We start from the raw sequence: 72,089 nt of genomic DNA on the forward strand, positions 1-72,089 counted from the left end.
ACATCACCGACACCTAACTTCAAGTATTAACCCCTAATCTGCCGACCGGACCTCTACTCTACTCTATTAAATTTATTAACCCCTAAAGCTAAGTCTAACCCTAACACTAACACCTGATCGGAACAGCCAATGGAATGCAAGCTCAATCTGATTGGCTGATTGGATCAGCCAATCGGATTGAACTTGAATCTGATTTTTTCCTACCTTAATTCTGATTGGCTGATAGAATCCTATCAGCCAATCGGAATTCGAGGGACGCCATCTTGGATGACGTCCCTTAAAGGAACCTTCATTCTGTGTTAGGACGTCGGAAGAAGAGGATGGATCCGCGCCAGAGGTCTTGAAGTTGGAGCCGCTCGTCGTCGGATGGAAGAAGATAGAAGATGCCGCTTGGATGAAGATGTCTACCGGTCCGGATCTCCTCTTCTGCCCACATAGGATGAAGACTTCTGCCCGATGATGGACCTCTTCAGCCTCCGCTTGGATCAAGACTTCAGCCCGATGATGGACGTTTTCAGCCCCCGCTTGGGCTTGGATGAAGACTTCGGAGCCTGGACCGATCGGTGATACCCGGCGTGGTGAAGATAAGGTAGGATGATCTTCAGGGGCTTAGTGTTAGGTTTATTTAAGGGGGGTTTGGGTTAGATTAGGGGTATGTGGGTGGTGGGTTGTAATGTTGGGGGGGTATTGTATGTTTTTTTTTACAGGCAAAAGAGCTGTTTTCTTTGGGGCATGCCCCGCAAAAGGCCCTTTTAAGGGCTGGTAAGGTAAAAGAGCTTTTCTATTTTTATTTTAGAATAGGGTAGGGCATTTTTTTATTTTGGGGGGCTTTGTTATTTTATTAGGGGGCTTAGAGTAGGTGTAATTAGCTTAAAATTGTTGTAATATTTTTCTAATGTTTGTAAATTATTTTTTTATTTTTTGTAACTTAGTTCTTTTTTTATTTTTTGTACTTTAGTTAGTTTATTTAATTGTATTTATTGTAGGTAATTTTGTAATTATTTTAACTAGGTAGCTATTAAATAGTTATTAACTATTTAATAGCTATTGTACCTGGTTAAAATAATTACAAAGTTGCCTGTAAAATAAATATTAATCCTAAAATAGCTACAATATAATTATTCGTTATATTGTAGCTATATTAGGGTTTATTTTACAGGTAAGTATTTAGCTTTAAATAGGATTAATTAATTTAATAAGAGTTAATTTATTTCGTTAGATAAAAATTATATTTAACTTAGGGGGGTGTTAGTGTTAGGGTTAGACTTAGCTTTAGGGGTTAATAAATTTAATAGAGTAGCGGCGAGGTCCGGTCGGCAGATTAGGGGTTAATACTTGAAGTTAGGTGTCGGTGATGTTAGGGAGGGCAGATTAGGGGTTAATACTATTTATTATAGGGTTATTGAGGCGGGAGTGAGGTGGATTAGGGGTTAATAACTTTATTATAGTAGCGGTGAGGTCCGGTCGTAAGATTAGGGGTTAATTATTGTAGGTAGGTGGCGGCGACGTTGTGGGGGGCAGATTAGGGGTTAATAAATATAATATAGGGGTCGGCGGTGTTAGGGGCAGCAGATTAGGGGTACATAGGGGTAACGTAGGTTGCGGCGGTGTACGGAGCGGCAGATTAGGGGTTAATAATAATATGCAGGGTTCAGCGATAGCGGGGGCGGCAGATTAGGGGTTAATAAATATAATATAGGGGTCGGCGGTGTTAGGGGCAGCAGATTAGGGGTACATAGGGATAATATAGGTTGCGGCGGTGTGCGGTCGGCAGATTAGGGGTTAAAAAAATTTAATAGAGTGGCGGCGATGTGGGGGGACCTCGGTTTAGGGGTGCATAGGTAGTTTATGGGTGTAAGTGTACTGTAGAGCACAGTAGTTAAGAGCTTTATGAACCGACGTTAGCCCAGAAAGCTCTTAACTCCTGGCTTTTTTCTGCGGCTGGAGTTTTGTCATTAGATTTCTAACGCTCACTTCAGCCAAGACTCTAAATACCGGCGTTAGAAAGATCCCATTGAAAAGATAGGATACGCAAATGGCGTAGGGGGATCTGCGGTATGGAAAAGTCGCGGCTGCAAAGTGAACATTAGACCCTTACCTACACGACTCTAAATACCAGCGGTAGCCCAAAACCAGCGTTAGGAGCCTCTAACGCTGGTTTTGACGGCTAACGCAGAACTCTAAATCTAGCCGATATTGCGGTGTTTTTTGTCAGTAACACATAACAGGAACTAAGAATCCATGCCTAAAGTACAATGTTTGTGAAAAATAACACACAAAAATGACTACCCAAAAGTTTGACAAAGACTGGTGGTTGAATTAGTGCATGGAAAGTGTTAAAATACCAGCATTTCAAATATCCTAGGGTGACAACTTTTTAAAAATATATGGTTTGATGGGGGTAAATTACATTGGTCGGCTTCAGAAATGTCCCAAATAGGACATGGGTGCATGATGACAGATGTGAAAATTCCAAGTTGGAAAACTGGAATGCGCCTCCTAAAAATAAGGCCTTTTTTCCCCTGAGAACCTGACAAACCTATTCATGGGTGGTATCACTGTACTCAGGAGATACCTAAAGTACAATGTGTGTGAAAAAAAAAAAAATACTACCCAAAAGTTTGACAAAGACTGGTGGTTGAATTAGTGCATGGAAAGTGTTAAAATACCAGCATTTCAAATATCCTAGGCTGTCTACTTTTCAAAAATATATGGTTTGAGGGGGTAAATTACATTAGCCGGCTTAAGAAATTTCCCAAATAAGACATGGGGGAATGATGACAGATGTGATAATTCCAAGTTGGAAAACTGGAATGCATCCCCTAAAAATAAGGCCTTTTAGCCCCTGAGAACCCTACAAACCTATTCATGGGTGGTATCATCGTACTCAGGAGATGTTGTTGAACGCATTTTGGGGTGTTCTTTGGAAGTAACCCTTTATGTTCTTAGTAAATGTATTCTTAAATTGCTATTTTGTCAAAAAATCACCTTTCCCTTCAAACTTTCGCATAGATTGGTGGTAAAATAGTTGCATGAAAAGAGTCAAAATACCCCAAGTTTAATACCTTATGTTGTCTTCTTTTAAAAAAATATATACATGTGAAGGGTTATTCAGGGATTCCTGACAGATATCAATGTTAAAATGTAACTATCGCTAAGTTTGAAAAAAAATTGTTTGGAAATAGCAAAGTGCTACTTGTACTTATTGACCTACGACTTGCAAAAAAAGCAAAGAACATGTAAACATTGGGTATTTCTAAACTCAGGATAACATTTAGAAACTATTTAGCATTAGTGTATTTTGGTGGTTGTAGATGTGTAACAGATTTTTGGGGTCAAAATTAGAAAAAGTGTGTTTTTTTCCATTTTTCCATCATATTTTATACATTTTTTTATAGTAAATTATAAAATATGATGAAAATAATGGTATCCTTAGAAAGTCCATTAGAAAAATGATATATAATATGTGTGAGTAAGAGGAAAATTACAGCTAAACACAAACACCACAGAAATGTAAAAATAGCCTTGGTCCCAAACGGTGAGAAAATAGAAAAGTGTGGTCACTAAGGTATTTTGTAGAGGGATTATAATGCTGAAATTAATTGTGAGCATTCCTCATTATGTTTTTGAGTAGGTTTCCACAAAATTTGATTCAAATATGATCACATGAGGACAGATTTAAAATGTGTCCTGAGTCCAGCCCATGGAGATAGCAGTTTACTTCAATATTATTATTATAAGGTAGTTGTAGAGCGGCAACAGATTCCGCAGCGCAGATCACCTAGATTACGAGTTTTGCGCTATAGAGGGTTTCGAAACGAACGCAACAAAAGTTGTGTTATTTCACCCTCCATAGCGCTGCCATTACGAGTTTTTGAAAAGCCTCCTTGTGCGTGCGATATGGTTGCGATGAGCTCCATACCGCACAAAATCCAAGCGCTGCTTTGACGTGCTCATGTACGCTTTCCTCATAGACATCAATGGGGAGAGATTGTTAGAAAAAAAACTAACACCTGCGATCGCGGAATGAAAAGCTCCGCAACGCAACCCCATTGATGTCTATGGGGAAAAAAAGTTACGTTTAAACCTAACACCCTAACATAAACCCAGAGTCTAAACACCCCAATCTGCCGCCCCCGACATCGCGGACACCTAAATAAAGTTATTAACCCCTAAACCTCTGACCTCCCACATCACTGCCACTAAATAAACCTATTAACTCCTAAACCGACAGCCCCCCACATTACAAAAAACTAAACAACCCCCTAACTTTAAATTAAAATTACAAGATCCGTATCTTAAAATAAATAAAATGTTACCCGGGAAATTAAATAAACTAAGTTTAAACTAAAAATTAAACTAACATTACTATTATACTAAAATTAAAATAACTACAAATTAAATAAACTAAATCACACATTAAAAAAACCTAACACTACTACAAATAAATAAATCTACAATTCCAAAAAATAAAAAATACAAAATTCCAAAAAATAAAAAAATACTAAAGTACAAAAAATAACAAACACTAAATTACAAAAAATAACAAACGAAATTATCCAAAATAAAAACAATTACACCTAATCTAATATCCCTATAAAAATAAAAAAGCTCCCCCCCCCAAAAAAAACCCCCTCTAACCTACAATAAACTACCAATAGCCCTTAAAAGGGCCGTTTGTAGGGCATTGCCCTAAAGAAATCAGCTCTTTTCCCTGAAAACAAATACAAAGACCCCCCAAGAGTAAAACCCACCACCCAACCAACCCCCCAAAATAAAAAAACCTAACTCTAACATAAACCTAAGCTAAATATAAAAAAGAGAGATGCACTCAGCTGAGACAGAACAAAAGCTAGAAAAACTTCCGTGCCTTTTCATTTTTGGGTGCCACTCAGGGTGCATACTCTTTTAGCACACTATGCCCCTTCACAGAGAAAAAATATCCTGTAGCATATCAGTCTGACCCTGCCCAATGACAGTCCAACACCGAAATACCAGGCAATTCCTCTCTAAACAAGAGAAACAACAACCCCAGACGATCGTTTCGGCCTTTTGTGGGCCTCGTCAGTGAGGTGCAGTTGCATCTCTCTAAGGGCATGTGTGCAAGGAGTCCACGTCTGGTTTCCCCTTTTACTCTTAGGGAGACCCAAGAGCAATTTGCATAAATATAAAAAAAGAGAGAGATGCACTCAGCTGAGACAGAACAAAAGCTAGAAAAACTTCCGTGCCTGTTCATTTTTGGGTGCCACTCAGGGTGCATACTCTTTTAGCACACTATGCCCCTTCACAGAGAAAAAATATCGTGTAGCATATCAGTCTGACCCTGCCCAATGACAGTCCAGCACCGAAATACCAGGCAATTCCTCTCTAAACAAGAGAAACAACAACCCCAGACGATCGTTGCCCTAAAGAAATCAGCTCTTTTCCCTGAAAACAAATACAAAGACCCCCCAAGAGTAAAACCCACCACCCAACCAACCCCCCAAAATAAAAAAACGTAACTCTAACATAAACCTAAGCTACCCATTGCCCTGAAAAGGGCATTTGTTTAGGCATTCCCTTAAAAGGGCATTCCGCTCTTTTTCTTGCCCTGAAAAGGGCATTTAGCTCTTTTAAGAAAAGCCCAAACCCTAATTTAAAAAAAACCCACCCAAAAAAAGTTTAAAAAACCTAACACTAACCCCCGATGATCCACTTACAGTTTCTGAAGTCCAGACATCCAGGCGGCGAGGTCTTCATCCATCCAGGTGGCATCTTCTATCTTCATCCAGGTGGCATCTTCTATCTTCATCCCGGCGGCGTGGAGTGGGTCCATTCTGAAGACATCCAGCGCGGAGCATCCTCTTCATACGGTCACCGCCGTATACTGAGTCTTCAATGCAAAGGAGCCTTTTCAAAATGGCGTCCCTTGCATTCCTATTGGCTGATTTGATTCTTGAAAACATTTGATTCTTGAAAACTGATTTGAACAGCCAATAGGACTTCAGTAGCTCTCATCCTATTGGCTGATTTTGAATTTCCAAAATCAAATTAGCCAATAGAAATGCAAGGGACGCCATTTTGAAAAGGCTCCCTTGCACTGAAGATTCAGTATACGGCAGCAACCATATAAAGAGGATGCTCACTGGATGTCTTTAGGATAGACCCGCTCTGCACTGCCGGGATGAAGATAGAAGATGCGGCCTGGATGAAGATAGAAGACGCCTCCTGGATGAATGAAGACCTCACCGCCTGGATAAAGACTTCGCCGCCTGGATGTCTGGACTTCAGAAACTGTAAGTGGATCATCGGGAGTTAGTGTTAGGTTTTTTAAAACTTTTTTTCTGTTTTTTTTTTTTTAGATTAGGGTTTGGACTTTTCTTCAAAGAGCTTAATGCCCTTTTCAGGGCAAGCAAAAGAGCTGAATGCCCTTTTAAGAGCAATGCCCATACAAATGCCCTTTTCTGGGCAATGGGTAGTTTAGGTTTTTGTTGGAGTTAGGTTTTTTATTTTGGGGGGTTGGTTGGGTGTTGGGTTTTACTGTTGGGGGGTCTTTGTATTTTTTTCAGGGAAAATAGCTGATTTCTTTAGGGCAAAGCCCTTTTAAGCGCTATTGGTAATTTATTGTAGGCTATGGTTTTGTTTTATTTTGGGGGGCTCTTTTATTTTTATAGGGCTATTAAATTAGGTGTAATAGTTTTTATTTTGGATAACAGAATTTATGCTTACCTGATAAATTACTTTCTCCAACGGTGTGTCCGGTCCACGGCGTCATCCTTACTTGTGGGATATTCTCTTCCCCAACAGGAAATGGCAAAGAGTCCCAGCAAAGCTGGTCACATGATCCCTCCTAGGCTCCGCCCACCCCAGTCATTCGACCGACGGACAGGAGGAAATATATATAGGAGAAACCATATGATACCGTGGTGACTGTAGTTAGAGAAAATAATTCATCAGACCTGATTAAAAAACCAGGGCGGGCCGTGGACCGGACACACCGTTGGAGAAAGTAATTTATCAGGTAAGCATAAATTCTGTTTTCTCCAACATTGGTGTGTCCGGTCCACGGCGTCATCCTTACTTGTGGGAACCAATACCAAAGCTTTAGGACACGGATGAAGGGAGGGAGCAAATCAGGTCACCTAAACGGAAGGAACCACAGCTTGCAAAACCTTTCTCCCAAAAATAGCCTCCGAAGAAGCAAAAGTATCAAATTTGTAAAATTTGGCAAAAGTGTGCAGTGAAGACCAAGTCGCTGCCTTACATATCTGGTCAACAGAAGCCTCGTTCTTGAAGGCCCATGTGGAAGCCACAGCCCTAGTGGAGTGAGCTGTGATTCTTTCAGGAGGCTTCCGTCCGGCAGTCTCATAAGCCAATCGGATGATGCTTTTAAGCCAAAAGGAAAGAGAGGTAGAAGTCGCTTTTTGACCTCTCCTTTTACCAGAATAAACAACAAACAAGGAAGATGTTTGTCTGAAATCTTTAGTAGCCTCTAAATAGAACTTTAGAGCACGGACAACGTCCAAATTGTGTAACAAACGTTCCTTCTTTGAAACTGGATTCGGACACAAAGAAGGTACAACTATCTCCTGGTTAATATTTTTGTTAGAAACAACTTTAGGAAGAAAACCAGGCTTAGTACGCAAAACCACCTTATCTGCATGGAACACCAGATAAGGAGGAGAACACTGCAGAGCAGATAACTCTGAAACTCTTCTAGCAGAAGAAATTGCAACCAAAAACAAAACTTTCCAAGATAGTAACTTAATATCTATGGAATGTAAGGGTTCAAACGGAACCCCTTGAAGAACTGAAAGAACTAGATTTAGACTCCAGGGAGGAGTCAAAGGTCTGTAAACAGGCTTGATCCTAACCAGAGCCTGAACAAATGCTTGAACATCTGGCACAGCTGCCAGTCTTTTGTGTAGTAAGACAGATAAAGCAGAGATCTGTCCCTTTAGGGAACTTGCAGATAATCCTTTCTCCAAACCTTCTTGAAGAAAGGAGAGAATCTTAGGAATTTTATCTTATTCCATGGGAATCCTTTGGATTCACACCAACAGATATATTTTTTCCATATTTTATGGTAAATTTTTCTAGTTACAGGTTTTCTGGCCTGAACCAGCGTATCTATCACCGAATATGAAAACCCACGCTTTGATAGAATCAAGCGTTCAATCTCCAAGCCGTCAGTTGGAGGGAGACCAGATTTGGGTGTTCGAATGGACCTTGAACAAGAAGGTCCTGTCTCAAAGGTAGCTTCCATGGTGGAGCCGATGACATATTCACCAGGTCTGCATACCAAGTCCTGCGTGGCCACGCAGGAGCTATCAAGATCACCGAGGCCCTCTCCTGATTGATCCTGGCTACCAGCCTGGGAATGAGAGGAAACGGTGGGAATACGTAAGCTAGGTTGAAAGTCCAAGGTGCTACTAGTGCATCTACTAGAGTCGCCTTGGGATCCCTGGATCTGGACCCGTAGCAAGGAACCTTGAAGTTCTGACGAGACGCCATCAGATCCATGTCTGGAATGCCCCATAATTGAGTTATTTGGGCAAAGATTTCCGGATGGAGTTCCCACTCCCCCGGATGAATTGTCTGACGACTCAGAAAATCCGCTTCCCAATTTTCCACTCCTGGGATGTGGATCGCAGACAAGTGGCAGGAGTGATCCTCCGCCCATTGAATTATTTTGGTCACTTCTTTCATCGCCAGGGAACTCTTTGTTCCCCCTTGATGATTGATATAAGCAACAGTCGTCATGTTGTCTGATTGGAACCTTATGAATTTGGCCTTTGCTAGTTGAGGCCAAGCTCTGAGAACATTGAATATCGCTCTCAGTTCCAGAATGTTTATCGGGAGAAGAGACTCTTCCCGAGACCATAGACCCTGAGCTTTCAGGGATTCCCAGACCGCACCCCAGCCCACTAGACTGGCGTCGGTCGTGACAATGACCCACTCTGGCCTGCGGAAGCTCATTCCCTGGGACAGATGGTCCAGGGTCAGCCACCAACGGAGTGAATCTCTGGTCTTTTTATCTACTTGAATCATTGGAGACAAGTCTGTATAATCCCCATTCCACTGTTTGAGCATGCACAGTTGTAATGGTCTTAGATGAATTCGTGCAAAAGGAACTATGTCCATTGTTGCAACCATCAATCCTATTACTTCCATGCACTGCGCTATGGAAGGACGAGGAACAGAATGAAGCACTTGACAAGAGCTTAGAAGTTTTGATTTTCTGTCAGAAAAATCCTCATTTCTAAGGAATCTATTATTGTTCCCAAGAAGGGAACTCTTGTTGACGGGGACAGAGAACTCTTTTCTTTGTTCACCTTCCATCCGTGAGATGTGAGAAAGGCTAGAACGATGTCCGTATGAGCCTTTGCCTTTGACAGGGACGACGCTTGTATTAGAATGTCGTCCAAGTAAGGTACTACTGCAATGCCCCTTGGTCTTAGAACCGCTAGAAGGGACCCTAGCACCTTTGTGAAAATCCTTGGGGCAGTGGCTAATCCGAATGGAAGAGCCACAAACTGGTAATGTTTGTCCAGAAAAGCGAACCTTAGGAACTGATGATGTTCTTTGTGGATAGGGATATGTAGGTACGCATCCTTTAGATCCACGGTAGTCATAAATTGACTTTCCTGGATGGTGGGTAGAATCGTTCGAATAGTTTCCATTTTGAACGATGGTACCCTGAGAAATTTGTTTAGGATCTTCAAATCCAAAATTGGTCTGAACGTTCCCTCTTTTTTGGGAACTACGAACAGATTGGAATAAAATCCCATTCCTTGTTCCTTTATTGGAACTGGGTGTATCACTCCCATCTTTAACAGGTCTTCTACACAATGTAAGAATGCCTGTCTCTTTATTTGGTTTGAGGATAAGTGAGACTTGTGGAACCTTCCCCTTGGGGGTAGTTCCTTGAATTCCAGGAGATAACCTTGAGAAACTATTTCTAGCGCCCAAGGATCCTGAACATCTCTTGCCCAAGCCTGAGCAAAGAGAGAGAGTCTGCCCCCCACCAGATCCGGTCCCGGATCGGGGGCTACTCCTTCATGCTGTCTTGTTAGCAGTGGCAGGTTTCTTGGCCTGCTTACCTTTGTTCCAGCCTTGCATTGGTTTCCAGGCTGGTTTGGGTTGTGAGGCATTACCCTCTTGCTTAGAGGATGCAGAATTAGAGGCTGGTCCATTTCTGCGAAAGGGACGAAAATTAGGCTTATTTTTAGCCTTAAAAGACCTATCCTGTGGAAGGGCGTGGCCCTTTCCCCCAGTGATGTCTGAAATAATCTCTTTCAAATCAGGTCCAAATAAAGTTTTACCTTTGAAAGGAATGTTAAGTAATTTTGTCTTGGATGACACATCCGCTGACCAAGACTTTAGCCAAAGCGCTCTGCGCGCCACAATAGCAAACCCTGAATTTTTCGCCGCTAATTTTGCTAATTGCAAAGCGGCATCTAAAATAAAAGAGTTAGCCAATTTAAGTGCGTGAACTCTGTCCATAACCTCCTCATATGGAGTTTCTCTACTGAGCGACTTTTCTAGTTCCTCGAACCAGAACCACGCTGCCGTAGTGACAGGAACAATGCATGAAATTGGTTGTAGAAGGTAGCCTTGCTGTACAAAAATCTTTTTAAGCAAACCTTCCAATTTTTTATCCATAGGATCTTTGAAAGCACAACTATCTTCGATAGGAATAGTAGTGCGTTTGTTTAGAGTAGAAACTGCCCCCTCGACCTTGGGGACTGTCTGCCATAAGTCCTTTCTGGGGTCGACCATAGGAAATAATTTCTTAAATATAGGGGGAGGAACAAAAGGTATGCCGGGCTTTTCCCACTCTTTATTTACTATGTCCGCCACCCGCTTGGGTATAGGAAAAGCGTCGGGGGCACCGGAACCTCTAGGAACCTGTCCATCTTGCATAATTTCTCTGGAATGACCAAATTGTCACAATCATCCAGAGTAGATAACACCTCCTTAAGCAGTGCGCGGAGATGTTCTAATTTAAATTTAAATGTCACAACATCAGGTTCAGCTTGATGAGAAATTTTTCCTGAATCTGAAATTTTTCCCTCAGACAAAACCTCCCTCATGGCCCCTTCAGATTGGTGTGAGGGTATGACAGAACAATGATCATCAGCGTCCTCTTGCTCTTCAGTGTTTAAAACAGAGCAATCGCGCTTTCTCTGATAAGTAGGCATTTTGGATAAAAGATTTGCTATGGAGTTATCCATTACAGCCGTTAATTGTTGCATGGTAATAAGTATTGGCGCACTAGATGTACTAGGGGCCTCCTGCATGGGCAAAACTGGTGTAGACACAGTAGGAGATGATGTAGTATCATGTTTACTCCCCTCATTTGAGGAATCATCTTGGGCAATATCATTATTTGTCCTTACTTTGTTTGGACGCTATGGCACAATTATCACATAAATTTAAATGGGGAGACACATTGGCTTTCATACATATAGAACATAGATTATCTGAAGGTATAGACATGTTAAACAGGCTTAAACTTGTCAACAATGCACAAAAAACGTTTTAAAATAAAACCGTTACTGTCACTTTAAATTTCAAACAGAAAACACTTTATTACTGAATATGTGAAAAAGTATGAAGGAATTGTTAAAAAATTTTCACCACAGGGTCTTAAAGCCTTAAAAGTATTGCACACCAAATTTCAGAGCTTTAACCCTTAAAATAACGGAACCTGAGCCGTTTTTCAATGTAACCCCTATACAGTCCCAGATACAGTCTTTGCTAAGACCCAACCAAGCCCTGAGGGGAATACGATACCAAATGACGCCTTCTAAAAGCTTTTTCAGAGATTCTTAGATCCACACACATGCATCTGCATGCCCTGTTCTCAAAAAACAACTGCGCATTAATGGCGCGAAAATGAGGCTCAGTCTATGACTAGAAAGGCCCCCTGACTGAAAAAGGTGTCCAATACAGTGCCTGCCGTTTTATAAACGTTCCCCAAGATTATAAATGTCAATTGTTAGCCTAAATTTGAATAATATGCACAAATAAAGCAATCGATTTAGCCCATAAAAATGTCTACCAGTTTTTTAGCCCATAATAAGCCCTTTATTCTGTTTGTTTTTGACTAAGAAAATGGCTTACCGGTCCCCATGAGGGGAAATGACAGCCTTCCAGCATTACACAGTCTTGTTAGAAATATGGCTAGTCATACCTTAAGCAGAAAAGTCTGCTAACTGTTTCCCCCAACTGAAGTTACTGTCTGCTAAAATCATCTTCCTCTTACAAACAGAAATCTTCATCCTTTTCTGTTTCAGAGTAAATAGTACATACCAGCACTATTTTAAAATAACAAACACTTGATAGAAGAATAAAAACTACATTTAAACACCAAAAAAACTCTTAACCATCTCCGTGGAGATGTTGCCTGTGCAACGGCAAAGAGAATGACTGGGGTGGGCGGAGCCTAGGAGGGATCATGTGACCAGCTTTGCTGGGAGTCTTTGCCATTTCCTGTTGGGGAAGAGAATATCCCACAAGTAAGGATGACGCCGTGGACCGGACACACCAATGTTGGAGAAAATTTCGTTTGTTATTTTTCGTAATTAAGTGTTTATTTTTTGTACTTTAGTATTTTTTTGTTGTTGTAATTTAGTATTTTTTATTTTTTGTAATTGTAGATTTTTTTTTTTTGGTAGTGTTAGGTTTTTTTAATGTGTAATTTAATTTATTTAATTGATAGTTATTTTAATTTTAGTATAATAGTAATGTTAGTTTAATTTATAGTTTAAACTTAGTTTTTTTTAATTTCCCAGGTAAGTTTTTATTTATTTTAAGATAGGGATCTTGTAATTTTAATATAAAGTTAGGGGGTTGTTAGGTTTAGGGGTTAATAGTTTAATTTAGTTTTTTGCGATGTGGGGGGCTGGCGGTTTAGGGGTTAATAGGTTTATTTAGTGGCAGTGATGTGGGAGGCCAGAGGTTTAGGGGTTAATAACTTTATTTAGTGGCGGCGATGTCGGGAGCGGCGGTATAGGGGTTAATATCTTTATTATAGTGTGGGTTATGTTGGGGTGCGGGGGAATAGGGGTTAATAACTTTATTATAGTGGTGACGATGTCGGGGAGCGGCAGATTAGGGGTTAATAAATTTAATATTTTTTGTTTGCGATGCGGGAGGGCCTCAGTTTAGGGGTTAATAGGCAGTTTATGGGTGTTAGTGTACTTTGTAACACTTTAGCTATGAGTTTTGTGTAACAGTTTTGTTGCGTAAAACTCATAACTACTTGTCTCAGATTACGGAACGGATCGTGTCGGTATAGGCTGTAACCCAAGCTGTAAGGCTATAACTTGTAATGGCATTTTTTTGAGTGCGGGACAGACGTTGCGTTACAGGCTAAAATGCTTGCGGTACAGCTATACTGACAAGACTCGTAATGGCTGCGTTACTGTTTTAATGCTGAAATGGCCATTTTTTCAGCATTAAAACACGAATGCAAAACTTGTAATCTAGGTGTTAATTAATAAAATTAATTAATTCAAGAGACATTCTAGCTCAGTGACAACAAACTTTTTTTTTTTTTTTTTATATAGAATTTTATTTGGTTTTTAACATAACATATAACAATTGGAGACTCGCAGGTCTCCTGCTCAAAGTGACACAATTTCTAGAAATTAAGGATTCCATAAGCCCAAAGTGACACAATTTCTAGAAATTAAGGATTCCATAAGCCCAAAGTGACACAATTTCTAGAAATTAAGGATTCCATAAGCATATTAATGCAATGGTATAAGTATACAAGAAACATGCATAGACAAAAAAAAAATGAATGAAGTACATGAATACTGTTATAAGTGTCTAGGTACTAAAGGTTTTGACAAACGTAAATTCCTCCTATGACACAAGGGGACACTCTTGGCCCCCTAATAAGTTAGTAAAGTATAATGGAAGAAAACTGAAGCTATAGGTGGTCACTCATGGACCATTAATGTAATAACATTGCCACTTTTGGGCTATCTAGGCATAATAATTAATAACAGTAATAGGGGAACAGAAGGAAGACACAATTGGAAACAAAGCCACCCCTGGACTTTAGCGCCTGCTGGTACATAAATCAGAGGGAGTAGAACTATAGTTTAATGCCAAGAGTATAACCAAATGTGTAACCTGTAAAGAAGGCCTAACCTCACAGTAAATGTAGAATGTAAAGCAACACCTTGATACCATATTTGATAATTACAATAGAACTCTATGTGCCAAGTGTACATTCCCTATCAGGTGAGGTTGTGAATTGCCCTGGGAGTCAATAACGAAATTGAGCCTCTTAACCATTAAATTGCATGACTATTAAAGTTAAAAAATATAATGTAAGGGACAAGGAAGCATATTATGTGAGTGCAGGATTATTTGTTGAGTGCAGGTGACTCAGTTATGTACTTTACAATGACAAGAGGAGGATACTTAATTGGCACTACAATAAAACACCCTGTAAACAGAGAGTAATATAAAACATGCAATTTCAATACATTCGCTTTATGAGATCCTTGGTGTGACATGAGTCCTGGTAACTCTAGTAGTAGATGTTATTCATAAACGGCTCTATTCTGTGTAGACACAGGTAAGATAGGCTGACAGTGTGAAAAATGCAAACAAATAGTTATACGTAACAGTCACAAAGGAGGACCTCAAATATCGGGATTTCTGGTTTTTGAAAAGCCTTGTTAGACCTGAGCTGCTAGGCTTATGGCAGTTGCGTCCCGCTGCTAATGTCTATAATTAATACAACCGTAGGCTTCTGTGATGTTAGGACTCGAGTTGGTAAAAGACATCAACTAGTATGAAAGCGTCCCTGCAGAACTTAGTGGGCAGTTGTGGGATTTTGAAGGGCCCTCTAAGAAAGGGAAAAGTGCAACTCTCTAACCTATGCCCATACTGCTGAATGAAATAAAGAGTCTTACCAGCATGTTTCTGAACAAGTGAGGGCAAGGCTGCAGGAGACCAAGGGTCCTAGCATTCGGTAATCCCCTTCCACCAACTGCGTCTTCATTGCTAGAGATCAGGGGTTGTGACCCAAAAAGAATATCCAGGGTCAGAGACCCTGGGTTACGCCATGCCTGACTACTGTTCATCTGGGCGTACTCGAGTCCGGAAGGGATTTCCTCTCTGATCGCCGCTCTAGCTTGCACTGAGACCAGGGGTGGTCGAGTCGGCATGATGCTCCTAGTTAATCTCGAAAGCTCTGGTGAAGCAGAAACAGAGATGTTCCGTTTTTTGGCAGGGACCTCCGCTGCACCTCCAGGGTTGCGATGAGCAGCGTACTCCCTTAGCAGATAAGGTATAGACATTGCCTTCACCTTTGTTTCAGAATCAGATGATGGACTTATGATGTCTAAGTCCACAGTGACCGGTATATCTCTTAAGGCTGCAGGGCTCTCAATTCGGAGCTGTAAGGTAGGTATAAATCTCCATACAGAAGTTTGAAAGATGCAGCCCCCACTGCTAAGCCTCAGCAGCGTATGATTCAGCTCAGCTCCATTTGGGAATGCGGATCTCCTCTCCATACTGATCGGGTGCCCCATCGGTTCGCCAGGCGGCTTACACACAGTGGCTAGGTCACTGTTTGGGGAGTTTTCACCATGGAGTGAACTTTGCGGAAGTTTGGTAGATAGAATCTCAGCAGGCGTTTGGATCGGATACCTTAGGGATTCGGCTTGTAGCTCCTGCGACTCTCCTTTAGCTCTTGCACATATGCCTTTTAGGGAGGCAAATTCCCCATCTAGAATTGCGCGCAGCTTACTGAAGTGGGATTCCAGCATGGCTGTAACTTCCCGGCGGATCAGTTTAGGTTCCAGCGCCATATTTAGAGGACAGTGCGTGAGTGTTGTGTAGATACGTTATGTCCCTTTTCCCCTTAGGTAGTAGTATTTCCGATGTCAGGAACTATGTAACAGGTTATTCTCCTTCTGATCCTTGTTCAAGAGTTATCAGTAGCTATGCACTGAAGGTTGTGTAGTAAATAGTACTACTCGTAACCCCAGTCTCCCAGGGGGGGAATATGCGAAAGCCCTGGCTCCAGGACCTGCCAGACACTTAATAAATGCGGCAGCCTTGAGGCCTAGCTGCAAAACTTAGACAAAGCGGTCAATCCAGAGAGTTTCCCCCAGGACTGTCAATTTCTTGAGTCTTATAGTATCCCTCTGGCCCTTATCTACAGAATTTGAAACCTTTGAAAAGAAAAACAATAAAATATTGTAGAAAACACTGCAGTAGAACCAGGATCTCCCACAAAACACGTCCTGTCTCTGCAACTGTAGACTCCGCCCCCAACAAACCTTTTTTTATAGTAGGTGTCCAAATATTAGATAATCTTTCCAAAAATGTTCATGTGTGGCCATGATTGCTTTCTTTTTAATGACATTAAGGTAAATATGTATTATAATCCTATGCTATATTAAATAATGAATTACTGAAATATGTTATTGATTTATTAAAAAATATAGTTAAGCAATACGCTATAACACTAAAAATAAAGGCTAATGCTCTGCAAGGGGTGGGGTATATTACACAAATAGAAGTACTCACAACATAGGGGGTTACTAAATTACCAACTTCAAGCATATTGTTATAAAATACGTGTGCCTAAATTTAAAGACTTATACCACATGAGCACACATGATATGGGTTTGCCATCACTGTTCTAGTGTAAAAAACAAAATTTATGCTTACCTGATAAATTCCTTTCTCCTGTAGTGTAGTCCGTCCACGGGTCATCCATTACTTATGGGATTATAACTCCTCCCTAACAGGAAGTGCAAGAGGATCACCCAAGCAGAGCTGCTATATAGCTCCTCCCCTCTACGTCATACCCAGTCATTCGACCGAAAACCAAACGAGAAAGGAGAAACTATAGGGTGCAGTGGTGACTGGAGTATAATTTAAAATTTAGACCTGCCATAAAAAACAGGGCGGGCCGTGGACTGACTACACTACAGGAGAAAGGAATTTATCAGGTAAGCATAAATTTTGTTTTCTCCTGTTAAGTGTAGTCAGTCCACGGGTCATCCATTACTTATGGGATACCAATACCAAAGCTAAAAGTACACGGATGACGGGAGGGACAGGCAGGCTCTTTACACGGAAGGAACCACTGCCTGAAGAACCTTTCTCCCAAAAACAGCCTCCGAAGAAGCAAAAGTGTCAAATTTGGAAAATTTGGAAAAAGTGTGAAGTGAAGACCAAGTTGCAGCCTTGCAAATCTGTTCAACAGAGGCCTCATTCTTAAAGGCCCAAGTGGAAGCCACAGCTCTGGTAGAATGAGCTGTAATTCTTTCAGGAGGCTGCTGTCCAGCAGTCTCATAGGCTAAACGTATTATGCTACGAAGCCAGAAGGAGAGAGAGGTAGCCGAAGCCTTTTGACCTCTCCTCTGTCCAGAATACACGACAAACAGGGAAGAAGTTTGTCGAAAATCTTTAGTTGCCTGCAAATAAAATTTCAGGGCACGGACAACGTCCAGATTGTGCAGAAGTCATTCCTTCTTTGAGGAAGGGTTAGGGCACAATGATGGAACAACAATCTCTTGATTGATATTCCTGTTAGTAACGACCTTAGGTAAGAACCCAGGTTTAGTACGCAGAACTACCTTGTCTGAATGGAAAATCAGATAAGGGGAATCACAATGTAAGGCCGATAACTCAGAGACTCTTCGAGCCGAGGAAATAGCCATTAAAAACAGAACTTTCCAAGATAACAGCTTGATATCAATGGAATGAAGGGGTTCAAACGGAACACCCTGTAAAAAGTTAAGAACTAAGTTTAAGCTCCATGGCGGAGCAACAGTTTTAAACACAGGCTTAATCCTGGCCAAAGCCTGACAAAAAGCCTGAACGTCTGGAACTTCTGACAGACGTTTGTGTAAAAGGATGGACAAAGCTGAGATCTGTCCCTTTAACGAACTAGCGGATAAACCCTTTTCTAAACCTTCTTGTAGAAAAGACAATATCCTAGGAATCCTAACCTTACTCCATGAGTAACTCTTGGATTCGCACCAATGCAAGTATTTGCGCCATATTTTATGGTAAATTTTCCTGGTAACAGGCTTCCTAGCCTGTATTAAGGTATCAATCACTGACTCCGAGAATCCACACTTTGATAGAATCAAGCGTTCAATCTCCATGCAGTCAGCCTCAGAGAAATTAGATTTGGATGTTTGAAAGGACCCTGCACCAGAAGGTCCTGTCTCAGAGGTAGAGACCATGGTGGACAGGACGACATGTCCACTAGGTCTGCATACCAGATCCTGCGTGGCCACGCAGGCGCTATTAGAATCACCGATGCTCTCTCCTGTTTGATCCTGGCAATCAATTGAGGAAGCATCGGGAAGGGTGGAAACACATAAGCCATGTTGAAGGCCCAAGGTGCTGTCAGAGCATCTATCAAAACTGCTCCCGGGTCTCTGGACCTGGATCCGTAACAAGGAAGCTTGGCGTTCTGGCGAGACGCCATGAGATCCAGATCTGGTTTGCCCCAACGCCGAAGTATTTGGGCAAAGACCTCCGGATGAAGTTCCCACTCCCCCGGATGAAAAGTCTGGCGACTTAGAAAATCCGCTTCCCAGTTCTCCACGCCTGGGATGTGGATCGCTGATAGGTGGCAAGAGTGAGACTCTGCCCAGTGAATTATCTTTGAGACTTCCATCATCGCTAGGGAACACCTTGTCCCTCCCTGATGGTTGATATAAGCCACAGTCGTGATGTTGTCCGACTGAAACCTGATGAACCTCAGAGTTGCTAACTGAGGCCAAGCCAGAAGGGCATTGAAAACTGCTCTTAATTCCAGAATGTTTATGGGAAGGAGGCTCTCCTTCTGAGTCCCTGATCCCTGAGTCTTCAGGGAGTTCCAGACAGCGCCCCAACCTATCAGGCTGGCGTCTGTTGTTACAATCGTCCAATCTGGCCTGCTGAAGGGCATCCCCTTGGACAGATGTGGCCGAGAGAGCCACCATAGAAGAGAATTTCTGGTCTCTTGATCCAGATTCAGCATAGGGGACAAATCTGAGTAATCCCCATTCCACTGACTTAGCATGCACAATTGCAGTGGTCTGAGATGCAGGCGTGCAAAGGGTACTATGTCCATTGCCGCTACCATTAAGCCGATTACCTCCATGCATTGAGCCACTGACGGGTGTGGAATGGAATGCAGGACACGGCAAGCATTTAGAAGTTTTGTTAACCTGTCTTCTGTCAGGTAAATTTTCATTTCTACAGAATCTATGAGAGTCCCTAAAAAGGGAACTCTTGTGAGTGGCAATAGAGAACTCTTTTCTTCGTTCACTTTCCACCCATGTGACCTTAGAAATGCCAGTACAAACTCTGTATGAGACTTGGCAGTTTGGAAACTTGACGCTTGTATCAGAATGTCGTCTAGGTACGGAGCTACCGATATTCCTTGCGGTCTTAGTACCGCCAGAAGAGAACCCAGAACCTTTGTAAAGATTCTTGGGGCAGTAGCTAACCCGAAGGGAAGAGCTACAAACTGGTAATGCCTGTCTAGGAAGGCAAACCTTAGGTACCGGTAATGATCTTTGTGAATCGGTATGTGAAGGTAGGCATCCTTTAAATCCACTGTGGTCATGTACTGACCCTTTTGGATCATGGGTAAGATTGTCCGAATAGTTTCCATCTTGAACGATGGAACTCTTAGGAATTTGTTTAGGATCTTTAAATCCAAGATTGGTCTGAAGGTTCCTTCTTTCTTGGGAACCACAAACAGATTTGAGTAAAACCCTTGTCCGTGTTCCGACCGCGGAACCGGGTGGATTACTCCCATTAGTAAAAGATCTTGTACACAGCGTAGAAACGCCTCTTTCTTTATCTGGTTTGTTGACAACCTTGAAAGATGAAATCTCCCTTTTGGAGGAGAAGCTTTGAAGTCCAGAAGATATCCCTGAGATATGATCTCCAACGCCCAGGGATCCTGGACATCTCTTGCCCAAGCCTGGGCGAAGAGAGAAAGTCTGCCCCCTACTAGATCCGTTTCCGGATTGGGGGCCCTCACTTCATGCTGTCTTAGGGGCAGCAGCAGGTTTTCTGGCCTGCTTGCCCTTGTTCCAGGTCTGGTTAGGTTTCCAGCCCTGTCTGTAGCTAGCAACAGTTCCTTCCTGTTTTGGAGCGGAGGAAGTTGATGCTGCTCCTGCCTTGAAGTTACGAAAGGCACGAAAATTAGACTGTCTAGCCCTTGGTTTGGCTCTGTCTTGAGGCAGGGCATGGCCCTTACCTCCGGTAATGTCAGCGATAATTTCTTTCAAACCGGGCCCGAATAATGTCTGCACTTTGAAAGGTATGTTAAGCAATTTAGATTTAGAAGTCACATCGGCTGACCAGGATTTTAGCCACAGCGCTCTGCGCGCCTGAATGGCGAATCCGGAATTCTTAGCCGTAAGCTTAGTTAGATGTACTACGGCATCAGAAATAAATGAATTAGCTAGCTTAAGGACTCTAAGCTTGTCTATAATTTCATCCAACGGAACTGAGCTAATGGTCTCTTCTAGAGACTCAAACCAGAATGCCGCCGCAGCCGTGACAGGCGCAATGCATGCGAGGGGTTGTAATATAAAACCTTGTTGAGTAAACATTTTCTTAAGGTAACCCTCTAACTTTTTATCCATTGGATCTGAAAAGGCACAGCTATCCTCCACCGGGATAGTGGTACGCTTAGCCAGAGTAGAAACTGCTCCCTCCACCTTAGGGACCGTCTGCCATAAGTCCCGTGTGGTGGCGTCTATTGGAAACATCTTTCTAAATATAGGAGGGGGGGGAAAGGGTACACCGGGCCTATCCCACTCCTTGGTAATAATCTCAGTAAGCCTTTTAGGTATAGGAAAGACGTCAGTACACGCCGGTATTGCGTAGTATCTATCCAGCCTACATAATTTCTCTGGGATTGCAACCGTGTTACAATCATTCAGAGCCGCTAATACCTCCCCTAATAATACACGGAGGTTCTCAAGCTTAAATTTAAAATTTGAAATGCCTGAGTCCAGTCTATTTGGATCATATCCGTCACCCACAGAATGAAGCTCTCCGTCTTCATGCTCTGCCATTTGTGACGCAGTATCAGACATGGCTCTAACATTATCAGCGTACTCTGTTCTCACCCCAGAGTGGTCGCGTTTACCTCTAAGTTCTGGCAATTTAGATAAAACTTCAGTCATAACATTAGCCATGTCTTGCAAAGTGATTTGTAATGGCCACCCTGATGTACTTGGCGCCACAATATCACGCACCTCCTGAGCGGGAGATGCAGGTACTGACACGTGAGGAGAGTTAGTCGGCATAACTTTCCCCTCGTTGTCTGGTGAAATTTTCTTGACATGTACAGATTGGCTTTTATTTAAAGTAGCATCAATGCAATTAGTACACAGTAGTATGTATACAGTATTTTCTTAGTGAAGTGCCATTCCCCAGAAATACTTCAGTGCCAACATACATACATAACAGCCTGATACCAGTTGCTACTACTGCATTTAAGGCTGTACTTACATTATATCGGTATTAGCAGTATTTTCTCAGTCAATTCCATTCCTTAGAAAATAATATATTGCAACATACCTCTTTGCAGGTGAACCCTGCCCGCTGTCCCCTGTTCTGAAGTTACCTCGCTCCTCAGAATGGCCGAGAACAGCAAATGGATCTTAGTTACGTCCGCTAAGATCATACACAAACTCAGGTAGATTCTTCTTCTAATACTGCCTGAGAAAAAACAACACACTCCGGTGCCGTTTAAAATAACAAACTTTTGATTGAAGAAATAAAAACTAAGTTTAATAACCACTGTCCTCTCACACATCCTATCTATTAGTTAGGTGCAAGAGAATGACTGGGTATGACGTAGAGGGGAGGAGCTATATAGCAGCTCTGCTTGGGTGATCCTCTTGCACTTCCTGTTAGGGAGGAGTTATAATCCCATAAGTAATGGATGACCCGTGGACTGACTACACTTAACAGGAGAAATATAAATGTTTTTTTTTTTTTTTTTGGAGCAGTTTATTTCTAAACTAATTCATTTTATTTTTCTATGTCTGTACCACTTGCAATGAAGTAAGCACATTTTATTTTTACCCTGCAATGGTGGACCATTTGTAGGATAAAATATTTGGTTCTTAAACATGGCAGAAGCAAGGAATAGATAATATTCACTAATTGTGAGTGTGGTAAAAAACTGAAGCTGTCATAGGTCATTTCAGTTCGCACAGAAAAATAAATCTAACGAAGTGTTAACTTGTGGCCAGATATACAAACCAAAACCACAAACAGAACAATGTAATAATAAACCTTTCTTGCTCATTTTCCTTTCTCTCCCTGAAAAAAAGATCAGGGCTATTCCCCATCAAACAGTTTAACATGATCATATGTAATTTCCCACCCAGGTAGCATTTTATCTGAAAACCCCCTTTCCTCTTTCTGGCAGAATCAGATTTTGCTTCAAGGTGACTCAATTTAACCTTGCCTAATGAGTGGGAAGCCTCAGCAATTAAACTTTGTTACTAAACAGATGAGAACATAATATCAGATTCTTTAGAATTCAGTCTATTGAATGTGAAACCTTTTTAAGAAATAATAGTTTTTTTTTTGGTATGTGAAATGGTTTAAAGAATAGATTGCTTCACAAATACTACTGAATTTTTGGTAGGAATAGAAGAAAATAGAGGGGCGCCTCATGTGTAGGATCAACAGATATAAAAATCAGTGATAACAGTAGTAGAGCCATATGGGTACTCACACACTTCACAAGCACACCAATGTGCTGGTAGTAGCAGGCTGCAGATTCAAATAGGTGTGGCAGCTCACCTCTCAGGTAGTACTGTGATGATATTCCATGAGCACACTTTGAATTTTTGGTAGCTAGCATTTGTGAAAAATGCAAGTTATTGGTTATTTTCCAAAGCCCTTAAAACTTTAAAAATGTCAAATTATGCCCCTGACCAAGATAATATATGAATTTTACATGTATTAAAGGGAAATTTAATTGAAAGGGACAGTTAAGTCGAAATTACACTTTCATGAGATTCAGATAAAACATACAATTTTAAACAACTTTCCAATTTACTACTATTATCAAATTTGCTTCCTTTTATTGGTGTCCTTTGTTGAAGAGTATATCAAGGTAGGATCAGGTGCTGCAATACACAAGAAAGAGTGACATTTGTGCATGTGAAGAATATTTTTATTTAAAAAAAGGTTACGCTAAGGCCACATCATCCGACCACTGACAAACCTCATCATGCATTAGCCCCTCAACTTATGGGCCTTTATGCGTGCATTAACCAAACTACTACTAAGCTTCACACACATTAGCTCTACTATCCTATTCGAGTGCCACCCACACATCCACCCTGTCAAAAATATTACCCCCTTATCATTAGGTTCAACACCAAAATGTCCCTTTATTATTACCTCATCTTTACCTAAAACCACAATATATTCCCCCTCCCATGTAAACCCCACTCAAAAGTATTCCCCTACTCCAAATATTCTCACTCTAAGGCTGCAATGCTCATGGGATATTCCTCTATCAGATCAAACTTGGCCAGTTGTCTTCTTATCCCGGCGTCAAGTGGAATGATAGGAAATATCCCAGAACAGAGAGAGTTTATGAAATGAGGTAAGCAGTACTCACAGTAGGCAGGGTAGTCCTTCACAGCAATAAGATGAAGGCAGAGAATGGTCAAGACAGGCAGAGTTCGGCAACAGGAAGGCAATCCAGCAGTATAGCAGTTCAGGGGTAAACCAATAGAATGGCCAGGAACAGGCAGGGTTCAGCAACAAAGGAAATCCAGCAGTATAACAGTTCAGGGGTACACCAATAGAATGGTCAGACAGGCAGAGTTCAGCAACATTATAGCAATCCAGTTCTTTAGGGGTTAAGCAAGCAGAGTGGTCAGACAGGCAGTGAAAAGCAATGTTATAGCAATTCAGTACTTTAGGGGTTAAGCAAGCAGAGTAGTTAGACAGGCAGAGTTCAGCAACATTATAGCAATCCAGTACCTTAGGGGTTAAGCAAGCAGAGTGGTCAGACAGGCAGAGTTCAGCAATGTTATAGCAATCCAGTACTTTAGGGGTTAAGCAAGCAGAGTGGTAAGACAGGCAATCCAGTACTTTAAGGGTTAAACAAACAGAGTAGTTAGATAGGCAGAGTTCAATAACATTATAGCAGTCCAGCAATATAAGGAATACAGCACCCAGGCGCACACACAGTAACACCTATACTTGGGCAATGACTGTAGGTTGTGAAGGTACTTACACAGGCGCTGATTCACGCCAAGGAGCTCAAGGAATCCGGCTTCAGAGGAGGAAAGAAATGCGGCGATGACGTCATCGCTGCACGCTCACAAGAACTGCTGCATCCCTGGCAACAGCCAGAGCAGCAACCCCCGCGTCACTGGCAACAGCCAAAGCGGCGCAAGGGAGCGGCGTGACAAAGGCACATCTACCACTTATGGAACCCCTTAAGACAACTGTTCTAAGCAGTCAAGATAAAAACTGTTGTAATTGCCCTAATTAAATAGAAACTTTTTTTGAAACTTATACCTTGCTGAAATAGCTAGCAGCTACATTGCAATTTTAAAAATAAGCAGTTTAAAGATATTTGTACCCATTCCTTTGAATATTTGCAAGTTGCTAGTGAATCCACATTATAATCAACGGATGAGCCCTTCTCAGAGAATAGAGGCCTTGATGATTGAAGGTGCCACGAGGCAGCAAGATATTCAAAAGGGATCCATCACCATGTCAAGAAGCCACTAAAATATTGAAAGCTGCTGACATCATTGTTTAAAGGCAGCATCACAAGAGGTGTTTTACTATACATCGCAATGGGTGGAGATGCTGGCAAAATATTCCAAGCAGCATTGCCACCTACATTGACAACATAAAGTAAAGGATCCCTTTTAACCTTTTACGCCGTTATGCCGTTCTATTCCGTCATAATTACACTGGGCTTTAAAGCCGTTATGACGGAATAGAACGTCATAACAAACGGCTGTCCTGAAGCCTTCTGTGCTTCTAGGACTTGATCGCGGTCTGGAGGGCGTTCCTAGGGTTGTAGGGACGCCCCCCAGATGCGATCCAATAATTGAAATCTCGCGATCGTATGCACGATCGCGTAGTTTCAATTTGTCTACATCGGAACAGGTGTTCCGATGTAGGCACTTTCACCCTGTCACTAAAGGGTTAAATATATTACCAAACCTAATAAACATACCTATTAACCCCCTAACCATCATTACCCCACCAAAAACTATCCCTACACTACTTAACCCCTAACAGCCAATACCTTTACCAATACCCCTACCACAAACTACCCCTAACCTATTAACCCCTAACTACCAATACCCCCAACAGAATCTATCCCTATACTACTTTACTCCCTAACAGCTAACCCCCCAAAACCCCTAACGTAAGACCCCTAAATTACACACGAAAAATCCCACTTAAAAGAAAAAACCCACCTAGTTAGCCTATCCTAAAACTAAATTCCCCTTTAAAAAAAGCCCACCCCAAAATAAAAAAACCTATACTAACACTAAAACCCCCCATCCTAAAAAAAGAGGCCCTGTTTAAGCTATTTTGCTAACCCTAAATATGACGTAGAGATAGTAGTTCTGTGGGAGTTATTTGGGCATTCGAGGGGAGTATATTTAAAGCGCTTCTGTGCAGGTTAGGTACAGGGTTTCAGCCATATTTGTCTCCCCACCTTTTCAGTGGCGAGATTTTCCAGTGTGAGGCAGGTAGTGTAGGTTTAGTTACAGCTAGGATAGGTATGTATTATTTGAAGTGTTTCTACACAGAAACCTCTTTTTGTTTCAGTAAATGTACTGTCTGTGCTGTGTAGGAACCCTTCAAATACAGCCAATACAGCCCCCTCTACTTATTGTGCTGTTGAGTGGTGATGTCGGCAGACTTTTGCTGAAGCCGTGATCCCTATTATTTTCTTATGGGAGACATATCACCATTCTCCACATTTCATGGTTCAATTCCCTTTTTTGGAATATATTAACAGACCTAACCAGGCAGCTTCTTGTCGGTCTTTCGATGGTTTGAATATTGGGACCAGAATGAGGTCAACTATGAAGAAAATGAATATAACATTTTCATGATTCAGATAGAGCACAGAATTTTTAACAAGTTTCTAATTAATTTCCATTATTAAAATGTGCTCAATCTTTTTATATGCACACTTTCTGAGGCACCAGCCCCTACTCAGCATGTGCAAGATTCACAGAATATACGTATATATGTATTTTGTCATTTGGAACACATACAGTATGTACTTCCATTACCAAAAATGCTTCTAGCAAAAATTATTACTGTTTTTTTTTTTTTGTTTTTTTTAAAATAATTTTTTTATTGAGGTTATACATGTTAAACAATAAAGATGAAACTTCACAACACCCATATAACACAGCGAAAAGCGTACTTACTGGAGACAAAAGCAAGCACTAGACAATAAAACTGGGGTGTAAAATTAGGTATGAATAGTGGATCATGTTTGGGTGATGTGTAAAGGTGTCTTGAGCCTCAGTTTTATTATGCGTATCTTATATTCACATCCTCTTTGGAGATAAGAGGTCACTCTTGGACCCATGAAGAGTAAAACAATCTAGAGGAGGAAATTAGCTTATGATATGGCCACTTTTGGGCCTAGCTATTTAAATATAGGGAGGGGGGTTCAGCAGTCAAGAGGCGCTCAAATGTGGAGTTAGGGAGGGGGACTGGGGTTGTGGGAGCTAGCAAAGCATTGTATTATAATAAAATATAATATAAGCAGGATGGAGTGTCTGTCTATTGGGGGTTGACTTGTGTTTATTGAAGGTAATAAGAATATATGTTATAAATTGGTAGAGGAAATGCCTAATCGCAGGAGTAGTGGGTAGCAAAGAGTAAAATAAGTAAAAAAAGAGAAAATGACTGGTAGGTTAGATCAATGTCGAATAAAGAATGTTGGATAGGAGTAGGGAATATAAAAGCATGTACGGGCGAACAGAGGTGAGATGGAGGATGTTAGACTCTATTGGGGTATATAAGTATATGACGCAGTTAGTCCTTAGGTGGGGTAAACAAGATTTAGTTCTAAGGATAATCTACAAGTATAAGCCTGAGACCCTATAATAGGAGTATATGCAGGATCTGAAACAGTGTTAACAATTAGGGCCCATGCATAAGGTTAAAGTGGTTTAGTCTATTAAAATCAGGGCTCTAAGTCCTCTCATCTCTAGGTAAATGGGAGATGCAGTGTCTACTAGAGGGTCATTAGTAGGAGGGATTAACTCTAAGCTATGTGTCAGGAGACTATGATTATGTCTGCTGCATAGTTATGTCTTATTACTATTGAATCAGTGCCCTATGGGTCACCTAGCACTATATAATAAGGTTCAACAGAGTAATATAAATGTTACAACATAAACATATATATAAAATAATTCCACTCTTAGCTGAATGCTAAAACAAGAGAAAAAAACTGAAGGAGAAGAGACATAGGAGTAAATCAAACTCATGTACAAAGCTCACGTATTATAAATGCAGCTCACATACAATTACAGACTCGGTAAACATTTTCCTTAGGAGAAACAGGATTGAAAAAAAAAGAGAAGAAGGAAACGGATTTATAGCTAGCCTATACCGTCTCTGCTCAGGTCTAAGCTGCTGCACGGAAAGTCCAGCTCTGCATATGTATCCTTGGGTAAGCTCAAAAGGAGATCACAGCAGTCTCTTGTGAAAGGTTGTCCTGGAGGAGTATATGTCGGAACCTTGACCCCGTCATAGAAGTACTTTACTATGAGGTAAGTATGGTAGCTTCCCCAATCGCCCATCCAGGAGCCGGCCGCATCTCCCAAACAGGCCCAAGGGAGCTGGGGGTCAAAATTCAGGCTGTGTGGGAAGGCAAAGTTCGGCGACAGGGTCTGCTGCAATGTCACTATCGGAGCATGTGAGGCAGGTGAGTCAGATGTTCTTAAGCTTCCTCCTGAGCTGTTAACTTTCCCGGATCCTGGGGTTTCTTTAGGCTCTCCGGCACTAGCGGCAAGAGGCAGGTCTGTTGGAAAACAGAACTCCGATGTTATATCGAGAGCGTGCTTAGATGAGGGTGACGGCTGAGCGCCATCTTTCATGCAGGCCTCCCTGACTTCAGTCTTGAGGTTTTCGAATTGTGTATCCATCTTTTGGAGAAGATCTCGGAATAGAGTTAGTGCGATGAGGCTAAAGTCCTCCATCCTGTTATATGTAGCCAGCAACCCACTATACCACTTGAACCCGGATAACCGGGGGGGTTAGATTATGTGTAGGAATAGAGATGTGTAGACCGTTACCAGTTGCTTACAGTTATTCAATAACGATGTCCGGAGGTGACAATCTCCCCAGGGTTCCAGTCCACAGAAATGAGTATTAATATAAAACAATCTTGGGACCCATAGAGAGAAACATCGGGCTTGAACGGTCAATGCAGGTTTTTATGGGCTCCAGTTAGCGGCAACGGCCTAATGTCTTAGTAGGCTAAATCAGCTCCTGTTTGGGCAGATGCGGGAATCACAGGGATTTTCAGTACTGCAGAGCTAGCAGTGCAGGGATCTTGTGTATATTTGAGTATAATAAAAGTTATATCCCTATTTTATTAATAAATCCAGAGAATATTCCCAGGAGCTTCATAAAGTGCGACTGATCATGGTCGCCTCTTAGCCACTCCCCATTATTACTGTTTTTAAGCATCATACGCACATATGCTGTGAGGGTCCATACACCAGGATTCGGACACCACACCTTCACAGAGAGTTAGCAGTGGCTTCTATGACACAAATGAAAGGGACAGTCTACACCAGAATTGTTATTGTTTTAAAAGAAAGAAAATCCCTTTATTACCCATTCCCCAGTTTTGCATAACCAACACAGGTATATTAATATACCTCTGTGATAAGCTTATATCTTCTGACGGCCCCCTGATCACATTCATTTTATTAATTATCTATTGGCCTGCATTTTAGCCAACTGTGTTGTGTTGTGCTGACTCTAAAATAACTCCATGGGCATTAGCACACAATCGCCTAGATTACGAATTTTGCGCTATAGAGGGGGAGAAACGAACGCAACAAAAGTTGTGTTATTTCACCCTCCATAGCACTGCCATTACGAGTTTCTGAAAAGCCTTCTTATGCGTGCAATATGGTGGCGTTAAGCTCCATACCACACAAAATCCAAGGGCTGCTTTGACGTGCTCATGCACGCTTTCCCCCATAGACATCACCTGAAGCGCGGAATGAAAAGCTCCGTAGCGCAACCCCATTGATATCTATGGGGGGGGGAAGTTACGTTTAAACCTAACATAAACCCCAAGTCTAAACACTCCTAATCTGCTGCCCCCAACATCGCTGACACTGAAATAAAGTTATTAACCCCTAATCTGCTGCTCCCGACATCGCCGCCTCTAAGAAAAGTTATTAACTCCTATTCCGCCGCTCCCCGACATCGCCGCCACTAATAAAAGTTATTAACCCCTATTCCGCCGCTTCCCGACAACGCCACTATAATAATTGTATTAACCCCTAAACCTCTGGCCTCCCACATCACCCCCACTAAATAAACCTATTAACCCCTAAACCGCCAGCCCCCCACATTACAAAAAACTAAATTAAACTATTAACCCCTAAACTTAACAACCCCCTAACTTTATATTAAAATTACAATATCCCTATCTTAAAATAAATAAAAACCTGTGAAATAAAAAAAAACTAAGTTTAAACTATAAATTAACCTAGCATAACTATTATACTAAAATTAAAATAACTACCAATTAAAAAATTAAATTACACTACTAAAAAAAATTAAGTCTAAAATTACAAAAAATTAAAAATACTAAATTATGAATATATATATATATATATATAAATATTATACACTGTAAAATACAAGACTATAGTTATTTAAAAACCATTTTAAAATTCATTTTAAATTTCTTCAAATTCTAGTGTAGGAAGAGACATAAATATACTAAACTTAATATCATATAAAGATAACGTATTATGCTAACTGAAACGAAAAATGGCCAAAATATCCTAGTATCTGGTGTCTTCCATATTAGGCCATAAATGCTTGTAGGTCTATATCTATATTTAGACCTTTAGGGGTTAGACTTTCCAATAAATGTATCCATTTGGTTTCAGCTTTCCTAAGGAGTAGGAGACGATTAACACTACTAATATTTATATGTTCTAAGACTTTGAACTTAATCCCTACGCTATTACACTGATGTTTAATTTTACAATGGTGGGATACACTATGTTCCTCTAATCTATTTTTTATATTATTCAGATGTTCATATACCCTTCTTTTTATTTTTATTTTTGTGCGCCCAATATAAATCATCCCACAAATGCATGTTAACTGATACACTACATATGTGGAATTACATGTGGTCTTATGGTTAATAGTATATTTGTTGGTTCTATTCCAATTCATAGTTGAATCTGAGCATGTATCAATAATGGGACATAAGCAACAATCTTTTTTACCACATTTATAAGTCCCTGGTTTTAATGATAGCCAATTGGATAAAGTACCCTCACTTTTTTGTACTAGAGGTTTCAATTTTGATGGGGCTATTAGGCTTTTGAGATCCCTATTTTTCTTATATACTATATCTGGTCGCTCATCAAGTTGTCCTACCAACAGGGGAGCAGCTAATAAAATTTTCCAATGTTTGTTTAAAATCGATTTTACACATATGCCCCTTCACTATATGTTGTAATGAATTTGTTTTTGTTTTTGTTTTTACAATATAGTTGATTTATCCTTCTTATCTTCTAACAATGTCTGCCTATCACATTCCAACTGTCTTTTTTGTCTTGATTCTTCAATTAGATCTTTCCCATAACCTTTCTGTATGAACTTCTTACTTAATACATCAGCTTCCTGTATATAATCATTTTGATTAGTACAGTTTCTACGTATGCGTCTAAATTGGCCACCTGGAATGTTATTTTTCTATATAGGTAGGTGGCCACTAGAGGCATGTAGAAAACCGTTCTTATCGGTAGGCTTTCTATAATTCTTTGTAGCTATTTTATTTAAATTATCTATATACAATACGAGGTCTAAAAATTCTATTTCACCGGCTGAAATCTTACTTGTAAATTGGAGATTATATGTATTATTATTGATATATTTTATAAAGGTTTCAGCTTCTTCTTGGGTACCGTTCCAGATCATAATAATATCATCTATATATCTATAATATCGATGTATGTTGGACTAAAATTGGTGCTCACTCCAAATCATTGAATTTTCAAAATGTCCCATATAGATATTTGCATAAGAGGGGGCCATATTGGTCCCCATGGCGGTACCTTGAATTTGTTTATAAAATTTTCCTTCGAATGCAAAATAATTATGGGTTAGTATATATAATATACTCTTAGCTAAGAAGTTTACATGTATATCTTGAATATTCCAGATGGTACTTAGTGCTCTAAAAGCATCTATACCTTAATTATGGGGATTTTGGTATATAAAGAGGAGACATCACATGATATTTACAGAAAATCTTGTTGCCAATCTAATCCTTCAAAAAAATGTATGGTATGTGTTGTATCCTTAAGATAAGATTTAACACTTTTAGCCATATGTTGGAGGTACCAGTCTACATAAATGGACAAATTGCTACTCACTGAACCAATCCCTGAAACGATTGGTCGTCCTGGGGGGTTATTGCAGTCTTTATGAATTTTTGGAATATGATAAAACGTTGGAATCTTAGGGCTTATCTTATATATGAAATTAAATTCTTCATTATCTATAATGTTATTATCCTTGGCCTCTGTTAATAACAAGTGTAATTCTCTTTTATATTGATTTACAAGTAAGATCTCAGCCGGTGAAATAGAATTTTTAGACCTTGTATTGTATATAGATAATTTAAATAAAATAGCTACAAAGAATTATAGAAAGCCTACTGATAAGAATGGCTTTCTACATGCCTCTAGTGGCCACCTACCTATATGGAAAAATAACATTCCAGGTGGCCAATTTAGACGCATACGTAGAAACTGTACTAATCAAAATGATTATATACAGGAAGCTGATGTATTAAGTAAGAAGTTCATACAGAAAGGTTATGGAAAAGATCTAATTGAAGATTCAAGACAAAGATTGAAGATTCAAGACAAAGAGGGTTGAAATGTGATAGGCAGACATTGATAGAAGATAAGAATTCATTAAAACATATAGTGAAGGAGCATATGGTGTAAAATTGATTTTAAACAAACATTGGAAAATTAGCTGCTCCCCTGTTGGTAGGACAACTTGATGAGCGACCAGATATAGTATATAAGAAAAATAGGGATCTCAAAAGCCTAATAGCCCCATCAAAATTGAAACCTCTAGTACAAAAAAGTGAGGGTACTTTATCCAATTGGCTATCATTAAAACCAGGGACTTATAAATGTGGTAAAAAAGATTGTTGTTTATGTCCCATTATTGATACATGCTCAGATTCAACTATGAATTGGAATAGAACCAACAAATATACTATTAACCCTAGGACCACATGTAATTCCACATATGTAGTGTATCAGTTAACATGCATTTGTGGGATGATTTATATTGGGTGCACAAAAATAAAAATAAAAAGAAGGGTATATGAACATCTGAATAATATAAAAAAATCGATTAGAGGAACATAGTGTATCCCACCATTGTAAAATTAAACATCAGTGTAACAGCGTAGGGATTAAGTTTAAAGTCTTAGAACATATAAATAATAGTAGTGTTAATCGCCTCCTACTCCTTAGGAAAGCTGAAACCAAATGGATACATTTATTGGAAAGTCTAACCCCTAAAGGTCTAAATATAGATATAGACCTACAAGCATTTATGGCCTAATATGGAAGATACCAGATACTAGGATATTTTGGCCATTTTTCGTTTCAGTTAGCATAATACGTTATCTTTATATGATATTAAGTTTAGTATATTTATGTTTCTTCCTACACTAGAATTTGAAGAAATTTAAAATGAATTTTAAAATTGTTTTTAAATAACTATAGTCTTGAATTTTACAGTGTATAATATTTTTTTTTATGGTATAATATTCACTGTTTTTAGAAGTTATTGTGTGTTTTTATTAGTTGCTATCTGTATATAATTATTATTGCATAATGGTTTTTATGACATGTCCCGCAATCATATGCAGCAGCCTTAGAATAGTTTTTTAAAAAATGAAATAGGTTTGACATTTACTTAGTTTGTAGTTATATGTAACACAAATGGTATATCTTGTATTTAGTTTAATATTGTCATTATTGTAGCGGGTTTCGAAATGGGCAGTATGAGTCATTTGACGTGAACCAATAACAACAGAGCCCGGTAAATTTAAATCCAGATGAAACAGCTGAGAACTATCCATTTCCTGTTGAAAAAGTTCACCCAAGTGTGAACGAAATGCGTTCAGGTGGAGAGCGATACTTCAAAAGATTGTAAACTTTTGTTGGTGAAACTACTCACCTACCGTCGATTAGCCGCAAACATTGGACTGTGGAAAATATCTACAATAGGAATCCAGTCCTGTAATCTGACTTCAACTCCAACGATCTGAATTCCAGTGTAACGGCTTTTATATTATGGGCATGTTTTTCTCGCATATCTTGTAAGTGTGCATTTTTATGGTCATGGATCTGACGGAATAAAGATAGATACAGTGAATCGCGGATGCGCTTGTTTCTTCTTCTTTTGCAAAGACCCCCTACAGTAAAACCCACCACCCAATCAACCCCCCAAAATAAAAAAACCTAACTCTAACGAAAACCTAAGCTACCCATTGCCCTGAAAAGGGCATTTGTATGGGCATTGCCCTTAAAATGGCATTCAGCTCTTTTACATTGCCCTGAAAAGGGCATACGGCTCTTTTACCTAAAGCCCAAAACCCTAATCTGAAAAAAACAAAATTTATGCTTACCTGATAAATTTATTTCTCTTGTGGTGTATCCAGTCCACGGATTCATCCATTACTTGTGGGATATTCTCCTTCCCAACAGGAAGCTGCAAGAGGACACCCACAGCAGAGCTGTCTATATAGCTCCTCCCCTAACTGCCACTCCCAGTCATTCGACCGAAGACAAGCAAGAGAAAGGAGAAACTATAGGGTGCAGTGGTGACTGTAGTTTAAAGATAAAAAACACCTACCTTAAAATGACAGGGCGGGCCGTGGACTGGATACACCACAAGAGAAATAAATTTATCAGGTAAGCATAAATTTTGTTTTCTCTTGTAAGGTGTATCCAGTCCACGGATTCATCCATTACTTGTGGGATACCAATACCAAAGCTATAGGACACGGATGAAGGGAGAGACAAGGCAGGCGCTTAAACGGAAGGCACCACTGCCTGTAAGACCTTTCTCCCAAAAATAGCCTCCGAAGAAGCAAAAGTATCAAATTTGTAGAATTTAGAAAAAGTATGAAGCGAAGACCAAGTCGCCGCCTTACAAATCTGTTCAACAGAAGCCTCATTCTTAAAAGCCCATGTGGAAGCTACCGCTCTAGTAGAATGAGCTGTAATTCTTTCAGGAGGCTGCTGGCCAGCAGTCTCATAAGCTAAGCGGATTATACTTCTTAGCCAAAAAGAAAGAGAAGTTGCTGAAGCCTTTTGGCCTCTCCTCTGTCCAGAGTAGACCACAAACAAAGCAGATGTTTGACGAAAACCCTTTGTAGCTTGTAAATAAAATTTTAAAGCACGAACCACATCAAGATTGTGTAATAGATGTTCCTTCTTTGAAGAAGGATTAGGACATAGTGAAGGAACAACAATTTCCTGATTGATATTTTTATTAGATACCACCTTAGGAAGAAAACCAGGTTTGGTACGTAACACTACCTTATCTGCATGGAAAATGAGATAAGGGGAATCACATTGTAAAGCAGATAACTCCTAAACTCTTCGAGCCGAGGAGATAGCTACTAAAAACAGAACTTTCCAAGATAAAAGTTTAATATCTATGGAATGCAAAGGTTCAAACGGAACCCCTTGCAGAGTATTAAGAACTAAATTTAAACTCCATGGTGGAGCAACAGGTTTAAACACAGGCTTGATTCTAACTAAAGCCTGACAAAACGCCTGCACATCTGGCGTATCAGCCAGACGCTTGTGCAAAAGAATAGACAGAGCAGAAATCTGTCCCTTTAAGGAACTAGCTGACAATTTCTTCTCCAATCCTTCTTGGAGAAAAGATAATATCCTAGGAATCCTGACCTTACTCCATGAGTAACCTTTGGATTCACACCAATGAAGATATCTACACCATATCTTATGATAGATTTTCCTGGTGACCGGCTTTCAAGCCTGAATTAAGGTATCAATGACCGACTCAGAGAAACCACGCTTTGATAAAACCAAACGTTCAATCTCCAAGCAGTCAGGCGCAGAGAAATTAGATTTGGATGGTTGAAAGGACCCTGTATTAAAAGGTCCTGCCTCAGCGGCAAAGTCCATGGTGGAAGGGATGACATGTCCACCAGATCTGCATACCAAGTCCTGCGTGGCCACGCAGGTGCTATCAAAATCACCAAAGCTCCCTCCTGCTTGATCTTGGCAATCAGACGAGGGAGCAGAGGAAACGGTGGAAACCCATAAGCAAATACCTCCGGATGGAGTTCCCACTCCCCCGGATGAAAAGTCTGCCGACTTAGAAAATCCGCCTCCCAGTTCTCTACTCCTGGGATATGGATAGCTGATAGATGGCAAGAGTGAACCTCTGCCCATAGATTATTTTTGAAACCTCCAACATTGCTAGGGAACTCCTTGTTCCCCCTTGATGGTTGATGTAGGCTACAGTCGTGATATTGTCCGACTGAAATCTGATGAACCTGACCGCAGCAAGCTGAAGCCAAGCCTGAAGAGCATTGAATATTGCTCTTAGTTCCAGAATGTTTATCGGAAGGAGTGCCTCCTCCTGAGTCCACGAGCCCTGAGCCTTCAGGGAGTTCCAGACTGCACCCCAGCCCAGAAGGCTGGCATCTGTCGTTACTATTGTCCAATCTGGCCTGCGAAAGGTCATACCCTTGGACAGATGGACCCGAGATAGCCACCAGAGGAGAGAATCCCTGGTCTCTTGATCCAGATTTAGTAGAGGGGACAAATCTGTGTAATCCCCATTCCACTGACTGAGCATGCAAAGTTGCAGCGGTCTGAGATGTAGGCGGGCAAACGGCACTTTGTCCATTACCGCTACCATTAAGCCAATTACTTCCATACACTGAGCCACTGAAGGGCGAGAAGTAGAATAAAGAACACGGCAGGAATTTAGAAGTTTTGACAACCTGGCCTCTGTCAGGTAAATCTTCATTTCTACAGAATCTATCCTAGGAAGGAAACTCTTGTGAGAGGGGATAGAGAACTCTTTTCTTCGTTCACCTTCCACCCATGAGACCTCAGGAATGCCAGAACAATGTCCGTATGGGACCTGGCGATTTGAAAATTCGACGCCTGTATTGGAATGTCGTCTAGGTAAGGGGCTACTGCTATACCCCGCGGCCTTAGGACTGCTATGAGTGACCCTAGAACCTTCGTAAAGATTCTTGGTGCCGTAGCTAACCCAAAGGGAAGAGCCACAAACTGGTAATGCCTGTCTAGGAAGGCGAACCTGAGAAACCGATGATGATCTCTGTGTATAGGAATGTGAAGATAAGCATCCTTTAAGTCCACGGTAGTCATATATTGACCCTCCTGGATCATAGGTAGGATGGTTTGAATAGTCTCCATCTTGAAGGATGGGACCCTGAGAAATTTGTTTAAGATCTTGAGATCTAAGATTGGTCTGAAGGTTCCCTCTTTCTTGGGAACTACAAACAGATTTGAATAGAAGCCTTGCCCCTGTTCCTCCTTTGGAACTGGGTGGATCACTCCCATAACTAGGAGGTCTTGAACACAATGTAAGAATGCCTCTCTCTTTATCTGGTTTGCAGATAATAGTGAGAGATGAAATCTCCCTTTTGGGGAAGAAGCTTTGAAGTCCAGAAGATATCCCTGGGACACAATTTCCAACGCCCAGGGATCCTGGACATCTCTTGCCCAAGCCTGGGCGAAGAGAGAAAGTCTGCCCCCTACTAGATCCGTTTCCGGATCGGGGGCTGATCCTTCATGCTGTCTTAGAGGCAGCAGCAGGTTTTTGGCCTGCTTTCCTTTGTTCCAAGCCTGGTTAGGTCTCCAGACCGGCTTGGACTGGGCAAAATTTCCCTCTTGTTTTGTATTAGAGGAAGTTGAAGCTGCGCCACTCTTGAAGTTTCGAAAAGAACGAAAATTAGTCTGTTTGGTCCTTAATTTGTTGGACCTATCCTGAGGAAGGGCGTGACCTTTTCCTCCAGTAATATCAGAAATTATCTCCTTCAGTCCAGGCCCGAATAGGGTCTGCCCCTTGAAGGGAATGTTAAGAAGCTTAGACTTTGAAGTAACGTCAGCTGACCAGGATTTAAGCCATAGCGCCCTACGCGCCTGAATAGCAAAACCTGAGTTTTTAGCCGTTAGCTTGGTTAAATGAACAACGGCATCAGAAACAAATGAATTGGCTAGCTTAAGAGCTTTAAGCTTGTCAAGGATATCATCCAACGGGGTTTCTACCTGTAGAGCCTCTTCTAGAGACTCAAACCAGAAGGCAGCAGCAGCAGTGACTGGGGCAATGCATGCAAGAGGCTGGAGAATAAAACCTTGTTGAATAAAAATTTTCTTAAGGTAACCCTCTAATTTTTTGTCCATTGGATCTAGAAAAGCACAACTGTCCTCGACTGGGATAGTTGTACGCTTCGCTAGGGTAGAGACTGCTCCCTCCACCTTAGGGACCGTCTGCCACAAGTCCCGTGTAGCGGCATCTATAGGGAACATCTTTTTAAAAACAGGAGGGGGAGAGAACGGTACACCTGGTCTATCCCATTAATTAGTAATAATTTCTGAAAACCTCTTAGGGATTGGAAAAACATCAGTGTAAACAGGCACTGCATAGTATTTATCCAACTTACACAATTTCTCTGGGACTACAATGGCGTCACAGTCATCCAGAGTTGCTAAAACCTCCCTGAGCAACATGCGGAGGTGTTCAAGTTTAAATTTAAATGTAGACATATCAGAATCAGGTTGAAGTGTCTTCCCTGAATCAGAAAAATCACCCACAGATAGAAGCTCTCCTGCTTCGGCTTTTGCACATTGTGAGGGTATATCAGACATAGCTACTAAAGCGTCAGAGAGCTCTGTATTTGTTCTAGCCCCAGAGCTATCTCGCTTTCCTTGTAACCCTGGCAGTTTGGACAATACCTCTGTAAGGGTATGATTCATAACTGCCGCCATGTCTTGTAAGGTATACGCAATGGGCACGCTAGATGTACTTGGCGTCCCTTGAGCGGGAGTTATAGGTTCTGACACGTGGGGAGAGTTAGTCGGCATAACTTCCCCCTTGTCAATTTCCTCTGGTGATAAATCTTTTAAAGCCAGAATATGGTCTTTATAATTTATAGTAAGATCAGTGCATTTGGTACACATTCTAAGAGGGGGTTCCACAATGGCTTCTAAACATAATGAACAAGGAGTTTCCTCTATGTCAGACATGTTTAACAGACTAGTAATGAGACCAGCAAGCTTGGAAAACACTTTAATAAATGTTAAAAAGCAGAATATAAAAAACGGTACTGTGCCTTTAAGAGAAAAAAAACAAACACATAAACTGCAAAACAGTGGGAAAAAAAAGCAGTAAACTCTATGAAATTTTTACAGTGTGTATTATAGACTAAAATAGCATTGCACCAACTTGCAAATGGATGATTAACCCCTCAGGCTCAAAAACGAATCAGAAAAACAGTAAAACCGTTAAAAACAGTCACAAGCAAACTGCCACAGCTCTACTGTGGCTCCTACCTGCCCTTAAAATGACTTTTGTAGGAACAAAAAACCCTTTACAGAGGTCCTATATGTCAGGGGACTCCTTCAGGGAAGCTGGATGTCTCAGACTGCGAAAACTACTGCGCAATAAGAGCACGAAAATAGGCCCCTCCCACCATGCACTCAAAGTGAAAGGGCCATAATAACTACTCCTAGGAGAAATCTAATCAGCCATGTGGAAAACTAGGCCCCAAATAAAGATTTATCACCTTCAGTAAAAAACGTTTTTTTTATATCATGCAAACGTTTTACATACTAAGTAATAAGAGCAATTAACATGAATATTACCCTTTACTGCAAGCATGATCCCAGTCGTTTGTTAAATCACTATAATCAGGCTTACCTTAAATATATCAGGCACTGTCAGCATTTTCTAGACCTTATCATCTCTCTAGAAAAAAATATACTAAACATACCTCAGAGCAGTTAATTCTGCAGGCCATTCCCCCAGCTGAAGTTTTCCCATACTCTTCAGTTATGTGTGAGAACAGCAGTGGACCTTAGTTACAACCTGCTAAGATCATCAAAAACCTCAGGCAGAACTCTTCTTCTAATTTCTGCCTGAGGCAAAAACAGTACAACGCCGGTACCATTTAAAAATAACAAACTTTTGATTGAAGATAAACTACACTAAGTCACCACATATCTCTTGATACTTCCTTTCTTGTCGAGAGCTGCAAGAGAATGACTGGGAGTGGCAGTTAGGGGAGGAGCTATATAGACAGCTCTGCTGTGGGTGTCCTCTTGCAGCTTCCTGTTGGGAAGGAGAATATCCCACAAGTAATGGATGAATCCGTGGACTGGATACACCTTACAAGAGAAACCCCACCCAAAAAGATTTTTTTTAAAAACACTAACCCCCGAAGATCCACTCACAGTTTCTGAAGTCCGGACATCCATTCTCATCTAGGCGACTAGAAGTCTTCATCCAGGTGGCGAAAAGTCTTCATCCAGGTGGCGAGAAGTCTTCATCCAGACGGCGTCTTCTATCTTCATCCCGGCGGCGTGGAGCGGATCCATCCTTGAAGACATCCGGCGCGGAGCATCCTCTTCATACGGTCACCGCCGTACACTGGATATTCATGGCAAGGGAGCCTTTTCAAAATGGCGTCCCTTGCATTCCTATTGACTGATTTGATTCTTGAAATTCAAATCAGTCAATAGGATGAGAGCTACTGAAATCCTATTGGCTGTTCAAATCAGTCAATAGGATGAGAGCTACTGAAATTATATTGGCTGATTTGAATAGCCAATATAACTTAGGTTTTTTTAATTTCACAGGTAAGTTTTTATTTATTTAAAGATAGGGATATTGTAATTGTAATTTAAAGTTAGGGGGTGATAGGTTTAGGGGTTAATAGTTTAATTTATTAGTGGTGATGTGGGGGGTAGCGGTTTAGGGTTTAATAGGTTTATTTAGTAGTGGCGATGTGGGGGGCTGGCGGTTTAGGGTTAAAAGGTTTAGTTAGTGGCAGCTGTGTCGGGGAGCAGCGGAATAGGGGTTAATAACTTTATTATAGTGGCAGTGATATGGGCAGGCAGCATTTAAGGGGTTAATACGTTTTAAATAGTGTTTGCAATGCGGGAGGGTGGCAATTTAAGGGTTAATAGGTAGTTTATGGATGTTAGTGTACTTTGTAACAGTTTAGTTATGAGTTTTGTGAAATATTTTTGTTACACAAAATCTATAACTACTGGTCTCAGATGGCGGAATGGATTGTGTCGGTATAGGCTGTAACGCAAGCATTTTAGCCTCACCGCACAACCTGTAATACCGGCACTATGGAAATCCCACACAATTTTTTTTTTTTTGCGTGCGGGTTTGACGTTGCGTTACAGGCTAAAATGCTTGCGGTACAGCTATACCGACACGACTCGTAATGGCTGCGTTACTGTTTTTACGCTGAAATTGCCATTGTTTCAGCGTTAAAACCGTAACGCACAACTCGAAATCTAGATGAATGTTATCTATTTGGCCCATCTATTTTTCTATCTATTTTTGGGTGGGCGTTTTTATTTTGATAGGGCTATTAGATTATGAGTAATTTGTTTTTTATTTTTGATAATTTCGTTTTTTATTTTGTGTAATTTAGTGTTTATTTTTTTGTAATTTAGATAAATGTATTTTATTAATTTAATTTATTTTATTTTATTGTAATGTTACGTTTCAGAGTAAGGCAGGTTAGGTTTTATTTTACAGGTAAATTTGTATTTATTTTAATTAGGTAGTTAGTAAATAGTTAATAACTATTTACTAACTAGTCTACCTAGTTAAAATAAATACACACTTACCTGTGAAATAAAAATAAAACGTAAGATAGATACAATATAACTATTAGTTATATTGTAGCTAGCTTAGGTTTTTTTTTACAGGTAAGTATTTAGTTTTAAATAGTAATTATTTAGGTAATAATTGTAAGTTTAATTTAGATTTAGTAGGAGGCAGAGGGAGATTAGGGGTTAATAGTTTTATTTAGGTGACCGCGATATCGGGGGTAGCAGATTAGGGATTAATAACTGTAATGTAGGTGGCGGCGATATTAGGGGCAGCAAATTATGGGTGTTTAGACGTGTTTTTTTATGTTAGGGTGTTAGGTTTAAACGTAACTTTTTCTTTCCCCATAGACATCAATGGGGCTGCGTTACTGAACTTTTGTTTCCGTAATCGCAGGTGTTAGGCTTTTTTTTAGCCATTGATGTCTATGGGGAAATCGTGCACGAGCACGTCAAAACACCGCTTGTATTTGGGTGAGGTATGGAGCTCAACGCAACCATATCGCCCGTACAAGCCGGGTTTTTACAAAACCTGTAATAGCAGCGCTATAGGGAGGTTAAATACCGCCGCTTTTGTGGCAGTCTTAATTTCCCTATAGCGCTCAAAACTCGTAATCTAGCTGATAGGTTTTTTAGTTCTTAGTTGGTTCTACATTTGAAATCTGCACTCCATACTCCTACGCACATTTATTTTTCCTTACTAGAAACTTTATATAGTCATTAGCTGTATTCCTCATATGTGTGGACAACACATAGCACACGACATCCTTAACTCACTTATTCACCCGCTACGAGACTTATGAGACTTTACACTCATCAGCAGATGCATTGCCAATCCTAAAATATACATCTTGACATCTTACTTTTAAATAATAATAATAAAAAAAGAGTGTGTTCATCAAGACTAAGATCCAAAGGGAGACCACTGAACACTGATAAATTCCCCCTGCAATCCACATACGCATGTACAGGTCTAAGAGCGACCATTATATTCATTGGAGGCCAATAACATAACAATAGAAAAGATCTTATTTACTAGGTTTCCTTTTGCCCTTACGTTTTCTCTTAGCATGAGAGGTCCATGAGTGACCCATGTGTTATTTCTCCTTGTTCAATGCTTATATTATACCAGTTGCTCACTTTTTCTCTTTATATCCTAAGGTCCAAGACTGACCATGACAAACGCTAATTTCTATCACCCTTAAATCTCTAGTCTAATTATGTACAAGAGTGACCCCCTGAGTAATTTTCCCTCAACAGTTAAGATTCAGGGCACACTAAGTATTAGTCTCAATTATTAAAATATAGTTAATTACAGTGAAATATCAATGGTGTGTACAATGACATCTTAGGAGATCTACTGTTTCTGCTCATGTATATGCCATGTATGCTTGTATATGCCGTGTATACTTGTATACGCCTGATATTGTTCTATTATTGTTGATGGACATATTTTGTTTGTTGCATTGACTTAAAACCTCAATAAAAGATTAAATAAAAAAAACAAAACATGTGATAAGAGGCTGTTTGTTATTGCTTAGAAACAGGCAGACATTTAGAGGTTTACAGGTTATTAACTATATTAATATAACAAAGATGGGGAATGGGTAGTAAAGGCATTATCTATCTCTTTAAACAATAACAATTTTAGTGTTGACTGTCCCTTTAAGTTTCCACTTATGCAATACACACTACTGCCAGCTCTTTGAGATTGTGTGTTTTGTTTGAATGCCGGTACATAGGACTTTACAGCATATGTGCATATGCATTTGAAATAGTAATTACTTTTACTAGAAGCATTTTTGCTAATGGAAGTATACTGCATAAATACTTTTAAAATTGAAATGCGCCTAAACATATTTCAATTTTGACTTTTCTATCCATTTAAGCACAATTGGTCTGTGTTGCATTTAATGTTGTTAGAGTGTGTGTTTTACTCAGCTTTTCAGGATAGCATTTAGTCTGCTCATGATTCAGATAGAGCACGCAATTTTTAATAACTAATTCATTTCTATTATCGAAATGTGCTCAGTCTTTTTATTTCCAAATAAGGTTTTTATAAACAACAAAATTGTGCACAAAGAGTCCAAAAAGCATCACATCCTCATCATAAATAAACAATAAAGAAAGAAACAATGCAAGTCACATAACTTATTAGCATCCTATCATACATGTAATAACATTCTATTAAATAGGAAAAAGCCAAACCTGATGTGCAGGGAGGGAGACAAGGTGACCATATGCATCTATCTCTAAAAGGATATACCTGAGAAGATGGTAGAGTATAGAGGTTAGGGTGCTTGGGTATGGTTGGCGAACAGATTTTTTGCTAGACAGGATATGAGAAGATTGTGGGATCTAAATATAATGACGGGGGTGTTTATCAGTTAGCCTATTAGTATATTTCTTATAGTAAAGATGGTCCAGGATACGTAATGGGGGTTGAGGAGAGTGGGGGGGGGGAATAAAGAAGGGGTGTAAAGAAAATTCCTGACTATTAAATAGGAAAAAGCCAAACCTGATGTGCAGGGAGGGAGACAAGGTGACCATATGCATCTATCTCTAAAAGGATATACCTGAAAAGATGGTAGAGTATAGAGGTTAGGGTGCTTGGGTATGGTTGGCGAACAGATTTTTTGCTAGACAGGATATGAGAAGATTGTGGGATCTAAATATAATGACGGGGGTGTTTATCAGTTAGCCTATTAGTATATTTCTTATAGTAAAGATGGTCCAGGATACGTAATGGGGGTTGAGGAGAGTGGGGGGGGGGAATAAAGAAGGGGTGTAAAGAAAATTCCTGACTATTTAAAGTTAGTTGGGTCCCAGAACACCCTAAAGTCTGGTGTTTTGTACTTATTTGTGTAGCCATGTACCCCAGATCTCCCAATAAATCTACAACCTGTCTTGAGATTTGTAAAAATATTTTTCTATCTCGGCCATGTATTATATCAGAGCAAGAACCTTGGATATTTTGGGGGGATCTGTCTTTTTCCAATCTCAGGCAAAGGAGAGTTTAGTATCAGCTAAGATGTAGATCAAGATGTAGATCATCAATCTCCTCGATGACTCAGGGACTGTGTCATCGAAAATATGCAGAAGAGCTTGTGATGGGGTGAGAGTCGAAGTAATACTGAGTGAGTCCCACCAAATATGTAGGTCAGATCCCATTTCCCCACAAAGTCGCCAGCATTGAGACAAGAATGTCTTGAACACCTTGGTAAGCCTGGTGGGGGTCCTATGCCATTTTTTTTTTTTCCAAATAAACTTTATTGAAAATCAATCAAAAGTACATCATATTTTCCAGGGTGGGAGAGAGACAATACCTCTCACCCCTCCCCTGTAAAGAAATCATACAAGTCAACATCACAGTTTGCTTTACAAGTCAGCATCATCATTTTAACCTTTTTTTCCTCTTGATTATTATGAATCTAGTTATTAATGTCCATCCATCATAATCCAGTGCAAGGTTGTCTACTCCCATGTAGTATATAATGTATCCAACAGCACAATATCCGATGCTTTAATCTTTTAATAATCAGCTAAAACTGTCATAGATCATGCCATATTAGGGTAATTGTTTACTGCTGATAGTGTCCAATCTCGACTGGATGTAACCAATGAGCTTTTCCCCTTGTTACTTCCCTCTTTAGTCAATATGTCTTGGTTACTAATCTTTCTAATATTAGGTTTTGGTGTTGTCAAGCCCTTGGTCTGTCAGGTCCCTGACATTCCTTCCACTGTATTAGCATGTTTTCGTGTGTGTGTCTAATGTGTTGTTCTGCATGTGATGGTATCTTTCTAGATGCAATAGCGTGTCTACTTGTTTTTTCCATTCCTCAACCGACGGCCGTTCTTGCTTTTCCAATGTTTCGGTATCAGCATATTTGCCCCATTTAACATGACTAGTCTAAGGGCGTTAGTGGCTGTGTTCTTAAGGCTGGGTAGTGATAAAAATAGTAGGGTTTTAGGATTATTCTGCAATGCTTTCCCCGTTGCTATTCTAATGTATTTAAGTATCTCTGTCCAGAATTGATCTAGGGCTGGGCAATCCCACCAGATGTGTGTCAATGTACCCTCGCCCTCACACTCTCTCCAGCATTTCCCTGTAGTATTTTTATAAATTTGTTTTAGCCTGGCAGGAGTAAGGTACCATCTTGATAAGAATTTATAGCTTGATTCTTGTATTCTGGTTGAAATTGAAGATTGGCTGTTAGCCATTCCTGCAGATCAATATCAAGCTGTAATTCCCTTTCACAGGCTTTGGCATATGTGGGCAATGTTTGTGTGTCTTCCAGTATCAGTAACTTGTATAAAATAGATATTGCATGTTCTGTCTGCGTGTCCTGTAGGCAGAGGTTTTCAAATGTGGTGGTCTGTCTGAGTAAATTGTGTTTTTGTTTATGTGTCAACAGAAAGTGGCTTATCTGTGAGTGTGCCAGCCAATTCATATGTTCGCCAGTCTCTATTTCTTTTATTTTCCCAAGTGATTTCAATTTACCTCCCTCTGTCAAAGCCGAGAATGTTCGTGCCCCAAAGGGAGCGTGCAAAGTCATGTCAGTTTCCCTATAGTTCCAAGGCAGAGCAGGATTCTGACATATGGGAGTTAGGGGAGAGAAGTGTGAAGATATATTTACTGATGTGTTCATAAGTTTGTCCCATATGGTGAAGAAATCTATATATAATGGGTACTGCTCTGCTGTATGTGGTCTGTCTTTTTTAGATAACCAGGCTATTCTTCCCGCATTTCCTGTGCCCAGTAAAGTGCGGCTTAATTGTACTCATATGCTGATCATTACAGCACCAGTCTAACAAGGTGCGTAGTGTGATCGCTTGTTTATATATCTCTAAGTTTGGCAAACCCATCCCTCCCCTGTCCCTTGGTAGGTAAAGCATTTTCTTAGGGATTCTAGGTCTAATACCCCCCCATATATATTGTTCTATTATGCTTTGAATTTTATTTAAGTATCTAGGAGGCAGGGGTATGGGTGTCGTTTGTAGGAGGTATAACAATCTTGGCATAATGTTCATCTTAATGACGTTAATCCTACCTATCCATGAAATTGTTTTATTTTTCCAATTTGACATGTCGGCTATTAAGTTATTTTCCAATTGCCTATAGTTTGCCTGAAAAATCTCTTGCTGATCTGGAGATATGTAGATACCCAAATATTTCATTTTGGTGTTTTGCCTTCTAAGGGGGCATACCTTTAATGTGTTGTCGATCGTTGTCATATCGCATGTTATATTTAATAGCTCAGATTTTGAGAGGTTTATTTGAAAGTTTGATACCTTCCCGTTTGCTTTGAAAATCTCTAGGACCCTGGGTAGTGATTTGTCAACGTTTGTCAAAGTGAGTAAGACATCATCTGCGTATAATGCTAATTTATAGTGTTTAGACGCTATGGTAAGACCTGTTACTAGCTTGTCATTCCTAATTCTCTGCGCCAGTGCTTCTATTGTGAGTGCAAAAAGTATCGGGGAAAGTAGGCATCCCTGTCTTGTACCGTTTTGAATTAGGAATTTTTCCGAGAGTAGGCCATTTACTTTTACAGTGGGTTTTCGGTATAGGGTGAGAATTAGTTGTATGAACCTATTACTAAATTTCATTTTGTGAAGGACTGATTTGAGAAATTGCCAATTTACTCTATCAAATGCCTTCTCCGCATCTGTAGATATAAGGGCCATTTGTATTGTGTTTAATTGCGCATATGTAGTTATCTGGAAAGTTCTGAGAGTATTATCACGGGCTTCCCTTCCTGGGACAAAACCCACTTGATCCGGGTGTATCAAATCTGGGAGGTATTTGTTTATTCTAGTGGCTAATATTTTGGCGAACATTTTTATATCTGAATTAAGGAGTGAGATGCGTCTATAATTTTCCGGTCTATCTGGTGTTTTCCCTGGTTTAGGAAGGACTGTGATGTGTGCTTCCAGCATGCTGTCTGTGAAGCCTCCTTCCCCATGCAAGGAGTTAAATAGCGTGGTCAGAGGGGTTAGTAAGTGATGTATATATGTTTTGTAATACTTTATACTTATACCGTCTGGTCCTGGGCTTTTGCCATTTGGCATATTTTTAAAGGCTATCTTGATTTCTTCAGGTGTTATTGGCATGTCTAAGGTTTCTGAATCTTCGCTACTCAATTCTGTAAGTTTTATGTCAGCTAAGTAACTGTCTATATCTTCTTGTTTGCCCTCTGCCTGGATGTTGTATAGTCTTCCATAGCATTGTTTGAAAATGTCAGCTATTTGTATGCTGTCCATTTGTATTTGTCCCGTAGTGTCTATGATCTTGTACACATGTGTGTCCAGCTGTTTTCTTTTAAGGGCCTTTGCTAATGATGAGCCAGTTTTATCACTAACATCAAAGTACCTTTGCTGTAGCCTAGTTGCTTTTCTCTGGTATTCCTTTATTAGGTGGTTATTCAATTCTGTTTTGGCTTTGGTCAAATTTTGTAGTATGTCTATGGAATTAGGTTTTCTTTTGAGTTCTGTTTCCCAATACCTAATTTGTGAGGTTATGAAGTTCACAAATTGTCTATTGTTTTTATTTTCTCTGGCTTTGTGTCTTATAAGCTCCCCTCTCAGTACGCATTTATGTGCTTCCCACAGTACAGTGGAGGTCACATCTGCGCTGGTGTTTTCCCGAAAATAATGGCCTATAACATTGTCGAGTTCTATGCGAGTTAGCGGGTTATCTAGCATATGTTCGTCTAGCCTCCACATGACTGGTTTTATTGGAATGCTCGGCCAATTAATTGTGCATTGCACTGGTGCGTGGTCTGACCATGTGGTTGGCATTATCATGGAGTTCTCTACTAGTACTAACCCTATTTGGTCTGTGATAATGTAGTCAATTCTTGTGTATATATGGTGCGGGTGAGAATAAAATGTGTAGTCTCTTTCATGTGGATGTTTTGCCCTCCACACGTCATGCAATTTAAGCTGCTGCAACTGGGAGTTTATGACTTTTATCGTCTTATGAGATGTGCTGGTCTTGCCTAATGAAGTGTCTCCTGTCGGGTCTAGTGGGATATTAAAGTCCCCGCCAAGTAGGATGATACCTTTCGAGTGTTCCATTATTTGTTGTGCAACCTGTTTGAACATTGTTTGTTGTCGTATATTCGGCAGATAAACATTCACTAGTGTAACCTGTGTGTTAAAAAGTAGGCCCGTCACCAGCAAGTAGGCACCATTAGGGTCTTTAATGACATTTGTTGGGCAGAAATGTATGTTGTTTCTCATGAATATACCTACTCCTCCCTTTTTTGTGGAACCTGAGGCCAAAAAGGCCATTTTATAGCTGTTGTTAATACATTTTGGTTCTTTTTCCTTTCTAAAATGTGTTTCTTGTATGTACAGTATGTCTCCTGAGTCTTTATGCATCTGATTGAATGCTATAGAACGTTTCTCTGGACTGTTTAATCCCTTCGCGTTTATGGTTGTTATTTTAATTTGCCTGGATTGCATATTGAAATCTGAGATTTAGTTTTGGGTATTCCCTGACGATGCTGACTTAACTATGCGTTGGAGTCTTTTCTTCTATGTATTATCTAGATGTACTGGTTTATGTAATGTGATAACGATGTTTTATAACAGGAAGTTGTAATCAATATCACAAGATCCAAGGTGTGTATTTGTGCTATATAACGTATTATTACTGCAAATGTGGGGAATAATGACACTATTCCTTTGTTAATAACCTTCAGTAACTTGCTAACACAACTATCAACTTATGTCTCAGTGTTGTAAGGTACAAAACAGTAAAAGTCAATACAGTTCAATACAATTGAGGCAGTATCCCTGCCCCCAAACCCAACCTGTAAATAAAAGATATAAATTTAAACATTTCTTAACATACAACCTTGTCTCATCTGTTCACATTCAGAGCTCTCACTGCTGTTATCTTTCAGTTCTTTATCTCAATATCAAACGGCTGCTTCAGTGTCTTCTACTGTTGTCATTTCAGGCTGAGGGGCTTTTTCTTTGTTATGTAATTCCTTCCTCATCGGGGGGCGCAGGCTGTTCTCTCGTGTTGAAATTCTTATTTCAGTTTTCTGCGCATTTTCCAGTTGTTGTATATTGAGTCTCAGGGCCTCACAGAAGCGTGGAAGATCTTCTTTGTCTTTGAAAATTGCTGTTGTATTGTCTTTATTAGCTATTATGCTAACTGGGAAGCCCCATCTGTATGTAATCTTTTGTTCTCTAAAAACATTCGTGATGTAGCTTAGTTCCCTTCTTTTTTGTAGAGTAGTTGGGCTGAGGTCTTGAAAGATTTGGATGTGGTTACCTGCATGTGTAATATTTTGTTTCATCCTGGCATGTCGCATTATATCTTCTTTATCCTTGAAGTTGAGTAATTTAATTATAACGTCTCTTGGTGGTGCCTTGGGAGGTGGTTTTGCACGTAGTGCTCTGTGTGCTCTTTCGAATACCAGGTCTGCAGCGCCATTGTCTCCTTTGACCGTTCTAAATAAATCCTGCAGGCCTCCTTCTAATGCCCCTGGTTGAATTGTTTCTGGGATACCACGTATCCTTAAGTTGTTTCTCCTTCCCCTATTGTCTAGATCTTCAACTTTTTCCAGGAGTTGGTATATGGTCTCTTCTTGATTGTATGCCAGTTGTGACATATGTTGAATATCTGTGTCCATAGTGTTATGGCTTTCTTCCAAATTGGTTACTCTCTGGGTCACTCTTGATAAATCTCTCTTCAAGTCACCATACCAGTTTTTCACTTCTAATATGATTTTTCTAAGGACATTCTTGGTACAGAGTGGTAGAAGGTCCTCTTTTGTAAGGCTAGATGTGTTTTGTGTTCGAGGTGTGTCCTCTGCCATTTCCTCTTGTTGGGTGCCGATATTGGGGGTTGTTGGCATAGGATCTGGTGTTGTTTCTATTGGTTTTAAGTACTGCTGCAACATTCTGGAGCGTGGCGTGTTCTCTGGTTTATTTGGTCTGCGCCCTGGCATTGTATTTTAGCAGTTTGAATGGCGATTATTGTGCTTTAAATGTATTTGAGAACGCTGTATGTTTAATGGGGTATACGTTATTCAATATTTTTCCCTGCACTCCTCTCTCCTCTTCTTATTTTTTTTTATTTTGTATATTCTTTTTTTCCCCCCTTTCTTCTCAGGCCTGCTTGTCTGTTTAATGCTCAGCTGTGCCTTTATTAATGTAATAGCAGGGTTTCTTTCCTTACATAAAGAAGGAAGAATGGCAGGCACCCCACACCAGAGTCAGTTGCAGTCACAGTCCAAAGTCCACTGTGGAAGATCAAACACGGTAAATACCAATCCAACAGTTTAGATAGTTTATCAGAGCTGCTCTCAGTCAGGTTAAAATATGGATTCGGTCAACTATCTGACGTCAGCTTATATGTCTTATGGGAATGTCCTTTATGCTGTATACCTTTTCCTTTGTTTCCCTTGATTATTTTATTTAGTTTTTCGTTTTATTTTTTTGGGGTTTGCCACTTTTGTTAACTGAGCTACTATTTGTGCTTCTGTCTTCTTTTTTTTTTATTTTCCCTCTGTCAGTTTATAGTGACCATAGTATTGAGTAATTTTTGTTTGGCGCTGCCTGCCTGTGTGTGTAATTTCTCCCAATCTGGTTTGTGCCCTTTTGTATTTGTTTATTTCCAAGGTAGGGTGTTTACTCAACTCAGAGGGAGAGGATGCCCCTTTTTTTTATTTTTTGTGCTTGCCGCAAATGCGGCCTTACCCCACACTCCGCTCCGTATCTTAGAGTCTCTCCTGTTGTCACGTGACCGCGAGGTGCTGCGCCTCCTCTCTTCGTTCTCGGCTCTGCTCCCTTACTGCTGTCCTTGCTGAATCTGCTGTTTGCTGGGTGGTAGGTGTCCGCTTTTTACTTTTGTTATGAGCCTGGTCTGTGCTTATGTGGATGCGGTTGTTTTTCCTTGGTGACCGGAGCTCTGACGTCTGCTGCCGCCTTTTGCTGGGTTTTCTCCTTACCGCTTCCACTTTTTAAGCCTTTTCTTTTCCCTCAGCTGGTGTATACTTGCCGGATGTTTAGTAGCTCATATCTGTGTGTCTAAAAAAGTATTTGCCTATAAAGTCGGCTGGGTTTGGGGTACTAGGGCATGGGAGCTATCGAGTCACGCAGCCATCTTCCTGACCGGCTAAGCCCCGCCCGTCCCTATGCCATTTTTAAAGAATTTTTATATAAGTTTCTAGAACGGTGATACAGTGTAGGTTCTTTTTTGTCAAGGTTATGGCTATTTCATATTCTTGCTGTGTGAAACTTTGTCCCAACTCTCTATTCCACTCTTTGAGCTGCCAAGGTAAACCTTTAGATCTATCGAACAGGATGAACGAATAGTGGATTGAGAGAGGCCTAGGTAGTTTTGTCCCTCTAATCCATCTACTCTCCCAATCAGTATAATCTCGAAAAGGCTGTTTTGGAAATCATCAGGCTCTCATTAAGATGAGCACCTGCATACTTTAAAATCAAAACCATGAAGGCAGTGAATTATATCTAGATATTAACTCATTCATGGTGATCATGGATGTTTGGGAGTATAGGTTAGCTGCCATTATAAGGTCCATACTTATCCATTCTTCAGTGTTTATATTGGTGAAGTCCCAGAAAAGACTTTTCAAATGATCTGCTGGGGAGGGGTGCGGAGCTATCATTGCATATGTGCGTATATTCTTCGAAATTAGGAGGCTGTGCAAGATTATAATGTTAGAAACACTTTTGGTTAGCTTCAAATAATTTGGTATCCAAATAATGTCTGAAAGCGATAGACCAGTAGGAAGGGCCGCTTCCTCCAGCTGATACCAGCCTGGTCTATCTACTGCAAGGCCCCATTCCGCAATATGTTGTAATCTTGCTGCCTCATGAAGAAGAAAAATATTAGGGAATGCAATACCTCCTTTTAGGTAACTCCTCTGCCAAGTGTAATCCGAAAAGAGTTTGTGGAGTTGGTACAAGATGGGATATGGGACATTGAGAGGTATACACTGCAAAAAGTACAGTATATTAGGCAATAAGGACATTTTTATAGCAGCCTATCCATCAAATTTCTCTAAATTCCCACCTACCGATTACATTTCTGATATCGGAGATAAGTTTATTATAATTCTCCTGGATCATATAATCCGGATCGTGGATAAGGAAGATACCAAGATGTTTAAAGTGTGCTAGGGACCAGTAGAAGTGATAGGTTTTCACCAGATAAGTAAAAAGGGGTTGTGGAATATTTATGGAAAATGATTCTGTCTTTGACAGGTTTATTTTATAGTAGTTCAGTCTACCGAACAGTTCTATTAAGCGGAACACAGCAGGAAGCGAAGTTAGGGGATCCGTAATGAGGAGGGTACCATCGTCTGCAAATAGAACAATTTTCTCGATGCGGGTACCTATAGGGACTCCTGTTATGGATCGGGACATACGGATCGCTTGAGCAAAGGGTTCCATCACCATTGCGAATATCAATGGCAATAGCGGGCACCCCTGTCTCGTGCTATTTTAAATCTGAATCTCTGGAGAGCAGAAGATGTGCTCAGTCTTTTTATATGCACACATTTTGAGGCACCAGTCCTTACTCAGCATGTGCAAGATTTAGAGAATATACGTATATATGTATTTTGTAATTGGCTTATCGCTATCACATGATGTGGGGGGAGGAAATAGAGATATCTTATCAATTTGGTAGAAATAAACTAATACTCATTTGAAGTTTAAACTAATTGCTTTTACATTGTCTTTTTAATATGCATGTGTTTATTATGCAATTCTACTGTGTTTACTGGTCCTTTAACTCAGAAACAAGAATCCAAACAAAATGACATAAAAACAAATAAAACTAACAAACGGCTAGATTACGAGTTTTGCGGTATGAGTGAAAAAGCAGCGTTATGGCTCTTTTTCACTACCACTGGTATTACGAGTCTTGCAGGTTTAGCTACACCGCACACTTTTTTGGCCGTAACGCAACGTAACTACTGCAGCTTTCAAAAAGTCTTTTTTCAATGGGACTTCCATAGCGCCGGTATTACGAGTCTACCTGGGAGGCCAAAAAGTGAGCGGTACAGCCTAAAACTACAAGATCCATACCATAAACTGAAAGTCAGTAGTTATGGGTTTTATTATGGGTTTTATTAAAGTCAGTAGTTATGGGTTTTATTAAAGCTGATTATTGCAATAGAATGCAAGCTCAATCCTATTGACTGATTGGATCAGCCAATAGGATTGAAGCTCAATCCTATTGGCTGATTGCATCAGCCAATAGGAATTTTTCACCTTTAATTCCGATTGGCTGATAGAATTCTATCGGAATTCAAGGGATGCCATCTTGGATGACGTCCCTTAAAGGAACCTTCATTCTTCAGTCGCCGTCGGAAGAAGAGGATGCTCCGCGCCAGATGTCTTGAAGATGGAGCCGCTCCGCGCCGGATAGATGAAGATAGAAGATGCCGTCTGGATGAAGACTTCTGCCCGTCTGGAGGACCACTTCTTGCCGCTTGGATGAAGACTTCTCCCGGCTTCGTTGAGGACTTCTGCCCGCTTGGATGAAGACTTCTGCCGCTTCGTTGAGAATGGATGTCGGGTCTTCAAAAACTGTTAGTGGATCTTCAGGGGTTAGTGTTAGGTTTTTTTAAGGGTTTATTGGGTGGGTTTTATTTTTAGCTTAGGGACTTTGGGCGGAAAAAGAGCTAAATGCCCTTTTAAGGGCAATGCCAATACAAATGCCCTTTTCTAGGCAATGGGGAGCTTAGGTTTTTTAGATAGGTTTTTATTTGGGGGGTTTGGTTGTGTGGGTGGTGGGTTTTACTGTTGGGGGGTATTTGTATTTTTTTTTACAGGTAAAAGAGCTGATTTCTTTGGGGCAATGCCCCGCATAAGGCACTTTTAAGGGCTATTGGTAGTTTATTGTAGGCTAGGTATTTTTTTATTTTGGGGGGGGCTTTTTTATTTTCATAGGGCTATTAGATTAGGTGTAATTTAGTGTTTGTTTGTTTGTTTTTTGTAATTTAGTCAATTGTATTTAAGTAATGTAATTGATTTAATTGTAGTGTAATGTTAGGTGTTAGTGTAAGACAGGTTAGGTTTTATTTTACAGGCAAATTTGTATTTATTTTAGCTAGGTAGTTAGTAAATAGTTAATAACTATTTAGTAACTATTCTACCTAGTTAAAATAAATACAAACTTGCCTGTGAAATAAAAATAAAACCTAAGATAGCTACAATGTAACTATTAGTTATATTGTAGCTAGCTTAGCGTTTATTTTATAGGTAAGTATTTAGTTTTAAATAGGAATTATTTTGGTAATAATCGAAATTTTTATTTAGATTTATTTTAATTATATTTAAGTTAGGGGTTTTGGGGTTAGATTTAGGGTTAGGGGTTAATAACTTTAGTATAGTGGCGCCGACTTTGGGGCAGCAGATTACGGGTTAATAAATGTAGGTAGGTGGCGGCGATGTTGGGGGCGGCAGATTAGGGGTTAATAAGTGTAGGTAGGTGGTTAATAAGTGTAGGTAGGTGGAGGAGACATTGGGGGCGGCAGATTAGGGGTTAATAAGTGTAGGTAGGTGGCGGCGACATTGGGGGCGGCAGATTAGGGGTTAATAAGTGTAATGTAGGTGGCAGTGGTGTCGGGGGTAGCAGATTAGGGGTTAATAAGTGTAATGTAGGTGTTGGAGATGTCAGGGGCAGCAGATTAGGGGTGTTTAGATTTAGGGTTTATGTTAGGGTGTTAGGTGTAAACATAACTTTTGTTTCCCCATAGGAATCAATGGGGCTGCGTTACGGAGCTTTACGCTCCTTTATTGCAGATGTTAGGCTTTTTTTTAGCCAGCTCTCCCCATTGATGTCTATGGGGAAAGTAACTATGGGTAGTAACTATTCTACCTAGTTAAAATAAATACAAACTTGCCTGTGAAATAAAAATAAAACCTAAGATAGCTACAATGTAACTATTAGTTATTTTGTAGCTAGCTAAGGGTTTATTTTATAGGTAAGTATTTCGTTTTAAATAGGAATTATTTTGGTAATAATAGAAATTTTAATTTAGATTTATTTTAATTATATTTAAGTTAGGGGTGTTAGGGTTAGATTTAGGGTTAGGGTTAGGGGTTAATAACTTTAGTATAGTGGCACTGACTTTGGGGGGCGGCAGATTACGGGGTAATAAGTGTAGGTAGGTGGCGGCAACATTGGGGGCAGCAGATTAGGGGTTAATAAGTGTAGGTAGGTGGCGGCGACATTGGGGACGGCAGATTAAGGGTTAATAAGTGTATGTAGGTTGCGGCGACATTGGGGGCGGCAGATTAGGTCTTAATAAGTGTAGGTAGGTGTCGGCGACATTGGGGACGGCAGATTAGGGGTTAATAAGTGTAGGTAGGTGGCGGCGACATTGGGGGCGGCAGATTAGGGGTTAATAAGAGTAATGTAGGTGGTGGCGGTGTTGGGCGGCAGATTAGGGGTTAATAAGTGTAATGTAGGTGTTGGTGATGTCAGGGGCAGCAGATTAGGGGTGTTTAGACTCAGGGTTTATGTTAGGGTGTTAGGTGTAAACATAACTTTTGTTTCCCCATAGGAATCAATGGGGCTGCGTTACGTAGCTTTACACTCCTTTATTGCAGGTGTTAAGCTTTTTTTTAGCCAGCTCTCCCCATTGATGTCTATGGGGAAATCGTGCACAAGAACGTAAAACCAGCTCAAAGCAGCACTGGTATTGGAGTGAGGCATGGAGCTCAATTTTGCTCAACGCTCATTTACTGCCTGCTAACGCCGGGTTTATGAAAACCTGTAATAGCAGCGCTATAGGGAGGTGAGCGGTGACAATAACTTGCAAGTTAGTACCGAGCAGCTCTTACCGCAAAACTTGTAATCTTGCCGTATGTTAATACATGGTGATCATCATTACTATGGCAAAAACTTAAAGGGAAGGTAAACACTTCATACACCTCTCTCTTATTATGGGTGCCACCATTTTGGAACTTAGGTTTCACTGCAGGTATGAGAAGGAGAACTGCACATGTGCAAATACTTTGGCACTGGAATGCATTGAAAGTTAGATTTCAAAATGGTGGCACCCATGACTAGAGGAATGAATACAAAGCAAGGTCTTCAGCACTTTTCAATAGTTTATTGACACATTGGAATAGCGACGTTTCGGGGTCACAGCCCCTTACTCATGCTTGATAGTTAGTAGTGGCCAAATACACATTTAAATACCCTTATTTTGGCGCCCTCATCTCCAACAATTGGAGAGACGCTCCCTCTAGTGGCTATATGCAAACATACACCTGTACATGATTCATATACCAAGTAATACCCACATATTAGACTATAGCAAAGGTAATTATAAATAACCTACATATTCAATTAAAAATTTAGATAACATAAAACTTGTGACTAGAGGAATGGGGGTATAACTATAATACTATGCTTATTAAAGTATTTATTGTTTAATGATCCTTTAACAGTTTTAATAACTTGAAACATCTAGCTTTAATGTTGAGTCATGCACCTTTTAAATGATAAGTCTTAAAATATATTTCTATGATGAGGGGGTGATAAGAGCTTCTTTAGAATCTGTCTTTCTTTATTAAGGGGAGGTTCTCGTTTCAAGTAAGAGTTACATGTTGACATCAAATAGTGGCTAGTATCAAAGGTTAAAGGGACACTCAAGTCAAAATTAAACTTCATGATTCAGATAGAGCATGCAATTTTAAACAACTTTCCAATTTACTTCCAATGTGCACGGCCTTTTTATATTTACACTATTTGAGTCACCAGCTCCTACTGAGCATGTGCAAGAATTCACAGCATATACGTATATGCATTTGTGATTGGCTGATGGCTGTCACGTGATACAGGGGGAGTGGAAATAGACATAACTTTGCAATTTATTTTAAAAAATCTACTACTCATTTGAAGTTCAGACTAAGTGCTATGGCATTGTCTTCTTATCATGCATTTCCTGATTATGCAAATCTACTGTATTGACTGGTCCTTTAAGAACTTGGGTTATTTGTCATTATTATGAAAATCACCTGGCAGCTGGACAGGTACATGACAACACAATTGAAAATGAGGACATCTGCTTTTAAATAAGATATCTTCTTTTTCACCATTTTCCACAGTGATCAAATGCACCTTTTGGGGATCAAGTGAAATGAGCCTCATTCTTCCCTTTTAAATTAGGATTTACTCATTCCTCTATATTAAACAAGAGGGTGGTAGGGGCTCTGTTAAAGTCCCCCTTCACCTCAACCAATACTCTATTTTAGCTGCTGCTGTAGATATCACCATTTTTCAGGAGATCAACAATACCTTATATGGACATGCAACCTATCAAACAAGGGAAGTCTCTTTCAAACAAGTGATCTAATGTTCCTTTAAGTGATGTGTGTGTGTGTGTGCTGATCAGTTCCTTAAAAGCTTATTTGCTTTGTGCCACTAGTAATCAAGGAGTGCCTCTGGGTATTTCCTCATTGTGTGTCATCACACACAGAATAATGATATCATATGGAACCGTCAGAAGTGAAGATACTAACTATGAGAAGGAATAACAATAAAACAAGGACAAAAACTTTTGTGTAGGAGGATGATAAGGTAACATCATCTGCACTGGGGGAGTAATACAAATGATGACACCATGACTGAAAATATTATGTTATTGTCATATGAGATGTTTTGTTTATAGTTTTGTTATTCATTAGAAATAAAAAAAAAATATCAAGAACATTATTTCATTGATATCTATATCTAAAATGTAGATTATTTATACATTAGATAAAATATATATAAAAATAGGATTTATACATGTATTAGTATGAACAGGTGTTACATGTTCAATATTAACAAATATTTTAATCATGAGGTCTACAATATTTTTTAATGTAGTTCTTATAATAGATTATATGCCTATCATGGGAAATTAATGTTATATCACTTTAAGTATTCAATAATATATACATAGAAAAGGACAATACATTTATAATGCATTATAATATATAAACACTAATATTCCGATGTTCAAATTATATTTGTCAGGCTTTATAACAAAATTACATTTTTAATAGCATAGAAAGGTAAAAAAGGAAATGTGTATGGGAGCATACACATATATATACTTCAATTAGCAAAAATGCTTCTAGCAAAACTTATTACTGTTTTTAAGCATCATACGCACATATGCTGTGAGGGTGCATGCACCAGGATTCAAACACCACACCTTCTCAGAGAGTCAGCTTTAATCTACTAGTTTGATACTTTGTAAGAATTGTTTCACTTATTGATGTTTCTCTTTAATAAACAGATTAATAATAATAATAATAAAAAAGCTATTTCTCACATCATACAGATTTTTATCCTTAAGTCCTCACTGTATGTTTGTCTGGCAATTTTTCAAATTGAAGCTATGAATATGGTGTTTACACCGAAACGCGTAAGCTTATTTACCTTCTTTTAATTGAGCTACTACTGTAGCTTGTGGACTTTCCAATGTTCTTAAAGGATATTTGAATAAATGTTACGTGTTATACATTCAACTACGGAGAATCGTTCTCTTTTAAATTTTTGAATTTTTAAAATTGACACATTTCAGGTATTTTTTAAGATATGATATGTTATATTGTGTCTTATCAACAGGAGACTTACGTTTAAATAAACAGGATATACTGATGTGACTAACCATGAGATATTTGCACAAATACAGTGAATGTTCTGAAACTTTTTTAAAGGGACAATCAACACAATTTTTTTTATTGTTTAAAATAATAAATATTACCTTTACTACCCATTCCCCAGCTTTGCACAACCAATATGGGTATATTACCATACTTCATAACCTTTAAACCTCTAAATTTCTGTCCATAAGCCCCATGATCACATGTTTTTGTGTTTGCTTTTCACAACAGGGGAATCTAGTTCATGTGAGCCATATAGATAGCATTGTGCTGACGCCCGTGGATTCGAACAACACAGCACTAATTGACTTAAAGGGACAGTCAACCCAAAATTCTAAGTGATACATATAAAGTGGCAAACGATTATTATTACAAATGTAGCCCAATTTTCTACCATATATCGTTTGAAAGTAAAAAGACTTACGATGTCCGGAACTCCAGGTATTCAAAAGTTCCCCTTGACTGAAATTGGCGCATTGCGCATGCGCCAAACTTGGGAACATGGAGGCTAGAAAAGTTACTACAATCACAGGCAGATGACAATGCTGATGACAAAAAAGGGGAGGGGCAGACGGGCATTTTAAAACGGCAGTGGAGCAAATCGTAAGTCTTTTTACTTTCAAACAATATATGGTAGAAAATTGGCCTACATTTGTAAATAATAATTGTTTGCCACTTTATATGTATCACTTAGATCAAATTTTTGGTTGACTGTCCCTTTAAATGCAAGTCAATATAAAATAAATTTTAAGTCATGTGATCAGGGGGCCGTCAGAAGATGCTTAGAAACAAGGTAATCACAGAGGTAAAAAGTGTATTAATATAACCATATTTTCTGTACAAAACTCGGGAGTGGGTAATAAAGGCATTGTCTATCTTTTTAAACAATACATTTTTTTGAGTTGACTGTCCCTTTAACAATGCTTTGAAAGGGATATATCTACTAATTACAATAAATAAATAGTGTTATCCTAATGCACAGATTGTAAACAAGTGTGAATTGAATCTGGCAGCATCATAAAACCCAAGCCTATGTAATACTGTTGGTGTTTATGTTGAAAAGCCCACATAGTACCCTTTTTTTATAGCCCAGCATGTACATGGTAAGACACATAATTAAAAAGCACGAATTGTCACAGGCACTTGCCCAACTTGCATCCTGGAGGGAATTCACCCTCCATGGACGTACGTATTAAAGAGGAAAGAGTGACACAGGATATAAGTCATGAGTGTTTCAAAGTTATGCTACATATATATGCATTATGCATAAGGAATTATTGCAAAGCATTCGAACATTGGTAGACTTTCAGTTCCTTTAAAGGACCACTCAATGCAGTAGAATTACATAATTAAGAAGTACATAATAAAATGACAATGATTTAACACCTACTCTGAATTTCAAATAAGCAGTAGATTTTTTTTCTGACAAATGTATTTTTTTCTCACATTTGCCGGCCCCCTGTATCACGTGACAGACATCAGCTAATCACAGACTAGTATATGTATACCATGTGAGCTTGTGTACATGCTCAGTAGAGAAAGTTTCTTAAAACTGTATGCTCTTTCTAAATCATAAAAGTTTATTTTGACTTGAGTGTCCCTTTAAGGGTCCTCTTGCTCTTGGGATACTTTCAGTGTCACAAGATTGCAAGCTATGGTTCCAATGATAAATCTCCTGAAAATATTTCAGTTCATGTTTTATCTCTTGTTAAGCAATGCTCAGTGTTTAATCTCTATACGATCTGCAGGTAGATGTTTATTTTATAACTGCAAGCCCTTTCACTAACAATACGCATTGGAGCACGTTGCCGTTAAGAAGATAAAAACATGTAAAAACATATTTATGCAATTTTCATATTTAATATGAACTATTTATTTACCGTAAATATTATACAGTCCAATGTTCTGCACATATCAGAATATGCTCTTTGTATTTGTAGATCTCCAATATGAGTACTAAAGCAATCCGGCACTGAGTGTCTATTTCAGGGGTGATCAACATTGGCCTTCCAGAGGTTTTGGAAATACATTTCCCATGATGCTCCATCAGCTTAAAGTGTCTGAGCATTATGGGAAATGTAGTTCCAAAAACTCTGGAGGGTCAAGGTTGATCACCCCATGACTTTTTGATGCAGCACTATTAATAACATGCTTGTTACATAACAGCAACAAGCCGGCAATAAAATATTTGCATGTTGAATGACTTTGGGGTTGATCACAATTCTTTAGAAAAACTTATCTAATGGTTTTCAGCAGGAAACCACCATTAAAGTCTTTGAGGATTTTTGTAGATAAATCATGAGAGAGGTTTTTTTCTTTCTTCTAAATGGTTGTGATCAACCCCTATGTATGTATTGTGATCTGCACCTATGTATGTATTGTGTTCCGCCCCTATGTATGTATTGTGATCCGCCCCTATGTATGTATTGTGATCCGCCCCTATGTATGTATTGTGATCTGCCCCTATGTATGTATTGTGATCCGCCACTATGTATGTATTGTGATCCGCCCCTATGTATGTATTGTGATCCGCCCCTATGTATGTATTGTGATCCGCCCCTATGTATGTATTGTGATCCGCCCCTATGTATGTATTGTGATCCGCCCCTATGTATGTATTGTGATCTGCACCTATGTATGTATTGTGATCCGCCCCTATGTATGTATTGTGATCCGCCCCTATGTATGTATTGTGATCCGCCCCTATGTATGTATTGTGATCTGCACCTATGTATGTATTGTGATCCGCCCCTATGTATGTATTGTGATCTGCCCCTATGTATGTATTGTGATCCGCCCCTATGTATGTATTGTGATCCGCCCCTATGTATGTATTGTGATCTGCCCCTATGTATGTATTGTGATCCGCCCCTATGTATGTATTGTGATCAGCCGCTATGTATGTATTGTGATCCGCCCCATGTATGTATTGTGATCTGCACCTATGTATGTATTGTGATCTGCACCTATGTATGTATTGTGATCTGCCGCTATGTATGTATTGTGATCCGCCCCATGTATGTATTGTGATCTGCACCTATGTATGTATTGTGATCTGCACCTATGTATGTATTGTGATCTGCACCTATGTATGTATTGTGATCTGCACCTATGTATGTATTGTGATCTGCACCTATGTATGTATTGTGATCCGCCCCTATGTATGTATTGTGATCAGCCGCTATGTATGTATTGTGATCCGCCCCATGTATGTATTGTGATCCGCCCCTATGTATGTATTGTGATCCGCCCCTATGTATGTATTGTGATCCGCCCCTATGTATGTATTGTGATCAGCCGCTATGTATGTATTGTGATCCGACCCTATGTATGTATTGTGATCCGCCCCTATGTATGTATTGTGATCCGCCCCTATGTATGTATTGTGATCAGCCCCTATGTATGTATTGTGATCCGCCCCTATGTATGTATTGTGATCCGCCCCTATGTATGTATTGTGATCCGCCCCTATGTATGTATTGTGATCCGCCCCTATGTATGTATTGTGATCAGCCGCTATGTATGTATTGTGATCCGACCCTATGTATGTATTGTGATCTGCCCCATAAATGTATTTTGATCTGCCCCTATATATGTATTTTGATCCGCCCCTATATATGTATTTTGATCCGCCCCTATATATGTATTTTGATCTGCCCCTATATATGTATTTTGATCTGCCCCTATATATGTATTTTGATCTGCCCCTATATATGTATTTTGATCTGCCCCTATATATGTATTTTGATCCGCCCCTATATATGTATTTTGATCTGCCCCTATATATGTATTTTGATCCGCCCCTATATATGTATTTTGATCCGCCCCTATATATGTATTTTGATCTGCCCCTATATATGTATTTTGATCCGCCCCTATATATGTATTTTGATCCGCCCCTATGTATGTATTGTGATAAATACCTATGTATGTATTCCCTATGTATGTTTAAATATTAAAGCTAAATTAATTAACTATTAATAGTTAAGGGAAATGAAAGTCAATTTTAAGACACTTAAATTTACATCTATCATGAAATGTATTTTCTTTTCTTGCTATCCTTTGTTGAAAATCATATGTATATATCCTCAGCAGCTAGGGTTGCCACCTCAGCCATGTTTTCCTGGACACGTATGAGTTACACATGCTGCAGGGTGTGCAGGGAGGAGCATGTATTGTGTTTCTGGACAGCACTATTCATATTCTTCCCTGCAGCATGTGTAACTTATAAGTGTTCTGTATCTTAAGGGACGGGTGGCAACCCTATCAGCAGCAGCAGAGCACTTCTGAGATGTAGCAAGTTCTTGGAGGCTACATACAGGGGTCTCTTGTCATTGGCTCATCAAAAAAAAAAATTTTTTAATCTCCCAGTAGTGTATTGGTGCTCTGGAGATAACTTTAAAGGGACATGAAGCTCAACATTTCATTATACAGATAGAGCATACATTTTTAAACAACTCTCAAATTTATTCTATTATTAATTTTGCTTCATTCGGTAAGCATGTGATAAGATGTATATATGTGATGCCGCCAATCAGCAGCTAGCTCAAAGCTCCTGAGCTTACCTTGGTATGCTTTTCAACAAAGGATACCAAGAAAACTAAGCAAATCAGAAACTAAAAGTAAATTGGAAAGAGGAAAGTTGTTTAAAAGTGTATGCTCTATCTGAATCATGAAGAAAAAAATTGGGTTTCACATCCCTTTAACTATAAGGGTTCTGATTCCAATTTTTCCCATCCTGTTTATCTGCATTTTTTTTAGCTCCTAATCTGTGTTTTTCAAGTTCTGAGTGATCTCAGTCCTCGAGTAAAAACATTTCCGTATTGGTAAAAGTTCAGATTGGATCTGAACAGGTAGTGGACAAATCACCCATATGATGCTTGGACAGCAATGACTTCTGCAATTACATCCCTCCTGACCATGGGTTTGGCACTTTATTATATCACATTCAATATACAAAGGGTGTTGATAAAATGCAAGACTTGACTTTTCAACATGTTTGACAGGATTACAAGAAGATTATTTTATTTTGCGCATGTGCAATACACTCTGATGGTCACAGATTCCATTTTAGATGTATATAGCAATATATGATCTAGATTAATTAAACCTGTATTTAGCACTGTTATATAGTCCCTCAGTAGTGGGTGTGACATATTTTACACAGTAAATTTATTTAATAGACAGATACTACCACATGTAACTGATAAAATGTGCAGGAAATGTGAGAAAATGGAAATCACAGCTGCAACATCAAGAAATGGTGTTTAGCAGTCCTGTTATTAATATCTTTGTTTTTATTTCATACTCGTAATTTTGGGAATGGAAAGTACAGTGATCAGAAGTTATTTGTCTTTCAGTCATGTGTGTTTAAAATCCCAATCTTCTTACAGTTATAGAAATGCGGCAAAGAGAAACCTTATGTACAGTGAGAGTACCTCTTTTGGAGCCAGAGCACAGGGACTTTCAAATTGCACACATTAGTTTAAGGTGAGCTTTATTTATATATATATATATATATATATATATATATATATATATATATATATATATATATAAAAAAAATATGGAAGGGAACTGCACCAGGTACACATCCTGTGACTCAGCAACATCCAGCCCTGGGTGCTAAATAGCACTCCAAAAAAGCTGTGATGTCACCAGAGCCACAGGCAGTTAACCCTAGTCCGGAATGGGTGCAAGAAACAAGGGGGATTACAAACAAAAAGTAATACAACACAGCACTCACCAGCTAGCTCACAGCTAAGATAAAATCACAACTGGAAAGGTTAGTCACCGCATCTGGTCAAATGGGAAAGCTCAGGCACCACGTCAAGGTCCTTCCCATTGCCTGAGTCTCTAACACAGCCACACCATCATGCAAGCTCACAAACCCAAACAGACTGAGAACAAAGAAGGGGTGCACAGGTGGATGTAATCACCCAGAGAAAATACAAAACATGGAAGGGAATTGCACTCCAAGACCGGACCAGGTACACATCCTGCGACTCAGCAACATCCAGCCCTGGGTGCTAAATAGCACTCCAAAAAAGCTGTGATGTCACCAGAGCCACAGGCAGTTAACCCCATTCTGGACTAGGGTTGCTGAGTCACAGGATGTGTACCTGGTCCGGTCTTGGAGTGCAGTTCCCTTCCATGTTTTGTATTTTCTCTGGGTGATTACATCCACCTGTGCACCCCTTCTTTGTTCTCAGTCTGTTTGGCTTTGTGAGCTCGCATGATGGTGTGGCTGTGTTAGGGACTCAGCCAATGGAAAGGACCTTGACGTGGTGCCTGAGCTTTCCCATTTGGCCAGATGCGGTGACTAACCTTTCCAGTTGTGATTTTATCTTAGCTGTGAGCTAGCTGGTTAGTGCTGGGTGTTTCTATGTGTTGTATTACTTTTTGTTTGTAATCCCCCTTGTTTCTTGCACCCATTCCGGACTAGGGTTAACTGCCTGTGGCTCTGGTGACATCACAGCTTTTTTGGAGTGCTATTTAGCACCCAGGGCTGGATGTTGCTGAGTCACAGGATGTGTACCTGGTCCGGTCTTGGAGTGCAGTTCCCTTCCATGTTTTGTATTTTCTCTGGGTGATTACATCCACCTGTGCACCCCTTCTTTGTTCTCAGTCTGTTTGGCTTTGTGAGCTCGCATGATGGTGTGGCTGTGTTAGGGACTCAGGCAATGGAAAGGACCTTGACGTGGTGCCTGAGCTTTCCCATTTGGCCAGATGCGGTGACTAACCTTTCCAGTTGTGATTTTATCTTAGCTGTGAGCTAGCTGGTGAGTGCTGGGTGTTTCTATGTGTTATATATATATATATATATATATATATATATATATATATATATATATATACAGGGAGTGCAGAATTATTAGGCAAATGAGTATTTTGACCACATCATCCTCTTTATGCATGTTGTCTTACTCCAAGCTGTATAGGCTCGAAAGCCTACTACCAATTAAGCATATTAGGTGATGTGCATCTCTGTAATGAGAAGGGGTGTGGTCTAATGACATCAACACCCTATAACAGGTGTGCATAATTATTAGACAACTTCCTTTCCTTTGGCAAAATGGGTCAAAAGAAGGACTTGACAGGCTCAGAAATAAAAATAGTGAGATATCTTGCAGAGGGATGCAGCACTCTTAAAATTGCAAAGCTTCTGAAGCGTGATCATCGAACAATCAAGCGTTTCATTCAAAATAGTCAACAGGGTCGCAAGAAGCGTGTGGAAAAACCAAGGCGCAAAATAACTGCCCATGAACTGAGAAAAGTCAAGCGTGCAGCTGCCAAGATGTCACTTGCCACCAGTTTGGCCATATTTCAGAGCTGCAACATCACTGGAGTTCCCAAAAGCACAAGGTATGCAATACTCAGAGACATGGCCAAGGTAAGAAAGGCTGAAAGACGACCACCACTGAACAAGACACACAAGCTGAAACGTCAAGACTGGGCCAAATAATATCTCAAGACTGATTTTTCTAAGGTTTTATGGACTGATGAAATGAGAGTGAGTCTTGATGGGCCAAATGGATGGGCCCGTGGCTGGATTGGTAAAGGGCAGAGAGCTCCAGTCCGACTCAGACGCCAGCAAGGTGGAGGTGGAGTACTGGTTTGGGCTGGTATCATCAAAGATGAGCTTGTGGGGCCTTTTCGGGTTGAGGATGGAGTCAAGCTCAACTCCCAGTCCTACTGCCAGTTTCTGGAAGACACCTTCTTCAAGCAGTGGTACAGGAAGAAGTCTGCATCCTTCAAGAAAAACATGATTTTCATGCAGGACAATGCTCCATCACACGCGTCCAAGTACTCCACAGCGTGGCTGGCAAGAAAGGGTATAAAAGAAGAAAATCTAATGACATGGCCTCCTTGTTCACCTGATCTGAACCCCATTGAGAACCTGTGGTCCATCATCAAATGTGAGATTTACAAGGAGGGAAAACAGTACACCTCTCTGAACAGTGTCTGGGAGGCTGTGGTTGCTGCTGCACGCAATGTTGATGGTGAACAGATCAAAACACTGACAGAATCCATGGATGGCAGGCTTTTGAGTGTCCTTGCAAAGAAAGGTGGCTATATTGGTCACTGATTTGTTTTTGTTTTGTTTTTGAATGTCAGAAATGTATATTTGTGAATGTTGAGATGTTATATTGGTTTCACTGGTAAAAATAAATAATTGAAATGGGTATATATTTGCTTTTTGTTAAGTTGCCTAATAATTATGCACAGTAATAGTCACCTGCACACACAGATATCCCCCTAAAATAGCTATAACTAAAAACAAACTAAAAACTACTTCCAAAACTATTCAGCTTTGATATTAATGAGTTTTTTGGGTTCATTGAGAACATGGTTGTTGTTCAATAATAAAATTAATCCTCAAAAATACAACTTGCCTAATAATTCTGCACTCCCTGTATGCAATGCACTGCAGTGAAAGCAAATATCCTCTTGTGCTGTGTGATTGACACGGATATGAAATGCAGTTCAAGTGGTATAGAGCTATTCAGGTGGTGTTAAATAACATTTCCGGGGCTAATATAATATACAGAGTCCCTGATAATAAGTCCCCACCACTCACTCTAAGTTGGATCGAGCTGAACAGTTGCCAGAGGGGCCGAGAGAATCACTCAGCAGGGATAACTAGTCGTATACTCCTCACAGGTATGCGCTGTCTCACATAGTACTATGCCACAAAATACAGCTGGTTAACCTGAGTCCTGAAAACGATACGGTTCTTCACCCCTATGTTGAATATAACAGCCACCACTCACCACATCATCTTAGGACATCCTCCTTCAATGCAAAGAGATCCGGTCAGAGGTAGATCTTCATATATATATATATATATATATATATATATATACATATATATATGTATATGTATATACACATTTAAAAAAAAATGATGGTGGCTTTAGCACTGATATAAAGTGCGGTGTGTGTGAGGGCGGAGTGTGCGGACATACGGAATGGCCGCACCACGCTAGAGCTCCTGAATCGGCAATTGTGGAGCCCTCTCCCAAGTGGAGTATAACTGACACAAATGCGCTGATTGAACGGCGATAACATGCAGGACCTGTCAGTTGCTAGGCTTGTGCCCTTAAAGCAGTGTATAGACATTCAGATAAGACTTGCGGCGTAGGCCGCATACAAGGCACCCCTAAATTCCATCCCTCGCAATGTGAGACACGGCGCTCACTGTACATAGAACTCATTAAGGGGCAGGAAACATCTGGAATACAATCAAAAGACCCCTGCCTCCCACTAATACCTACTACAGGTCGGAATCAGAGTGTCAAGAGTAACTTTAATGACGGATGCACTTACTCTATAAGACGCCATTTTGGAGGTAAGAGAGTATGAAATGTTCATTGGATACAGGATTAACCCCTCTTCAGCATAGCCCTAAGCAAATACCTCTTTACTACCCAGCGACTCACTTAACATTACTGTCATACCCAAAGGGGTTACTTTAGCTCTCAAGAGACTTTTTCTGATATAAATAGATGCCCCAACTACTAAATGTTTCCATGTGACAAAGTACAATAATCAGAGTGGTCTTTCTAAAACTGAACTGTGACTTACACTGTGTTTCCTGAGACATCCCAATGATGATACCAAGTACATGGCATAATTTATGGGTTTGAGAGATGGTAATGAGAGGTAGAAGGAAATAGAATTTATAACGGCACTTACCCTGCAGAACATAAGCACTTAGCCCTACTACACAATTGGGAAGCATAATTTGCTCAGATCGCCATATTAATAGCCTGTTAACTATATAACCTTATATGGGCCCTCAAATACATTACAAAGCACGCTATCTTGGGAGTCAGTTCCGCTGTTTCCCAGCCCTGGCCCTGATCCTGCTCCTTATATACAATTGAACCAGACCTGCGCACAAACAGATTGCACAAACAGATTGCAAATCACATCATGGCGTTACGAAGAAATGCTAAAACAGACAAGAACTTAAAATCAGGCAGCAATGCCAATACTGTAAGTACCTTTTTTAAAAGTATAGACCATCCAAAGAAAATAGAAGTATCACAAGCAGGTAGTGACGAAGATACCTTATCAGATCACCTCGATATCTCTCAGGTACCCCTAACCACTCCAACAATCCCTGGGCAAATCGCAGAAGAACCTGTGTCCCTAAAGGCTATGGAAGACCTTATAAACCAAGTAAAGTCCTGCATCAAATCAGAGTGTGCAGACATAAAAAAATATATAAATGAGTTAGGACTAGTGATGTTGCGAATAGTTCGCCGGCGAATAGTTCCCGGCGACCATAGCATGTTCGCGTTCGCCACGGCAGGCGAACATGTGCGATGTTCGATCCACCCCCTATTCATCATCATTGAGTAATACTTTGACCCTGTACCTCACAGTCAGCAGGCACATTCCAGCCAATCAGCAGCAGACCCTCCCTCCCAGACCCTCCTACCTCCTGGACAGCATCCATTTTAAATTCATTCGGAAGCTGCATTCTTAGGGAAAGGAGGGACAGTGTAGCTGCTGTTGATTAATAGGGAAATCGATAGATAGGCTAGTGTATTCAGTGTCCACTACAGTCCTGAAGGATTCATCTGATCTCTGCTGTAAGGACAGCACCCCAAAAAGCCCTTTTTAGGGCTGCTTTTTTTTTTTTTTCCTGTGTAATCTAATTGCAGTTGCCTGCCTGCCAGCGTGTGTGTCAGACTCACAGCATATACTGTGCCCACTTGCCCAGTGCCACCACTCATATCTGGTATAACAGTTGTCATGATTCTGTCCGTTCATTGCCGTGTCGCCACGGCTCCCGGATCTTCTCTGAAGTGAATGACGTCACGTTGCTTAGCAACGGGACGCTTCCTCCAACACACCCCTCTGATGACGTTGCCGCTCCTGCCTTTAAACCGCGGCGGGAGATCTTACTCGGGGCCCGTTTGTTTGTTCCCTTTGGAGTTTGTGAGTACCTTATCAAATTCTGTTTTCTTGTGTACCGACTTCTGCCTGCCTGACCAAGCCTCATGCCTTAACCCTTTTGCTGATATTTGGATACCGACTTCTGCCTGCCTGACCTTGCCTTTTGCCTTAACCCTTTTGCTGATATTTGGATACCGACTTCTGCCTGCCTGACCTTGCCTTTTGCCTTTACCCTTTTGCTGATATTTGGATGCCGACTTCTGCCTGCCTGACCTTGCTTTTGCCTTTATCCTCAACCTTTTCTTTGATAATTTAAACCTGCTTAAAGGGACATTTTACTTTTACGAGCTGCAAAAGAGAACTTTGCCTTTCTGTCTGTTATAAACCTGCTTAAAGGGACATTTTACTTTTACAAGCTGCATAAGAGAACTTTGCCTTTCTGTTTGTTATACACCTGCTTAAAGGGACATTTACTTTTCAAGCTGCAAAAGAGAACTTTGCCTTTGTTTTACAAGCCTGCTAAAGAGGACCTTTTTTCAAAGCTGCAAATAAGAGCATTTCCTTTATATTCTTTGAACTGCTTAAAGGGACGTTTTTTCCTTTGTGGCTTTCCTGCATTCTGGAACAATAATTATTTTTGTTATCTTTCTCATCTGTTTCCTGAGTGGGTCACGTCCTGGATATTTCTCAGTGTGCTAGCGTGTGCTTTCAATTCACGCTAGCAGTTGGGTTGCATCCCGGACTGATTCCAAAGCGGCTGACATTACAAACGGGCATAAAAATGGACCCCACTGAATTATCCATGGCCGTGGCTCACCAGGGACAGCTATTGGGATCTCATGCCACTCACTTGCAGTCTCTGGACACTAAACTTGATCAAATAACTGCTCTTTTACAAAATTTGGTTGCTACTGCACCTCCCAATCCTAATCTCAATCCTAATCCTATTGAGGCATTACCTCCTTCGATTCCTAACAATCAGTCTCAGGTACAACTAAGTCCCAGGATACCTCTTCCGGATAAATATGATGGGAATCCTGAAGAATGTAGAGGCTTTCTGAATCAATGCCGTCTTCATTTCCGGAATAGCCCTACTCTTTTTGCTACTCCCTCTTCTAGAATCACATTTCTTATTTCCTTAATGAAAGGAAAAGCCTTGGCTTGGGTATCACCTTTGCTAGAAAAGAATGATCCTATACTTTTGGATGTTGATACATTTCTATCTATGTTTTCAAATGTATTCGATAAACCTGGTAGGTCATCCGCTGCTGAAGCCACTCTCCTGGATTTACGTCAAGGTAATCAACCAGTTTCTCAATACGCTATTGAGTTCCGCACCCTTGCCTCTGAAACCACTTGGAATCAGGGAGCACTCAGAGCCGCTTTTCGTAAAGGACTTTCTGAGCGTCTCAAGGATGAATTGGTGTATCGTGAACTTCCAGAGTCCTTAGAAGCCTTAATAAATCTTTGTATCAGTCTCGACGCCAGGTTTCGTGAACGCCAACAAGAAAAGGATAGAACACAGAGGTCTTCAACTCGAACTCCTTTTCGCTTGGCTCCTCGTTTTTCTAATCCAGTCACTCCTGCCTCTCCTACTACTGATCAGGCTGAACCTATGGAAGTGGGAAGTATAAAATTAACTGAGACTGAACGCTTGAGAAGACGGACTCTTGGCTTATGCCTGTACTGTGGCCTTAAAGGGCATCTATTAAGGGATTGTCCTACTAGGCCAGTAAAAGCCAGGGCTTAACTCTAGTCCAGGGAACTGAGTTAAGCCAAAACAGTTGCCATTCCCTATACAAGAAACTTTTTGTTCCAGTAACCCTTCAAATTGGACATAAGAAGATTCATACCCAAGCTCTAATCGATTCTGGTGCTGGAGGAGTGTTCATTGACTCTACATTCGTCTCTATTCACTCTATACCTTTACTAAAGAAAGAGTATTCAATTTCAGTCTCTACGGTCAGTGGAGATCCTTTGGGTTCTGGATATATTCAGTTTGCTACTCAACCCTTACTTCTCACCGTAGGAATACTTCATTCCGAGACAATTTGTTTTGATGTCATTCCCACTCCTCAATTTCCCATTATCTTGGGTTTACCCTGGCTCCAAATTCACAATCCTATTTTCTCTTGGACTTTCGGTGAACTCACTTCCTGGGGATCTACATGCCAGACTAAATGTCTTCAAAAGATTACCAAGTTACCACTCACTATTGCTCTCACAGTCGAAACTCCGGACTCCCTACCTATGCCTTATCATGACTTTGTGGATGTTTTCTCCAAAAAAGAAGCTGAACGTCTTCCTCCTCACCGCCCT

Source organism: Bombina bombina, chromosome 6 (genome assembly GCF_027579735.1).
Source record: "Bombina bombina isolate aBomBom1 chromosome 6, aBomBom1.pri, whole genome shotgun sequence".
In the NCBI taxonomy this organism is placed as follows: Eukaryota; Metazoa; Chordata; class Amphibia; order Anura; family Bombinatoridae; genus Bombina; species Bombina bombina.